Source organism: Tasmannia lanceolata, unplaced genomic scaffold (genome assembly GCF_043159265.1).
Source record: "Tasmannia lanceolata isolate RefF3 unplaced genomic scaffold, GAP_Taslan_0.1 ptg000037l, whole genome shotgun sequence".
Lineage (NCBI taxonomy): Eukaryota > Viridiplantae > Streptophyta > Magnoliopsida > Canellales > Winteraceae > Tasmannia > Tasmannia lanceolata.
The window spans coordinates 51986665-52058753 of record NW_027518714.1 but is presented as its reverse complement, the minus strand read 5'-3'; the positions used below and the strand labels follow the sequence as shown (position 1 = coordinate 52058753).

At 37.6% G+C, this 72089-nt stretch overlaps 4 protein-coding genes, 1 long non-coding RNA gene and 1 pseudogene across 7 annotated transcripts in view; 2 read left to right on the top strand and 4 right to left on the bottom strand.

The window, feature by feature from the left end:
- Positions 1 to 2150, bottom strand: part of LOC143860704 (F-box protein SKIP14-like) — a 6242-nt gene extending 4092 nt beyond the window's left edge. Inside the window, exon 1 of the mRNA XM_077371491.1 lies at positions 181 to 2150. Coding sequence (XP_077227606.1) covers positions 181 to 1353 — 1173 coding nt within the window. The 5' untranslated portion in view covers positions 1354 to 2150. The remainder of the gene's footprint in view (positions 1 to 180) is intronic.
- A 10539-nt stretch (positions 2151 to 12689) lies between these two features.
- LOC143862696 (glucose-6-phosphate 1-dehydrogenase, cytoplasmic isoform-like) lies at positions 12690 to 37905 on the bottom strand. The gene is made up of 16 exons (XM_077373770.1): positions 37719 to 37905; positions 36214 to 36477; positions 30912 to 30997; positions 23059 to 23113; positions 22783 to 22969; positions 21332 to 21489; positions 21182 to 21250; positions 19572 to 19630; positions 19222 to 19258; positions 17860 to 17931; positions 17479 to 17626; positions 17050 to 17145; positions 16141 to 16211; positions 13942 to 14057; positions 13154 to 13199; positions 12690 to 13075 (listed from the first exon to the last, which is right to left on the bottom strand). Exons 2-16 carry the CDS (start codon positions 36400 to 36402, stop codon positions 12908 to 12910), a joined length of 1557 nt encoding a protein of 518 aa, XP_077229885.1. The 5' UTR covers positions 36403 to 36477; positions 37719 to 37905; the 3' UTR covers positions 12690 to 12907.
- Positions 37906 to 47100: 9195 nt separating this feature from the next.
- On the top strand, positions 47101 to 48250 carry LOC143861561 (stachyose synthase pseudogene; annotated as a pseudogene).
- Positions 48251 to 50823: 2573 nt separating this feature from the next.
- Positions 50824 to 57487, bottom strand: LOC143862268 (red chlorophyll catabolite reductase-like). 2 transcript variants are annotated; one of them, XM_077373276.1, is made up of 3 exons: positions 57167 to 57481; positions 55063 to 55747; positions 50824 to 51136 (listed from the first exon to the last, which is right to left on the bottom strand). In XM_077373276.1, the coding sequence occupies exons 1-3, from the start codon at positions 57410 to 57412 to the stop codon at positions 51021 to 51023; spliced, it is 1047 nt and encodes a 348-aa protein (XP_077229391.1). In that variant the 5' UTR covers positions 57413 to 57481; the 3' UTR covers positions 50824 to 51020. The 2 variants fall into 2 exon arrangements, 1 of the variants encoding a protein (XP_077229391.1); XR_013240244.1 differs by lacking the exon at positions 55063 to 55747 and having other exon boundaries at positions 57167 to 57487.
- Positions 57488 to 58804: 1317 nt separating this feature from the next.
- LOC143861846 (protein FAR1-RELATED SEQUENCE 5-like) lies at positions 58805 to 63632 on the top strand. Of its 2 annotated transcripts, XM_077372789.1 has the most exons (4): positions 58805 to 59147; positions 60764 to 63115; positions 63191 to 63260; positions 63362 to 63632. In XM_077372789.1, the coding sequence occupies exons 2-3, from the start codon at positions 61382 to 61384 to the stop codon at positions 63233 to 63235; spliced, it is 1779 nt and encodes a 592-aa protein (XP_077228904.1). In that variant the 5' UTR covers positions 58805 to 59147; positions 60764 to 61381; the 3' UTR covers positions 63236 to 63260; positions 63362 to 63632. The 2 variants fall into 2 exon arrangements, 1 of the variants encoding a protein (XP_077228904.1); XR_013240034.1 differs by lacking the exons at positions 60764 to 63115; positions 63191 to 63260.
- A 7806-nt stretch (positions 63633 to 71438) lies between these two features.
- Positions 71439 to 72089, bottom strand: part of LOC143862707 (uncharacterized) — an 11825-nt gene continuing 11174 nt past the window's right edge. The window contains exons 5-6 of the long non-coding RNA XR_013240439.1: positions 72080 to 72089; positions 71439 to 71699 (exon numbers count right to left, since the gene is read on the bottom strand). The exon at positions 72080 to 72089 is cut by the window's right edge and continues 41 nt beyond it. This is a non-coding gene — a long non-coding RNA (uncharacterized LOC143862707). The remainder of the gene's footprint in view (positions 71700 to 72079) is intronic.

Genomic DNA, 72089 nt, shown 5'->3' with positions numbered 1-72089 from the left:
ATAAACAGAGATAGGGAACAACATAAGACATTATGAATTCAACAACATGACGGGCAGCAGTGATGAATAATAATAATAATAATCTAAAGCAAGAGCAAAAGATAATAGAAGACACTAACAAAAGAAACATACACAAATGATTTGATTCTATGGATAGTATAGAAAGCTTTAGTTACTGACCTTTGTAAGTCTAGGATTGCATTGTAGTACACGCTTCAGACCATCATCAGTGATCCTTGAACAATCCACCAGACTCAAGCACTGCAAATTGCCTTGAGCCCTTCTACTCAGCTGTAAAAGAGCATTGTCTGTAATCCTTTCACTCAATGGCTGATCAATGTGAATATGCCTCCACAGAAGTGCATCAGTTTGAACCGCAGAACGCAGAGATCTGCAAACACTTTCAGCAGAAAGAAGATCCCTAACACCTAAATAACCAAGCGCAAAGATCAAAGCCTCATGTGGAGCTCCTCCATCTCCATCAGAGCAAGTCTCAATGCACTGTCCCATTACTTCACTTTGACAATCAATGACCTGTTCATCCTCCTCACCAAAACTCAAAAACTCCTCTGCATCCCAAATTGAGACAAATTCCCCATCGCAAGATTCATCCCCTAATTCCTTCTCTACCCACCCATCAAACCCGACATATGAATTCAATCTCTCACTCACATCTGAATTATGGGTCTCGGATTCGAGCACCATAGCCCTGTTAAAAAAGAAGTTCCATCCAGTAACTAACTTATAATCCCCCTTCATGTCTTCTTCGAAACCCTCAGAGCCCATCTCGAAATCTTCGAGCCAACCAGCAATCGCAGTAACGGTTGCACCCAAGTCCATGCCAAAAGGATCCGACGGCAGGAGGTCTAGAACATCACTAGCGATCTGTTCGCAAGAATCTATCCTATCCCCTCTATCCCTTCCCAAATCACATGAATCCCCAACTTCCCAATTGCAACAAAAATCCATCCTATCTCCTCTATGCCTTCCCAAATCATATGAATTCCCAACTTCACAATTGAAACAACAATCTATCCTATTGCATCTATCTCTTCCCAAATCATATGAATCCCCAACTTCCCAATTGAAACGACAATCTATCCTATTGCATCTATCCCTTCCCAAATCATATGAATCCCCAACTTCCCAATTGAAACAACAGTCTATCCTATCGCCTCTATCCCTTCCCAAATCATACGAATCCCCAATTTCACAATTGAAAAGGTCGGGCTGACCAAAACCCTCACCTTTCTTCTCCCCAAAATCCTCCATAGAGAACCCAATTGAGGAAACCAAATCGTCCTCTGATCGATACACGGGTAACGCATCACAAGAGGGGAAATTCAAAGTCATTCTCTACGTGAGAACCCAATATATAAAAAAATCGTTTTCCCCAAAAGTTGAGAAAAAAAAAAAAAAAAAAAACCCTACATAGCAGAACAAGAACGCAAAATCCAAAACCAAGAAGATAAAAGAATTAAGAACCGAAACCCTAGATTCCACAAGAAAACCCTCGATTTTCTATGAGCAACAAAAAAAAAGCACAAGAAATTTCACCGAGCTTCTTGTTAAGAACCTGATAATAATCCAAAAGATATTCTATAGAACCAAAAAAGAAACCCTAGAGTTCCTACCCTAACCCTAATTAAGAAAAAGAAACGATTTTAACAAATCAAAAGCAGTATCAAATGAATCAAAAGAAAGAAGAAAACACCTAAATGATTTTTTATTTTTTTTTTGAATGTTTTTGGAACCCTAGAAATCGATTAGGATTGGAAAGGGAATGGGAAATTCGAGAAAACCCTGGACCAGGTAGGAGGTGGAGAAAGAAAGATGTGATTTACTGTGGAGGGGGAATGAGATAATTTAATAGGATTTGATTGTGGGTATGAATCAAACTAATGGATTTTGATTTGGGAAGAAATTTAGAGATGGAGGAGGAAAAAGGAGAGAATTGGATTTGAGAGAAATGGATTTGAGAGAGAAAAACTGAAAAAATGATAAGATTTATAGGGAGATGGGCGGGTAAGAAGGAGACATGACACGTGTCAAGTTGAGGAGGAAAGATGAGATGGAAACTAGTGTTCTTCGTGGAGGGAAGGGAAAAAGATGGCGCCAACTCTAACTCTAACTCTCTCTCTCTCTCTCTCTCTCTCAAACACGCAGGTCAAATTGCTTGGGCACCAAACTAACCTAAATACGCACACGTGCAACGCACCGCACGTGCGTTCTGGTTCGGTCACTTTGGTGTAAGCTTTCGTTAGGGAAGTTATATATTTGACCCCCTTCTCTTCCCAGGGCCAGCCCCCACTATTGTGTCTATGAGACACGGGTGCAACTCGGGTCGGGTTTGGTTGGGTTGAGGCCGACCCGACTCAGGAACCCTATTTTCCAACCCGAACCTGACCTGAGTTTTTAAGCTTAAAAATTTTTTTAATAAAAAAAGTCGGGTTTCACTCGGTTCGGGTTCCCTAAACCCTCCTCAACCCCAACCCGAACTCAACCGGATGGAAAACTCTACCTGACCCAACCTGACTTTTTTTCCAGGTTGAATCAGACCCACTGTTTGGTTGCTGGAATTTTTTGTGGAACAAAAAACTTCCTAGGAGATTGGTGGGGAAAAAAACTCCCTGGAAGTATCCCAGTAAAATAAAAATCCCACGTTTGGTTGACCAGACCATGGTTTTAAATTTCGACCGAAATCCGAAATTTCGAGAAAATGCCTTTTTTATTTTTTTTTAAAAGTGTCACAAAATTTCGGCCGAAATTTCGAACTTGAGTACCAAATTTCGACCGAAATTTCGGTTTTTCGCAAGTCCGAAACCAGTACCTGAATTGAAATTTTAAACTTGGACCAGACTATGGTGAGAATTGTTTGGTTGCTTGAACCGTTGGTAAGAAAAAAATTCTTCTACAAGCTTATTTTTGGTTCTTGGGATTATTTTGGTTCCTGGGAGTATTTTTTTTCCTTCCTGGGGTTTCGTGCGGAGTTGTTTTGGTTCCTGGGATTATTTTGGACCCACCAACCAAATGTGGGTTTCCTGCAGAAATTCCACAAAAGTCCCAAGAATAAAAAAAAATCAGGCAACTAAACAGAGCTAATGAATACCTTTTAGTCTCGGGAAATGATCCTCCCACCCCTCACCCCACACCTGATTCGTTAATTTTAAAGGCAAAGAAAAGCATTAAAGGAGGTGAATTTATCCTCAAGCAGTGAACCGGCGTGGGTGGGCGGTGAATATGTCATAGAGAGAGAAGGGAAGAGAGAGATTTCTGTTATTAATCAACTAGCATTCCTAGGCCCATGCTATGTAAGATGGTGGGCACTGCATCCCGGACCGCATCAAAACATGAGGGGCAAAATGTAGGCCTCAGAGATGGTAGGACCCACGTATCAAAACATGAGAGGAAGTGACCATGATTTGAAATTTCAGTTTTGGCATAAATTTCGGGAGAAAACGGTTTCTACACACTAGTGTAGATAAGTTATCTAAACACTAGCTTAAAATACAGATGGGCCCACATTATTTGGGTGATCTAAAGCATTCATTTGATGGGCCCTCACATAGATAGGGTGCGCCCAAAAAATCAGCTTCATAGGATCATCCTAACCCTTCGAACCGTGGACGCAAAAAATGGACAAATTTGTGAAGGTTTATACACATCCATTTTACCTTCACAAATCCTAGGGTTGGGATGATACTATGGAACTGATTTTTTGTGGACACCATATCTATGTGAGGGCCCTCCATTGTATTTTAAGCTAGTGTGTATTGGTAAAGACGCACGAAATGTCAATTTTTTTAGCAGGAATTTCGGCCGAAATTACGGTAATTTCAGCTAAAATTTGGGAAAGGAATAAAAAAATAATATTTTTTTTTCAAATTTTGCTGAAATTGACGAAATTTTCGAACGGCCGAAATTTGGTACATTTCGCCAATTTCAAATTTCGGTCAGTTTCGGTCTTGACCGAAATTTAAAAACATGTTTAGGACGAAATTTAAAAACATGTTTAGGACTAATCTTTTTACACTAATGGGAGGTGGCCCAAAGAAGAAAAGGGGCTATATATTATTTCCCACACCTGAGATAGTGAGATGTGAAATGGGAGACACCACGCCATAAAAATAATGTTTTAAATGGTGAGCCCTAGTGGAGATTGGGACCCACTTCATCAAAACAAGAGGGGTCAATTATGGTGTAAAATGGCAGGCCCCACCCATGTAAATCGTGGGCCCTACCATATGCATGGTTTTTGTGGAGATAGTGGTCCCCTCCCATACAAACATTAGGTATAAAATGGTGTACCCTACGAGTTGAGTGTCCTAGCCTCGTCGAGACCCATCAATCACAATTAGGCACCCGAAAATGTAAGCCCACCCAATGGAGTAATCATACAAAATTCAAAATTCTTAGAATCTAATCTAATCTAAATACTATATATCTAATCTAATCTAATCTAGTCTAAGTACTATATATAAATGCAAAATGATAGATTAAGTTCTTCCACCCTTTGCCGTTATTTCCGCTTGTGTCCCACTGCCATAATTCCAATTATATCCCACATGTTAGGGCTGCACATGGTTCGGTTCGGTTCGGTTTTGGGGGATTTCTTGAACCGAACCGATGCCATCGGTTTGAAAAATTTCCAAACCGTAACCGAACCGTTTGGGGGTCAAACCGAACCGAACCAAACCGATCTTGACCGGATCGGTTCGGTTCGGTTCACGGTTTATCCGATTTCCTTGAGTTGGATTGTTGCTACTTTTATGCCCTGTTTGGATTACAAGAAAAAACATTTTTGATGAAATTTTACTTCAGTTTTCAGCATGTAATAAGTTATTCTTTTGGTCTTTGGTGTTATATTTCCGCCCATTTATTTACTTGGAACCACCCATTTTGGTCGGTCTCTTCTCTTTCCGGTTAAATACATTAGATTTGGGTGTGCCAAGTAAAGAAAATTGATATATATATATATATATATATATGATTTATAAAAAAAAATTAAAAAATGGCAAAAATACCATCGGTTCATCGGTTCGGTTCGGTTTAAATTTTTCCAAGACCGTGACCGAACCGATCCAAACGGTTTATGGAAAACCGAAACCGTGACCGAACCAATGCCACTAAAAACCGAAAGGCCCGGTTCGGTTCGGTTTATCGGTTTAGGCGGTTAAATGTGCAGCCCTACCACATGTAAGGGCATTTGTGTCATTTGCTGTTATTTCCGCTTGTGTCCCACCTTTTGATCCACATGTTAGCATTACTGTTTTACCATTAACCCCTTTGTTGGTATCTAACATCTGTCTCTATGAGAAATTATTTGAAGGTAAAATCTTAATCTACATACGAAAAGTACCGACACGGGTACCTGTCTATGACAATTACGACAAAAAACTACTAAGAAGAGGTAAAGACATATGACAATGATGAAAGAACTACTTTATATTACTCATGCAGGATACTTGCAAAATATTGATGGATTCCGGGCACCTGAAGAGGAACAACAATTATGAAAACCCCTATCGATTGGAGGGTTAGGATCAACCTGTGGAAATGGTTTTACGGGCACAACCGATTGATGTTGTGTTCCATCACATGGACGGTTTAGATCAACCTATAACCCTCTATAGATCGGAGGGTTCGGATCAACCTATGAAAATTATTTTTGGGGTACAACCTATGTAGGAAGTGGCTCATCCAAAAGAAATTTCTTTTCTTTTTGTCTGGGATTTATACGTCAGCATTACTCTTTTACCATTAACCCCTTTGCTGATATCTAACATCTATCTCTATGAGAAATTATTTCAGGGTCAAATCGTAATCTACATACGAAAAGTACCGACACAGGGTACAGGCCATACTGTACATTTTAATAGAGTGAGGAGTGCGATCATCAAAATACGGTGAGTAGTGCCATTATAAAATATAGTAGGGAGAACATTAGCACTATTTATAATTTCAAACCGTCGTTGTTACTTGGATGTTCCTACACAGGACGGGTTCAACCCGAATTTGGGTTGGGTCGGGTTACGCTTTTTCGCAGATCGGGTTGGGTTGGGTTGGGAAAAATCAACCCCAATTGGAAATCGGGTTGGGTCAGGTTGGGCTGTTGGGCAACCCGACCCGACCCGAAACCCGAATTTGGGTTCCATCTGAAGAAGTTCTGTATATGTGTGTTTTTCTTTTTCAACATTGCAATAGTCTCCACAGTCCACAATGGACGGTTTGGATAATCCTGTGGTGCGGGCCATACCGTACTTGAATAAAGTGAGGAGTGTGATCATCAAAATATAGTAGTGCGGATAATATTTCCCTTTGTTAATTGTTAGTCCCTGTTTGGTTTGGATTTTGAGAACCGATTGTGAGTTAAAAACTGATTATTGGTGACTCACTATTGGTTCTCAAAATCCAAAACAACCTAGCTTGAGTTGAGGTGGTCAACAATTGGTACCATATCAAATCAGGTCAGCCCGACCCAACCCAACCCGAATTGAGTCGGGTTGACACCCAAGTTGCACCCCTAACAATGACAAAAAATCTACTTTTCCTTATTCACTATGTGCGGGTCAAATTACAGAAATGTTGATATTACTAATGCAGGACACCTGTAAAAATATTGACGAATTCTGAGCACCTTAAGAGGAACAACAATCATGGAAACCTCTATAGATTGGAGGGCTAGGATCAGCCTATGGAAATGATTTTATGGCACAACCTATTGATGTTGTGTTCCATCACATGGACGGTTTAGATCAACCTATGATGTGGTATGTACAATTTTAAATGGATAGCACGTGCGATGCACGTGCGGCATTTTTACTAGTAATTAAAAAAGGGAAGTGAAATATTCTTCCGTTCTTTCCCTGGGCTGGCCGCTGGCCCAAGGAAGAAAAACGAGTAAATATATTTACGACCACCCTTTTACACTGCAAGAGGGTGGCCCAAGGAAGAAAACGGAGTAAATATGTCATTTCCCTTAAAATTTTAAAAATCTCAAAATTTTACGCCCCAATTTTAACTTTAAAAAATCCAGAATAATTCAAAATTTCTCATATTTTTTTCACTAAATGTGAATTTTATTAATTAAACTTGAATTTGATGAATTATTGGTTAGTTTCTCATATAATTTGTGAATCTAGCGAGAAATTCACTTTTTTGAATTTTGTCTAGAACCCCTCCCCAAAAATATCCTAAAGGGAAGTGATATATCCGCCCCTTTTGATTGCTTGGGATACCCAGCAGCAGTGTACGTGGCAATCAGCCACATTGAATCCTACTGACGTGAAGTACATTAGCACCTCTGCAGTCATTGATGCACTGCAGCTGGGTGTCCCAAGTAATCAAAAGGGGCGAATATATCACTTCCCTATCCTAAATTTTGCTAACATTTCCATGGCCGATTTATTACCAAATCTTGAACATTTGAACAGCCGATTTATTCCCAAATTTTAACTTTGTAACTATGGTCCCTACACCAAAGCAAAAGCCCATAGGCTCACCTTATTTATTTATAAGTCATATAATATAAAGTCCAATATATTTTCACGGCAAGGCCTACTTCATAGGATAATCCAAACCATTTGGATTGGAGGGTTAGATCATCCTAGGGAAATGATTTAGGGGGCACAATCTAGTTACTTTGTGACCCGGATCATCCTAAGAAGTAGGTTGTACTGTACTTTTTGAAAAATAATGAACATTACGCCTGCATACCTTAAAATATCTTATTTATAAACTGGGATTCGCTAGGGACCATCGCAGAAGGCATTTTGCAGACCGTCTGTTGCATGAGAGAACAGCCACCTCAGAGGATAAGACAAAATTTGTTGAAAAGTGAGCCTATGTGGTTGCTCTCTCATGCAACAACCGGTCCGCGAAATGCCTTCTGCGATGGTCCCTAGCAAATCCCTTATAAACCACACCTCCAAAATATCCAAACTTCCCTTTCCTTACCAGTTAAGCAATCTAGGCTTGGCTTAGGCATGATTTGACTTGCTTAAACATGAAGCATGCTCAAATGAACCAACTCCAAAATATTTGCCATTAGTTAGCTACTTGAAGCAAGGTCAAGTATGTTTGTACCTAAAATATGCTTATTGGCCCCCACTTGCCTCGTGTATGTAATCAGATCTGTTGATCTGAATGGCGTTTTGAACATCTCGATCTAATGATTCTAGGCCCTTGATCCAGTGGCCTAGGGTATTAAAAAGATGAATTTTCTAGTCTTTCTATCATACAACTGAATTGTTCGCAATATGGACTAAGACCTTGTCAGTCGCCTCATCATGTTCTAAAAGATAAATGGTCTCACATAGGACTTAAAATTTGCCCTTTACAATAAAAAAAAACAAGTGTTGCTTTCGTCTAGTCATTCTCATGAGAAATTATGTGGTGCATGGCCATGTATGCACGTGTAGCCCAAAAAATACAGTGAGGCCCACATTGTCTGGCTGATCCAAACCATTCATTTTTGGGGCCCTAGTGTAGATAGGGTGTGCCCAGGAAATCTTCTCCGTAGGATACTTCTAACCCTCCGATTTGTGGAGGTATAAAATGGACGGCACAATATAAAATCCTCCATGGATAGGAGGGTGAAGATCATCCTATGGAGAAGATTTTCCGAGCACGCCCAACAAATGAATGGTTTGGATCACCCAAACAATGTGGACCCCACTGTTTTCTGGGCCGCAAGTGCATGCAGGACCGACCACCATTTAAAATATTCTCTTCTAATATACTAGAAAAAGGTATGAGAGAGAGAGAGAGAGAGAGAGAGAGAGAGAGGAGTAGAGAAGGGTTGTTTTGAGAGTGAGGGAGAAGAGAGGAATGTGAGGTGGGGTTATATCTGAAGGGAGGAAGCTAAGGTGAACTTGTTCTTTGAGCTTGGTTTACCCAACTCGCAAGTCTTTTTCCTTCTCCACGCTACCTAAATAAATCGCATATCATTTCTTTATTCTACTCTTGTTCCGTACCCTAATAGAATATGAACATTTTATTGACGGAATACCAAGATATTTTCCATGCAAATTGCATGTAACGAATATGAGCATAAAAAATCCAACTAGTGAAGAAATCTATATTACTTAAATCATCTGAGACCCACGCCCACACTGAAAGTTCATGTGTATTGTACATTGAAAGTTCATGGGTACTCTATTCTTCGAAAATATTTTGATTCATTGAACTGTGATTCTTATTGAGATCACTGGCAACTTTGGTCGGATCAGTTTGAGCTTTAGATAAAAAATGAATCGGAATCAACACAAATCCGACCCAATTTTTAGGTAAAAGCTCAACCTGAATTCCCAAAAATCAACCTGAGTTGCACCTCTACCAAACCCGATCTAGTGTCAAGAGCGGCTTTAACCATGCCACCTCTCATAATGTTTCCGTCACCATTTTGTTTAAGGGAAATGATATATTCGTCCCTTTTTCTTCACCGGGCCGGGCCACCCCTTGTAGTGTAAAAATATTACTCATAATTAAATAGAGGGGGTGGCATAGGGATGAAAAGGGAGTGAATATATCACTTCCCTTTGTTTAATTATAAAACCAATTGCAGGGGGGTGACCCTAGGAATTAAGGGGTGAATTATAATTTCCAGTGAAAAAAATTAAAATTTTTATGTGGGTCCCTTAGTTTTAGAGATAGAGAAAGGTGGATGTGTTGTCTATGGAATATAAGACTAATAGGTTTCCACACCAAGTAGCTAGAGGACTAAAAGAAAGTTAGTTCTACAACGGCAGTATTCCCTTGCTTTATTATTTTTATTTTGAATTTCTCTCCTTAGCTTTTTTATATGCTTGAACGAAATTGTAGCATGCAATGAGAAAAAGAGTAAAGCTAAGATAGGAGTATCAAAATGAGGAAGAAAGTGTTTTCACTACGCCCTGTCTGGATTGCATGAATTTTCTGGAATGGACCTATCAGATTAAGAACCCTTGTTAATTGTGCTTCAATTGCCCAATCTTTCAACCACTTGGTACATGCTCTTTTGGTGTTCAACTAGAAGTGTAGAATAGTGGACCATACCCTAGGGTTCATGAATATATTCATCCCATTTCCTTCCCCGGTCAGGGCAACCCGCTTAGTGTAAAAGGAGTAGTCATAAATACACTAAATTAGGGTTATTTAAAAGGGCAGCCCCCTCTAGCGTAATACGTTCCTTTCGACGTAAAAATAGACGTAAATTTGTTTTATGTTGTAAAAATGACATAAAACAAATTTATGTCCATTTTTACGTCAAAAGGAACAGAGCCTAAAAGGAGGTGGCCCAAGGAAGAAAAGGGGGGCGAATATATCATTTCCCTTAAATCCAAATAAATATTTATTTTGGTGACATAGATAGAGACCCAAGACAACTCCGTAACGCATTGACATTATGTTTCCGTGACCCCCTCGACAGAATAACATTCATAGCAAAAGTGACGTTCTTGTCTTTACAAACACATGAGGTTATTCTTATAATTTACTCAAGCTAATGGGAACTTAATCCATATTCCAAACCTTTCTTGACATTTTTTTGGCATTTCTCCTACACCCCCAACATAACCCAAGGAAAATCTTAAATCTTCTCATTTTTTAAGAGGGAAAATAGGAGAGTACTGGTGATTAATAAAATTTTGGGGGGTTCTTGTAGATAAGTTTTGATTTAGGAGGTTTCTAGTAGTTTTCTCTTTTTAAGATCCTATCAACGGCTATTAAAAAAAAAAGCTTTTGCATCTCCATTCTTCAACTTATTTTAATGTGTAAAACAAGGTGATTTTTCTGGCTATCAGTCCTTCAACTAGGGAATTCAACGTTAATATGGCCCTTGGAAGATAGGTGGATCTTCGCTTATATATGATACTAGTAAAAAACCCGTAGAAAGAACTGTACGGACCACGTGATAGGTTGATCCAAACCGTCCATGTGAGTTGAATGGGGTCATTTGTTCAAAAGAGTCAAAAAAATGTGACGTGTAATTCTCATGTGATTTTCAAAAAAATCGAAAAAACTCTCTTCTTTTCATCCTAGCTTATTATATTAGATACTAGTAAAATGGCAAACTCTGAGGTTGTGAGAGAGAAAGAGAGGTTATATTTGTTTGAAAGGGCAACTTAGAAAAATAGTTATTAATTGCCCCATAAAAAAGTAGGAGACGGCTTCGCCTTATATATGTAGTAGTTGGGAGCATGGATTTAAATTTCAGTTTCGGTCCCTACCGAAACCGATTTTGTTTTTTTTTTTCCAAATTTTGGTCAATTTCGGTCAAAATGACCAAATTTCGGCTGAAATCCAAACTGGAATCCGAAATTTCAGCCGAAATTTAAAACCGTGGTTGGGAGCGCCTCTCTAAGCTTATTAGTTTATATCTCTGACAAAAAAGATGTGTTTGTACGATGTTTTATTTCCTCTCTAAGCTTAGTTTATATGGGATAATCTTTACGCACTTGTAATCATTTCATTTTAATATAATTTGTATCTTTTTCAAAAAAATAAAAAATAAAAATAAAAATTCTCTTGCCCCACTATCTCCCTGGATCATGAAACTCGAAAACCTAGCCGGAATTGGATATTGACCGGGAACTAATAGACGAGCAGAGATTAGGGATTGGATGTGCTGCCCCTCTACCATGTTCTATACAAATAAATAGAATAACCCATTGACACAGAATGGTAAAGGGGACCCCTCTATGATCATAGATCATAGAGTGATCAATAGAAATATGAAGAAGGGATGGTTTGACCCCTACCAACTTGATCTTGTTGCCCCCCGGCAACAAACATGCATGTGCCCTTCCATAAATTGATAGGTTGATTAGCCTAGCTGAAAAAAAAATGATATTTGACCTGTCATGCAAAGGGAAGCTTACCTACCTGGCCGAGGACAACTGATACTGGATATCAAATCCCGCATCTAAAGAACGCACGAGGAGAGTTCCTTAACCTACTTATGATGGGGAATAGATTGCCCCTTTGATGCATTGCAGACCAACATGGAAGACATGTCACGCCAAGGCGGCTTTGGTGGAGTTCCAAGGTGTGCATTCCCGCCATAATATTGCAACCTGATTCTGAACCTGTTTTTTGGACTTCTAGATTGCAGAATCTCAAAAAGTGGTAAACTAGAAAGTTGTAAGTATTTTTGTGCTGTTTCCAATGAGTATAGGCACTCGAAAATTGGACAAGTGGTTGAAGAGATATGATTGTTTTAGTGGACTGTGTCTGTGGGTTCCCAAACTAGTCAAATTTTGTGAGTTCTAAAGCAATTTATGATATGTAAGTCCCTAAGCTAGCTAGCAGAGGAAGTTGAACAAATTTTTTCTTGTAGTCTTTCATTTAAGGGAATAGAAATCAGAAGGAGATTTTGGATTTTGATTAACTTATGTAATTGATGATATATCAATTGGGTTGAGCATTGCTCTCATTTTCTTATTCTTCTCTCAGTTGTATTCATATATAAATTGGGTTGAGCATTACTCGCATTTTCTTATTCTTCTCTTAGTTGTGTTCTTGTGATCTAATTTCTCTTCTTCTTCCCTCTTAAGCACCCATATTACCCTCGATAGAGCTACCCACAGACCTCTCTGAGACCTCGCCTTCAATTCACATTCCGAGAAAGAGATGCAATAACCTATCCAAAATTGGAGAGAGAGAGAGAGAGAGAGAGAGAGAGAGAGAGAGAGAGAGAGAGAACCATGATGTGATTCAGCACAAGCAGATTCAATTACTTGTTCTGTTATTATTTACACACACCATACATTACAATGAGATTTCATTATTCTATTAAGACAAAACAAGCAAAAATAGGAGAGGTTTGATTATTTTCTATATATTATATTAATCTCTCACAGGTAGACTTTACCACAGCCCACCTTGTAAACAGAAGAAGAAAATACCGAAGAATAGCGATATAAATGAACTATAAGGAAGGTGGTACCCATATATATCCATGTGTTTGCACATAACCAGCTTTGGCGAGCAGCTCATCGGCTTCAACAGGACCCCGACTTCCCGATTTGTAAGGAATTGGCTTCTGTTCCCCATCATCAATTCTATGCAGCAATGGAGTGAAAATTTCCCATGCAGCCTAAGGAACAAAACAATATAATCATTAATCTCAGATCCACCTTAGGCACTGAGTTCAATCTAATTAGAGAATTTATACCTTCAACTCATCCCTGCGAACGAAATGCTGCTGATCTCCTCGTATTCTACAAAAGAAAACCCACAATAGAACTGTTAGCTTGAGCTTGAACTTAAAAAATACATATCCAAGGATTGTGTGCTAGATTGTGTTGATTCATAACAGGGTGTTGTATGGAACCTAGAACTGTATGGGTAGAAAATCGTGGTGCATTGCCCGAATTTTACATGGATTCTTCTGAATGGGTGACACACCCGTGTCGGATTTTAATACTTCAGGATTCTTTGCGACACTTCGAGATCTCTTTTATTTGTTTTATTGAATACTACTGCCACAACTTTACAATTACCACATGTTTTGAGTTTTATCTCATCCTAATGGTAAGTTGTTTTTATAGAAATAAAACATTACAATTACTTATCCGACCAGTTTCAAAATATTGCTTGTTATAACAATAGTATTATGTTAAAAAAAATAAAATTTGACAAATGATTTAAATATTTTAGAGAATCCGCAGCTCTTTTTTAGGTTTGTCGAATCAGACATTCGATACCCATGCAGGATTCTAACAGTCGTACCCATATTGATGCAACATAGCTTGTTAGTGACATAGCTGTTCTTCACGAGTATGGAAACATGAATGATGATGAACAAAGAAAATTTGAGATTTGATTTACTGGAGAATAGTTAAATAGAGGCTTCTACAAAGTTGGGAGCACTTTGTGAAATAAATTAACAATTGCTTGCATGTAAAAATGGCATAAATCACTATAGAATGATCCACAATATAATGGGCAAAAGATACTTACGTGTCAAGAATTAAACGTTCATAAGCCTCAGGAATTTTAACCCCTTGGTAACGTAGCCCATAAGATAAGTCTAGTTCACTTTGTATAGTCGACATGTCCAGTCCAGGCTTCTTGACCTACAGAGAGAGTAAAAATGTTTTAAAATAGACAGAGAGGTCATTGACAAATGTGCTTATTATTGTAAGGATTCCAAAGGTTGGGAACCCTGTGAGGACAAATATGTCAAATTTGTAGTAGATATTACATGAAATTTTTTTAATCATACGAGTTTTTTGCTTCCTTATCCACAGCTTATGCTTTAAGAATACTGAATTCAATATTATTCATAAATGACAATCTACTTTTCTAGTAACTCTACATTGGAATTATTTATTAGCACCAACTTAATGCAAATCTATTTTGGTTTGGAAATAGTGAGAATGCATTTGTAATGATGTCTATGAATAAACTTTAATTCACACGACCAATTGCAGCATGTGCATGTCAAAAAGAATTTGCAACTACTCATTTTAGGGGATAAATTTAACTTCTAAATCACTCTACAAAGCTTTGCATAATTTATTTGTTTGTTTGCTCCCTTCTCAAGATTTGGAGAAACATGATGGCAATTTAGAGGACGATCAGACCAGTTGGAGTACTGTTCGCAACAAATTTCACATGCATGAAAAAGAAAATCATACACATAAAATGCATTGAGATAAAATTTCCCTCTTGTGAGAAGAGGTTTTATTAATTTAAGGATCGTACACTTACGGCTTTATTGGCCGTTAATTACATTTCTTGAAGAAAGAAAATACCTCTGACTATCTTAATAGGTTCCCTATCTAAATACAACTTCTAATTAATTATCCTTCAGAAAGATCTAATTTTTGTTAACAGATCTTTTCAGATGGAATTTCTCTGCACCGGGGACTTTCTTCATCTTCCCTTTGGGGAGCCGTCTTTATCATCCTTCTCCTGGAGGAGAAAGGTCTTCTCGCTTTAGGGAGTCTATTACTGTCCTGAGTGGGGGCCCGCCTAGGTATGGGACTAGGTGGGACCTAGCCTGGTATGGGACAGGTTTAAAGGGCCTTGCCTAATTCGTTCCATCAGCTCTGGAGCTTTTAGTGTATTGGTAAGATACCTAACATTTGGAATCAGAGCAGCCACCACGTCCTGTGTTCGAGTCATGGAAGGGGCGACCTGTGGAAAGGGCTACTTGGAAAAAAAAGGCCAGAGTGAATGCCGTCACAGAGTGGGCCGCCGAGGACGGCGGATGCGGAAGCGTGGTGGAATGTTACGGTCATGAGTGGGGGCCCGCCTAGGTATGGGACTAGGTGGGACCCAGCCTGGTATGGGACAGGTCTAAAGGGCCTTGCCTAACGCCTTCCATCAGCTCTGGAGCTTTTGGCGTATTGGTTCAACCAATTGCTACTTGGAATATCATGGAATGCTTCGAATTCTTTAATATGGTTGTGATCCTTCACTAATTGCTACTTGGAATATCATGGAATGCTTTGAGAATCATGTAGACTAGAAGAGTGATGGAATATGAATGATTAGACAAAATACTATTTTTACTAGATGCGCCTCTTTTTATAGCATGATTTATTTTAGAACAATGTGTTCCATGGAATGCTTTGAGAATCATGTAAACTAGAAGAGTGATGGAATATGAATGATTAGACATAATACTATTTTTTCTAGATGCGCCTCTTTTTATAGAATGATTTGTTTTAGAACAATGCGTTCTAATTTATTATCTTCCAGTTGAATGCGTTGTCATGTACTCTTTCTTTTTTTAAATAGCAGATTTTGGCGACATTGGTTCAGAAAATGATATATCAACTTGGAAAATCAAAGATAACTTTATTATGTAGCTCACATAGTACCACTTTTCCCAATCACTTTTTTTATTGCATAGGGTATCCGGTATCCCCACCCCAATTTTTAGGACAGGACTATTCGCGCGCGCGCGGGTGGGGGAGTTGGGGGGTGGGGGGGGGGGGGGGGGGGTGGGGGAGTTCGTCAATGGGGAGCATACCCAAATTTTTTTGGGGGGGAGAGTTCGTCAATGGGGAGCATACCAAATCTTTAAGCCAACGAGCCACACCCTTACGGGTTTGGCTCACTGTAAAAAAGTATATATAATATCAAACCACAAAGATGGTCCAATGGTAATTCTCATAATGATATATCATGGAAATAAAAAACACATACCGTGAGTTTCATGTACATGGCCTCCAAAGGCTGTAAGCGTATAACAAATTCATTTCTCCCTTGCTTTTTACCTATGCAAAATTAGTAACATTGGGGATGATTAAAACATCAAATCCAAATTGAAGTTGTAAGAATTGCCAAGCACTGAGAGGTAAACCAACAATTATAGAAATAATAATAAAAAATAAAAAAAACTAAAGACCATCCATGGGAAACAATGCTTAGCAAATTCATTGAAAAATAATGAACAACAATGCTGCTTTCACATGATGTCCTAATCATTTCACTCGATAAATGAGATAGATTTGAGTTAATATAATTCTCATTTATTAACACTAAAAGCCCAAGAATACCCAAAGAAAATGCATAGTTACAAACACCCTTTTATGTACTATACTACTACTCTACTAGCATATAAATGTTCAACACAAGCATATGATAACACAAGACCGAATGAGGTGCCTGTTCAACTGAATTTAATGTGATTTCCATTCATAACATTGTTTTGGCTGCTATTCAAATTCATATCCTGCTACTGTTGCTGTGAGACAAGATTGAATCAGGAAAACTTCAATATATATATATATATATATATATATATTTATAGAGAGAGAGAGAGAGAGAGAGAGAGAGAGAGAGAGAACTGTTCCTGCACAAGTGTGCATGTAAGTTACCTGCACATGAGTGCAGAAACAGGGTGGGGGCCCAAATTTTTTGGGGGATCAAAACCATTCATTTGGAAGTCCCTTCCATGGATAGGGTGTGGCCCAAAAATTAGCCCCATTGGATCGTCCTGACCCAATCAAAGGTGGGGCGGGGGGCGGGGGATGGACAGACACTGCAGTCCACACAATTAAATTAAAGTCATTGCAGTCGACTTGGAAAGGTAAAACAATGACCAATACATACATTTGAAGATGTCACCAGGAACATCCTTAAACTGAACACGGATTTCTGCTTTCCTAGAATTTAATGCTTTCCCTGCCTTGAGTATAAAGGGAACACCTGGCAAAAATGAAAACTGAAATCAGTAGAATTAACTGAGAAAAGAATAATGCATACGTGTTCATAAACAGAAAATAATGTGTGGGTCTATATAATACTAACAATACAGAAGTAGCTCCCATCAAGTTCTAAAACTAAAATACAAGGGAGGATGACACAAAATGGTGTATGGGTCTATATAATACTAAAAATACACAATCAGCTCCCATCAAGTTCTAAAACTAAAACACAAGGGAGGATGACCTTGAAAAGTGACCTTGAAATGACTAGTATTGACAATTGAAGCATACACTGAGCCAGCCAAGTTCAGAAGGTCAAAATCTCATGACTGACCTTCCCATCTTTCATTGTGTATTCGGAGAACTACAGTTGCAAATGTCGGTGTATTTGAGTTGTCTGGAACTGTTGGGTCATCTTTGTAGCCCTCATACTGTCCAAGAACAACATCTTCCATTGCTATGGGTAGGACCGATTGAAGAACCTGTTTGCATAATTATTAAGGGTAGATGATAATAGGTCCAGTATTGGTACAAATAAGATATTAAGTGTAAATTACATGGAAGGGTTCGCTCTAAAAGATAGACTGGCCATTAATTACTGGAATAATTGAATTGTTTTAATATTAAGACAATGCAATGGAATATACACTCAAAAGATTACAAAAAGTAAAATAGCTGACAATGACATTTTTCTAGGGCGGGGGATAAAGTTTACCTTCACTTTCTCATCCCGGATGTGCTCAGGTTTAAGAGAGACAGGCTTCTCCATGGCAACCAAACAAAGAACCTACAGTGATACAGAATAAAACTATCAGCTAAGCTTAAACTCTAAACCGGCACCACCACATTCACTCATAATAACAATAGAACTTTCTATATTGCATCAAGCATGGGATTTAATGAGCACATAAAACATATAAAGGATGATTCACTTGATTGTCATTCATTTGAGAGGTTTTGATCTAAGAGTTACTTCTCTCCATCACCTCTCTGAACCCATGTAGCTTGTTCTCTTCAATGATACATGAACACCATATTCCCTAGTGGAAACTTATTCCTTCCTAGTCTTTTCTCAAATTGATGGGGGCTGTTATTTGCATGTGTACTGGTTTTCCCAAACATAATACTTCTACGTGTACCCAGTCGTGACGCCCTCGACAATGTGGCATTGATGTCAGGGGTTCAGATTTCATCTTGATAATAAAAATAATAATAACTTGTGATTTTATATTATTTATCTGTTGAGATTTGTGGTATTTGTTTTAGCAAATGCACATATTACAGAGCTTTTACGCCTAGTCAATTCAAACATATTTTATGTTATAGTGGTATACTACGTAATATGTACATGCATGAATACAAACAACTTTTTTAACGATTGCATGCATACAAAAATAAAATATCTGTATATGTGTGTGCGCTTGTGTGAGTACATCTGCTGTGTTTTTTTTTTTTTTCAAATTCACACTCAAATAAATTTATATTTGTCTATGAATTAACTGCACAAGTGTGTCAGTATCCCACTTTCCCAAAAGGCTATGTCCAGCAAGAACCCATTTCCATTTTTTGGCATTGGATTGATATCTGTCTCCAAGTAAATAACATATATTCCATTCTACTCATTTCAGTGTCATGAATGAGATTGGTCTTCTTTCCTTTTCAAATTCCATTTTCCATTCTTTCCTTTCTAGTTATTGAGAATTCATGCAAATCCAAGCATTACCACTAATGAACAGTCAAGCAGGAGAACCCATGGATCTAGAGGAACAAATTAACTATTTTTCCTAATGATCAAATTACCACTGTTCAATACATTGATGACACCAGTCATCGAGTACTTGATTGACCTAAAATTAGTATACTGAGTACTGCAATCAACAATAATGATTATAATACAAATCAATACATCGATGACACCAATCATCGAGTACTTGATTAACCTAAAAATTAGTATACTGAGTACTGCAATCAACAATAATGATTATAATACAAATGAATATGTTTTATCTGCATGTGAAGATAGTGTTGCTCAACTTGATTGATGTTTCATATATCATTGAATATCATGTTGTCGTACCTGTAACAGATGATTTTGAATGATGTCTCGAATGATGCTGCAAGAAGATCAAATAATCTTTAGTCACTTTATGAGAGAAGCATTAAAGCACATTGATAAAAAACCACAATAAAATTATTTGAAGCGGTTACATTTACATGTAAAAGATATTTCTTAATTCAATGACCGAAAGTGTGTAGAAATCTGTGAGAAAAATGAATCCATCTTGAAGCATACAGTAAATTGAAGGGATGGCAATTTTCTAGATCATACTTATTGCAATAAGGAACCCATTACTTTCTAAAACTTGAATCCTACACCAGATGCGTTTATGCAATATATGCATATATATTAAGCAGAATATGACATACCCATATTCATCAAAATATCCACCCCTTCCTTCGGTACCAAAGTCCTCCCTGAACACAATCTGTAAAAGAGAAGCTAAATCTTGTAATGTTCAATGATTAAACTAAACATGGTTTAGTAGACGGCGGTGTTCAGTCAATAACTCAAGATAATTGATATGTTTCGAGTGCAAATGTATATTTAATCTCTACAAGAACAACAATCACAGGCTAACTTGTCAATTCCATTTTGTTTCAACCAAAACCATTCTTGTCCAAAACCGGAACAAATTGATGGCTTTGTTCATTTCGGCCGGAATTCCAGTTTGTTCCTGCCATTTCGTTCCATTTCATTCCAAAGAAATGCCCCCAAATGGCTACTTTTTGGTTTTTTTTTATCATTTTACCCTTATTTTTACCGTTTTAGAGCTGTTTTAAGGGTATTTTTGTCTTTTTTGCTTCTCCAAACAAAACAAAGCTCTATATAGACCTCACTAAGCTTCCATTTTTTTTTCACTTATTCTACACATGATCTTTCTCAACACTCTCTTATATCTCTACTCTCGTTTTACTTCATATCTTTGAAAGCTTTTGGTGTTTGCTCTCCTTCCAAAGATTGGTTTTCAACATCCAAAGGCTTCTATAATTCTACACCACTTTAAAAAGGGAGGATTGGAAGTGGAGGAACTCTTTCTTCAAAACGGTACACAATATATACACAGTTGAGGAACCTGTATACCTTACAGTAACTTTTACTTGTGTCTTTATTTCTTTATGATTTAATTTCGTTGTATTTCACCCTTTCCTAATTCTATTTGGATTTTAAATTAAATTGAAAATACAATATGATGTAATTTATAACATTCTTAGCACTGTGTATGAATAATTTTTCTTAATTTGATTGATGTATTGTAATAAATTTGATGTTTTAAGGAATAAAATGTGTTTTTTATTTAAATTTGGTCGGTATAATGGTTTTTTCATTTTTCTAACATTTTTCCTTTTTTTGAATTTTTATATTGTTAATATTAATTCTGAAACGGAGCACCGAAATGCTTCATTCCAATGACCAAAGCGAAACGGTGACCGAAACAGAATTGACAACTTAAGTCACAAGTTTTCTTAATGGGATTACCCAAAAGCACACTAGTTTGGAATGGAAAACAAGGGTCAATGACTTTATGCCACACACGAGCAATTGAGAGAATATTGAAAAATAATATATTATGTTCCAACTCAGTCACAAGCTGCACACGAACCTGTATGACCAAGACACTTGATATAGGAATTAAGAATCTGATATTCCTTAATGCCAGACAAATTCTTGAAATAATGTTATAGAGAGAAATGTTTTAAAATAATCTTTACAATCTTAAGGAGAAATATTTGATATGGTAATGTATTATGGATACATAGTTAACTAGATGGACAATGAACTCAACTATCCCTTCAAAGAGAAAGAATAATAAGATAAAAGGAATCAAGATGTAGTAGGCTATGCTCATCCAAGAATGCATGGAAAAGATTTTCATTAACGTCATACAGAAAAAGTTATGCTGACAATATGAGCTACATTAATATTGAACGAATTTACAATATAACCATCGAAAATATTTCTTTGGAAAGAATCTAACCTGTACGTTAGCAATGTTGTCGCGGTTCCAAAGTGGCAAAAAGAAGCGATTTGCAAAACGAAGCACCAACTGCCAATTCGAAAGGGGATAGGAATGAAAGATCAGTATATGGTTGGAAAACAGTGATTAAAGTTCTGCCACGCATATTACCAGGTTCTGGACCAATTCCTTTCCCAAGTAGTGATCAATACGATAAATTTGTGGTTCCTCAAACAGCTCCCCAAGCTGGGTACTCAGTTCTTCTGCAGAACCCAAATCCTTGCCGAAAGGCTTCTCAACAACAATACGAGTCCATCCACCTTGATCAGCTGAAAAAGAAAAAGCAAATAAATACTAACAGACATCTAGAATAGCATTCAATTGTGGGTGAGGGCAGTTTTAGCAATCCCAAGTCGGCATGGCATACAAGGAGAACCATAAAATGCCAGCATGAATGATCAAAACCTATGATTTAGCCGACACTTCGAATTTCATGCTGACACACGTCGAAACGACACATGTGTCCACACATTTCGACACTCCTTTCGACACTTGTAAATGTAATGTAGGTGTGTTGACACATTTCTGTACCGTATCATTCTATTTTATTATTGAATATTGTGTTTACCTCTTTTATCATTAACTCTGCTTATATTATACTCTTCTTTAACTAATATTTGCTGTTATATCCTCTCTTCTAAACCTAAAACCCTAAAAACTCTTATTCTAATATTATATTCACTGTATCCTATTGGTTTTTCTGTGTCCCCGTTTCTGGTTTAGTTGTGACCCGGTTCTAAATTTTGGTGGTTTGCTGTGTACGACACTTTGTGTCCTTGTCGACACGCAACACTCGTGTTCGTGTCCAAAAATCATAGATCACAACTGACCCAAAGAATAAAATCCAAGTAGCTTCAAAATCAGGAGGACGTAGTTAATTGATGTGATCTAGCTCTTATGAGTTTCTATTTTAGGAGTTTCCATTTTAGGATAGTTTCTATTTTGGACAACTTTCCATTTTGGGACCACATTCTATTTTCGGCATAGGAAACATTTCTATTTAGAAAAGAATGTTCCAATTAATAAGAAACCTTCTATTTTAAGGAGATTACCTTCGCAAAAACTTTGTATTTATTGGAAGTAATAACTGTATATCACATATGTGCAACAATGAACTTCTAGACGTTTCATGAATCAAAACTACATATGAATTGAATGCAAAAACTTTGTATTTATTGGAAGCAAATGAACTTCTAGAAGTTTCATGAATCAAAACTACATATGAATTGAATGCAAAAGCTTTGTATTTATAGGAAGCAATAACTGTATATCACTTATGTGCAATAATGAACTTCTAGAAGTTTCATGAATCAAAACTACATATGAATTGAATCCACTTCTAAAAGTTTCATGTATCAAAACTACATATGAATTGAATGGAAGAATTATTCAATGAAATTAAAATTCTAAGGTCATTCTCCAAGCAAATCCCTCATTCATCCATAGGAAGCCGCGAGAAGAAAATAAATTGTCTAATCATTTTTCATAGCAAGAAGGATACAAGCAAGTATACTATTCTGAATTGGGTTGAAGAGTATGAAGGATGTGTAAGGGACACTTACAACGATTCATGCAAAAATGTCTAATCATTTTGCAGACAGGTGGATATACAGATGGGGGCAGGGCAAGATAGAAGAGTCTCCGAGAGGAGCCTTCTAGACTGTTCTTTGATGTCTCATGTTCTGAAATTTCCTTATCCAATAACTGAAAACCCTCCCCATCATCATAAGAGCCACTAACGTATTTGATCTGTCAAGTAAATGTTTGAAGTAATTAGAATTTTTCAAACTAGTATATAATTACAAGGAAAATAACAAAGTGAAAGATGAAACAGTTACCAATTGCAAAAACTTTGAAACATCTTCTGAATCTCCCTTGCCATCGCCAAGATATCTGTACAGATGCACATATGAATTAATTCCCACTAGCATTGCATATTATATAGCTATTACCAGAAAGAAACATTGAAAATAACAGAATATGAAAAATATTTGTCTGAAGTTGTGATGAAAAATAGTAGATTATCTGATGAAGCCTTTGTCCCAAACTAGTTGGGATCGGCTAATGAATCCTTTAGAAAATTTTCATGAAGAAGGTGAAAGGATCTACCCTGCTCAAATTGACTAAGTCTAATCCCAACACTAGTTGGGTTCGTCTACATGGATCATTTTCTTCCATTCTCTCCTATCCAAGGTGATGCAGTGCAAACATGGCAGCCATGTCATGCCTAGGTGGTTTTGGTGGAGTTCCAAGGTGCATTCCTGCAGTAATGTTGCTGGCCCGTTTTTGAACATCTTTTTTCGACCTCTAAATGGCAGAATTATGGAAAGTAGTAAACTAGAAAGTTGTAAGTCTCTTTGAGATCTTTCCAACAAGTATTTGTGCTCGAAAATTGAACAAGAGGGTAGAAAGTTATGGCAGTTTTAGTGGACTGGGTCTGTGGTTTTCCAAAACAGTCAAAGTTAGTGAGTTCCAATGCAATTAATGTTATGTTAGTCCCTAAGCTAACTAGGGGAGGAGCTTGAACGAATTTTCTTTGGTTTTCTTTTATTTAAAGAATTAGAAACCACTTTAGAGGAGATTTTGGATGTTGATTAACTTATGTAATTGATGGAATATCAATTGAGTTGAGCTTTGCTCCCATTTTCTTCTTCTTCTCTAAGTTGTGTTCTTGATTTCTAATTTCTCTTCTTCTTCCCTCTTAAGCACCCGCATTATCTGGTATCAAAGCCAACAATACTCTCTTGGGCTAGCTTCGATTTGATTTTCATGGCGGCACGAAGAGGTAGAGGAAGGCGTGGTAACCAAATGATGGAAGATTTGAGAGATGAAAGAGATGATGAACTTCAAGCTCTTCAAAGACAAGTTGAACAACTTACCATGCGTCTTGAACGCCGAGAGGCTCGTAGTGAGCATGGCGGATCAAGCCGTGGAGGTTCTAGTGATGAATCTGATGTGAATCCCTTCGCCAATACTCGTGACGAGGCTAGGTTGGGAAGGTTCTATCGTGATTTCGACACCGTCACGATTGACTTGCCGGAGTTTCATGGTCGTCTACAACCCGAAGAGTTTCTTGAATGGCTTAGTGCCATTGAGAAGTTCTTTGATTACAAGGAGACACCCGAAAGCCAACGCGTCAAGCTTGTGGCTACAAGGCTTCGTGGCTACGCTTCAATATGGTGGGATAAGGTTCAAGAGATGAGAATCCGCAAAGGAAAGCATAAGATCTCTTCTTGGGAGAAAATGAAGTCAAGGCTTAAGGAGAAATTTCTTCCGTTGGATTTTTCCCAAATTATCTTTTCTCAATTCAACAACCTACGCTAAGAATCCAAGAGTGTGTTGGACTACACCGAAGAATTCTACAAACTCATGGCTCGTAATGATATTTAAGAGGGTGAAGATCAACTTGTGGCAAGGTATGTTGATGGTTTGAAGTTTTCCATTCGTGATGAGGTGGAAATGCACCGATCATTAAGCGTCAATGGTGCTTATCAACTAGCCTTTATCTTGTCTAGGCAAATTTTTTGAAATGATACCTTTGAAGGTGGAGGCTAAACTTTCTCGTCGTGGTGCTAAAAAGTATGTGGATGTTCATAGTCTCTATCTTTCTTCAGAAGGTAAATCTTCACATGGTAGAGGTACAAAGTCAAGGTCCGAATATTTCAACAAAAATTCTACAAAATCAGCCCCTACACATCAAGTTGGAAATTAGCCCAATCGTCCCAATAATTCAAATGCTTGTTTCAAGTGTGGTCAAGTTGGCCATCGTTTCAAAGATTGTCCAAAGAGGCAAGTAGTTGCCTTCGGTGATAAAGAAAATAATGAGGATCTTGTTGATGATTCAAATCAGCCCATATATGATGAGGATCTTATTAACTATTCAAATCAACCCATATATGATGAGGAAGATGGCATACAAAATGAAGAAATCGAATCCGAAGAAGGAGAAAGTTTGGTGATCCAAAGAGCACTTGCTACACCAAAGGTTGAATCCGATGATGATTGGCTTCGTTCCGATATTTTTCAAGACTCGATGCGAATCTCATGACAAGGTTTGCTCCATTGTGATCGATGGTGGGAGTTGTGAGAACATCGTATCTCATGAAATGGTGAACAAGCACAAGCTCAAAACCGAACAACATCCAAAGCCGTATCGGATTGCATGGTTCAAGAAAGGGTATGAGAGTAACTTTTTTCTTTCAAAAAACGAATTTGATCAAGAGACCAATGATAATGGTAAATTCGATGCTCTACTTGTTGTTGAAACTAACGAGGAGTACGAGGAACTTCAATGGCAATTCAATGAATTCGATGCTCTACTTGCATATTAGGTGAACCGATGGATATTGAAGTGATGGGTGAATGAAAAAATATTACATCAATTTTTTCATCCAATTACATCGATCCATTTTTATTCGATCCTACATTGAAGCTCACAATTGATATTTATATATTCAAACATGTTCAAAATCTAGACAAATTATCACTTCCTCATGGAGATTATGAAGCGGAGTTTGATCTTGAGAAGTTTCAATTGATGATCATTCTTCGATACTTCAAGGTTCGAGGGCGAGTTTTCTTGAACCAAGGAAGTTTAGCAAATTTCAAGATCGTGTGGATGCCCCTTTTCAAGTGCTTAAGAAAATTGGGGATAATGCATTCAAGGTTGAGCTCCCTCCAAATATCAATACTCACCAACTTCAATGTTAAAGACTTGACAACTTATCATGGAGAGCTTGATGAGAACTCGTGGGTGAGTTCTTTCTCACCCGGAGATAATGATGCAGTGCCAACATGGCAGCCATGTCATGCCTAGGTGGTTTTGGTAGAGTTCCAAGGTGCATTCCTGCAGTAATGTTGCTGGCCCGTTTTTTAACATCTTTTTTGGACCTTTAAATGGCAGAATTATGGAAAGTAGTAAACTAGAAAGTTGTAGGTCTCTTTGAGATCTTTCCAACAAGTATTTGTGCTCGAAAATTGGACAAGAGGGTAGAAAGTTATGGCAGTTTTAGTGGACTGTGTCTGTGGGTTCCCAAAACAGTCAAAGTTAGTGAGTTCCAATGCAATTAATGTTATGTTAGTCCCTAAGCTAATTAGAGGAGGTGCTTGAACGAATTTTCTTTGGTTTTCTTTTATTTAAAGAATTAGAAACCATCTTTAGAGGAGATTTTGGATGTTGATTAACTTATGTAATTGATGGAATATCAATTGGGTTGAGCTTTGCTCCCATTTTCTTCTTCTTCTCTAAGTTGTGTTCTTGATTTCTAATTTCTCTTATTCTCTCTTAAGCACCCGCATTATCAGGTCATGTTTTCTGTTATGTTCCTAGCCCTCAAGTCTTTCCTCACTGTTTCTACCCAAGTTGTTTTCGGTCTGCCCCTACCACTTTTACTCCATCAACTTGACACGAGTCACTTCTTCTCACTGGAGCATCCAAAGGCCTATGTTGGATATGCCTAAACCATCTTAAGCGGTGCTCTCTCATCTTCTCCTCAATCAGTGCCACCCCCACCTTTTTGCGGATGTCTTCATTTTTAATTCGATCTAACCTTGTGTGGCCGCATATCCATCTACGCATTCGCATCTCTGCTACACTCATCTTATGCACATGCTGCTTCTTGGTGGCCCAACATTCTGAGCAGTACAACATCGTTGGCCTCACAGCTATCTTATAAAATTTTCCCTTCAACTTGGTAGGTATTTTACGGTCGCACAGAACTCCTGAAGCATGCTTCCACTTCAACCAACCTGCTCTTATTATGTGGTTAACATCTTCTTCCATCTCTCCTTCCTTATGTAGGATTGAGCAAAGATAGCGAAAGATATCCCTCTTAGGTACCTTGTGTCTTCATATTTACTACATTGTCGCCCCGCCACCTTACATTACTAAAGTTGCACTCCATATACTCTGTCTTAGTTCTGCTCAATCTAAAACCTTTGGATTCCAAAGTAGGTCTCCATAACTCTAACTTAGCATTAGCTCCTGCTTTGGTTTCGTCAATTAGTACTATGTCATCTGCAAATAACATACACCACGACACCTCGTCCTGGATACCCTCCGTAAGTTCATCCATAACCAGAGTAAAAAGATAAGGGCTTAGAGCTGATCCTTGGTGCAGTCCTATTGTAATTGGAAGCTTACTAGATGTGCCATCCGTAGTTCTGACACTAGTTACTGCTCCATCATACATATCCTTAATCATATCAAAATATTTAGTAGGCACTTTTTTCCTTTCAATGACCCACCACATAACACTCCTGGAAACCCTATCATATGCTTTCTTCAAATCAATGAAAACCATATGAAGGTTCTTTTATTTTCTCTAAATCTCTGCATTAACTGCCTAATCAAGAAAATAGCTTCCATAGTCGATCGTCCGGGCATGAAGCCAAACTGATTCTCTGACACCTTAGTCCCTTTTCTTAGTCTATGCTCAATTACCCTCTCCCAAAGCTTCATGGTGTGACTCATTAGCTTAATTCCCCGATAATTGGTGCAAGTCTGAATATCTCCTTTATTCTTATAAATAGGTACTAATGTACTCTTCCTCCACTCATCAGGCATCTTCTTAGTCTTCAAAATATTGTTAAATAATCTAGTTAACCAAAGCAAACCCACATCACCCAAGCATCTCCAAGTCTCAATAGGAATACCGTCAGGCCCCATAAACTTACCTAATTTCATCTTTTCCATAGCTACTCTTACCTCTAATTTCATCAGATAATCAGATAGATTATCTGATGAAATAACAAATAAAAAAATCCATCTTATTACATTGTTAAAACACAATCAAACATCTCGGTCTGATGGAAAACCAGGTGTGCCAAAAAATCTCAATGTATCTGGAAACCAAAGAGGACTTTTAATACATGTTTAACCCCTTTTAAAGTTGTTTTTAGTGGATGAGAAATGAACTTATACAAAGATTACGAAAACCTATCAATGAGATATGAAAAGTTATATTTAGGTCCTCCGACTACCAACAATATCAATGACAGACATAATGATAAAGCTAGCCTTCTACTTATAGGGAAAAAATTATAAAAACTGGCCTTATACAAAATAAACTGATAAGGTGAGTTTTCTTATCAAATTTAAGGAATAAAGAAGCCTGAATTTCCATTGCATCATCCTCTCATCTCTGACATATAGAGCCCTCGTGTTCCTAGGGCTACGCTTCCTAGGTGAGAATTCCCAACATTTCATAAGCAATGAAAATGTTTCATTATTCCTGCTGTTCTCTTATTGAATATGTTAATAATTGCCCTATTCATGCTAAAAAAATTTCTTCCACTTCCCATCTCCTTATAGCTTTCTACCCTTACTGTTTAACTTTCCCTACAGTCTATGATTTTGCGATCTCTATATGCTATTTCAATTGGAAAGAATTTTCTGACTAGGATAGTAGCCCCTAGCAAAATAGCAAGTCTGTTTCTTACCACAATATGCAGTGAATGTGATGCAGCCAACAATCACGAGATAAGCTCCAGATAATAGTCCAAGAAAGAAGAATATAACTGACATGTTCATTCAGCATTATACAAGCAGACAGAAACTAAAAAAGAGAATCTAGAAATTCTTATTCAAATTACTGCTGAAATCCATCTCTTACATGCCATATATACATAACTTTCTAAACCGTAATAGAGTCAAACTTTAACTCATATTCAAAGAAAATTTCAAAGCCTAATCGGACCAAAAGACTGCTGAAATCAAATCAGGGTATGGAGTCTATCATGTATGGACTTTTCTTTTCACCACAGTCCAAACGAAATCCGGCACCCTTGGTGGAGCCTGAGACAACCAAATTTCATGTCAACCCATGGAGGTGGTAGAAGGGGAAATCAACAAATAGGAGAATAGGGATTCAACCAAAAAATACCCAACCGAAAAATACATTTGGGGCGAAGATTCCAAATTCTTCTATCGATCTCTTGAAAAGGAATATATACCTTCCCACGAATCCCAAGCAACAAGACTAAGTTATTAATTTCACATAAAGGTGTGAGTATGCTTGCCAATGAATATGAACAAGCAAAACCAAAAGGACTAATGATGGAAACATTTTGGATTTGGAGGGAAATTTCGGTGGAAATAAAAAAAAAGAAGTTCAAGAAAACATATGGAAATATGTGCAATGATGTGCATTTAAGATGAAACCTCACGAAGTGCTAGATTAAGCACAAATGCAAACTCAAAAGCCATCATATAAGCAAAAAAAAACCCATGTATAATGGTTTAACAAAGAGGGCGAGCCTCTCTACAAAGCAGGGGTAAGGCTACGTACATCTAGCCCTCCCCAGACCCTGCAATGGCGGGAACCTCGTGCATTGGGCCACCCTTTTTTAATGGTTTAACAGCACTGAACACATGCAGACATGCCCGACAGTAATTCATATAAGTATTTATACACAATACATACACCACATTTCACATTAAATTTATATAATATAATTATATAAAGCATACTAGTATAGTATTGTATACCACTAATACACTGACAGTTTTTTTGGTATGCACTTCAGTTTTGGTATGTGTTTCGATGTGGATAGAAACAGAAATATTTCGATCATTTTGTGTCAGTTTCTGTGAAAATATAAAACCATGTTCTTAAGTGGGATGCCCATCACAAACGAAGACCAATGGACCAACAATTGATCCCTATGTAAGGATATTAGTACCCATTGACATCTAGAAGAAAGATAATGTCTTTTGCCCATATTATGTAAGCACCAAAATAACCCTAACCCAAGATGCAAACCTTGGTTTTGAGAAGAGACTCAAAAACTGCACAAAAGAAACTAAATTGGGTTCCCATAAACAATCCAATAATGACAGCCAACAGGCCCACCACCTAGGACTAACAAGCATGGCCGAGGGAGGAGACTACTGCTCACAGTATCTAGACCCTCTGGTGGAAAGTTTAAATGGTTCTCATCAACAATTCAATAATGAAAGCCACCGGGCCCACCACCTAGGACTAACAAGCATAGCCGAGGGAGGAGAGTGCCGCTCAGAGTATCTGGACCCTCCAATAAAAAGATTAGACAGTCGGGATCTCACTCTCGACCTCCACTCTCGACCCCAATTTCTCCACAGCAGAGTAGCAGAATTGGAAATGGAGAATGCAAGATTGTTGTCTCAAATAATGGATTGCCAATTTAATAAGATAGAAAATAATGTAATTCAAAAACATAGAAAGACAGTCACCACGTAACACCGGATGCTTATTTGGACATGAAGTTCTTGGGGAGGCTTGGCAAAGTTACCTTAATGGGATTAATATCCCTTGGGAGTAACAAACTTTCCCTAGAGATGCTCACGCACATTGAAATGCTCAACAAGAAGATTACAAACACAAGCAAAATAGTTGGTAGCTTAGACACAAATGACACAACACCAAGTAGAAATTAATAGTTTCCCAACTTAATAATACTCAATTTTCCATAGTAACTACAAACAGTGCACATCATTGGATTCTCATAGACCAAAGCTTAGACCTGCATTTTAACTCTCATAACAAAAAAGATTTGCCTAATAAAGATATCAACATAGTTTAGGATAGTGTAGCTAAAATAACTTTGCATCTGAAATAGGAAACAATGTACGCATATCTTGATTGTTAACAGGAAATGTTGAAAATTTTAAGAAAAGCCTTTCAAGATGAACAAGCTAATAATGAAATCTTACCCTCGTATCCGATCTCTTAAACCATCATCTGATATCTTTGTTCGTGCATATCCAAATATGTAAACTTCACGTGGTTGCAGGAATCCCTATGTACACCTCAACCATAATTAGTATGAGTGGTTACTATCCCAAATATTAAAAGCCATGGTAACATAAAAAAGACTCATGATTCCAGGACAAAGGCATTCCAGAGCAATAGAATTGTCTACAAGTTCCAAATTTGTGTCTTAATTTCACACTATGAATAAGCGAAATCAATAACAAAAAAAACATCTTTAGAGTTTACCAAAGTAACCAAAACACAATTTCAAAATTGAGATTGTAAATAAAATTCATGGACTAAAAAGTAGGCTTTTTATATATGACTTATCAGGAGGAACATCGAGGTTTTGGGAAGCAATGAAATAGTAAATGTTCTTTAATTGAATAATAGACCCCTACGGAGTGATTATTCACTTCTATGTTGGCTATGTCAACCAAAGACATCTGAACCATAGGCATCCATAAAATAGGTAAATCACACACCTAAATTCACATGCAACCAATATTGCATCAGTATGGATACCAGTGTCGAAATTCAAAACGAGTATCGCTTGTCAGATTCGGTTTACGTCAACAAGAAAGATTCGTGAATTCACCAAACCATTTTAATTATTTTACATGACTATATGGTTATAATAATAATATATTGAAAATTTTATTAGATTAAGTAAAAACAAGCAGTAATTGTAAAGTTGCGGTAGTAATGTTCAGAAAAAATACATAAAATGGATCTAGAAGTGTTGGAACCCTAAACCCGGTACTTCGCCCATTCAGAAGAATCCATGTAACATGGGATACAACACATTAAGTTTAAAAATCTCCATCGCACATAATGTGCATAGAGATCCCATTTTTCTTTTAGTAGCTTGTAGATGTTCTTGCCTTGAATCATGCACAAACTGACACACTTGATTCACTGCATAAGTAATATCGAGTAAAAGTCAAGCACTGAAGTTCATCAACTACACTCATGCAATCTGGGGATCCACCATTTTTCTCCATCTTGTCTGCTAGGCTTCTTATTATAAACTGCAAGTATTGTAATTGGATTGCCATTAGACATATAAAACCGCCTAAGATCCACAGTATATTTTTCAGTCTCAAATTCATCCTTTTCTTTTTTCTTTCCAATTTAATTCCAAGAAAGTAGTGAAGATCCGTAGAATTTTTTGTTGTTGTCACACATTCATCACTTGATTCAATCATAAGTAGTGCCAATTTGTGTAAAATTCTAGTATTGAAGTTCACCAACCATACTTCTGTACATCTGGGGATCTATCATCTTTTCACAATCTTGTCACATAGTTTTCTTCATAGTAACTAGGCTGGGAAAAGAATTCGGGAAATGAAACGAGAAACGGAAATGGGAAACGCATGAAAAAAAAAAATAAGGGAAACACGAAACGAGAAAACAATAGAAAATCATAGAAAAACACACATGAAACACAAGAAAAACACGAAATATGTGGTTTTGTAGATTTAAATTTTGTTAATTTCAAATTTCTATTTGAATTTTTCTTATTTTTATTTTTATTACAATATACGTTATTTTTTTCTTTTTTAATGTCTATTCAACAAATTTTGACATGTTTTTTTCAAAATGATTTTCGTAAGTTCCACACATGTTCCCTACATGTTTCACATGCATTTTCTACGAGTGTTGCATACGTTTATCATGCGTTTCACACATGATTTACATAAGTTATTGATATATTTCCCATGCGTTTCGGAAACATTTGTCCAATTTTTTTTATCATGTTTTGGAAACGTTTCCGAAACGCGGGAAACAAGTTTCCCACCCGTGAGAAATGCGTTTTAGGGGAAACAGGTTTCCCACCCGCCCAAGGAGTTTCCGGCAACTATGGTTTTCTTATTATAAAGAGCTGGAATTGCAATTGGAAATGAAACTTCCTAAGAAGATCCATACAGTATTTTTGTCTCATATCCATCCCTTTGTTCTTTCCATATCAACACCAAGAAAGTAGTGCAGTTCTCCAAAATCTTTCGTGACAAATTTTCTTTTAGGTCACTATCAATTGCTGGAATATCATCTCCAGTAACAACAATGTCATCAATTTAAATGAAAACAAGAATTGTAACTGACATAGTGTGTCTATAAAACAGTGGTGTCACATACACTTCTCCTATATCCTTAAATCTAAACAAAAACTTACTTTTTAGCTTATCAATTTCTGGATTATCATCTCCAGTAACAATGATGTCATCGATTTAAACAAAATCGAGAATTGTAACTGACCTAGTATGTCTATATGTCTATAAAACTGAGAAGTCTCGTATACTTCACCTGTATCCTCTAATCTAAAGAGCTTGATTCTGCCTTTCAATTCAAGACGAGATTTTCCATTCTGCATAAGAGGTACATCTCAATCTTCAAAACCCTCAATCACCTGTTATTTCATTACTTTCAGTCAATGTAATTACTCCCCTATCAATTGTTTTGTTTTGCAATTTTCTTCATTTCTGCTGACATATTTGTTGTGATCTTGATCCTGAGTAGGTTTAATCAACTATGAACATTCGATATATTCATTGTCTGAAATATCCGGTCTTATTTTCATGACATTCTAGCACATAAGACTGGAAATTTCTGGTCAGTATATACTTGGCCAAGTAATTCGTGGGGTTTGTGTATTGTGATTTCACAAAAGGATGGCCACATAATGATGTAAGTTACATTAATTACAAACCATAAGCTAAGAAACGCACCATAACACTCATGTATGCACCAAACTGAAACAGTGAGACTTATCTATTATTTACAACGTACCATGCCATTTGAACTTAAGAATGTGTATCAGTATGTTAAGAATGTGTATCAGTATGTGTGTAGTTTTCTTGCTTATTAGCCCTTAATTTAGATACTTAGTTCTAAGTTGTCACATCCTATAAAGTTCACAATTTACTTAATACACTACAGTGAGACCCAATGACGATTTAAGTAGTCACTCTAGAATATGATCACAACTCATATCAAATAAATGTGGAGCTCGAAGGATAATAAGAGAATCTAAAGTTACATAAGTGATAATAGTTAAAGAACACTGTTACAAGATACAAAATGTCAAAACACAATCATTATAACACAAAAACTTGGGGTCATACTATTCAAGTGTCAAAACCTAAAAATAGGCATTGTGCTCTTAATTCTATTTTCAATGTTTACTTCTGTTCTCTGCCTATTAAAGTTTTTCCCGCCCGGGTATCACAACCTGGGCCTTTTCTACAAGAAATGATAATAAATAAATAAGTAAAGCACGCTATATCATTCTATACGTATCAACATCAAGATATACTAGTTTTTAAGTTTGCAATGCAGTATTCAAGACCAAACTTCAAGAACTTGGGTCCTACAAAATGATGTGTTTGGCAACAATGTGAGCCATGTAATCATATTTTGGCTGAAAGGAATAAATAAGTAAATAGATAGACATAATGTATCACTTGTGTATCAGAATTGATTATTTCAATCACTATTAGAACTTGTTATACAATACATGAGACCAAGCTTCTAAGACTTGGGTGCGACAAAATGTTGTGTACATGAAAAATTCTGATCATGGAATCAAACTTTCGTCAAAATATTTTTCCAGACAATACATATCACTATAGGACATAATCAATACACAAGTCATATAATAAATCACACATTTTTGGGATAAAATTTAGGACTACATAATGGAGTTACAAAATAAAATAAAAAAATAAGAAAAGATATAAAATGTCTAAGAAAAAAAAAGGAAAGATAAATTAGTAATTTTTTAGTGTTTATTAGATTGTTGTTTCATCTTATACTAGTAGTAACCAAGGTTTTAAATTTCGGTACCGGTTTCGGGCCCTCAAAAAACTGAAATTTCGACCGAAATTCTGAAATTTCGGTCGAAATCACTTACTAGACCCGAAAAATGGTATTAATTTTCGCCCAAAAATTCGGTAATTTCGGTCGAAACTTCTTACTCGAATTTAAAAGGTTTGAAATTAAATAAATTAGTTTTAATGCGAAATTTCATGAATTTCGGTCCGAAATTTCAGTAAAATATTAAATTAATAATAAAAAATAGTTTTTTAACTTAAATTTCGGTAAAAATGAAATTTCGACCGAAATAAACTACTGTTTCGGAAAACCCCAATTTCGGTGTCGGTCTCCACCGAAAACCGAAATTTCGGATTTCGGTCGAAATTTAAAACCATGGTAGTAACCAGGGTTTATTATTGTTTCAGTGGTTTATAAGTTGCAACTTTGTCAGTTTCACTGTCACTGCAAGTTGTTAGTCAGTTCAACTATTATGTGTGGCCCGCATATCTCTTGCACTAAGCTGTAGGCAAAAACACAGAAGACATACAGAAGTCTTTTAATAATTGAATTGATTGACAATTTAGCAATAACACGCACTTAAACTTGACAAACTTGCATGTTGTAACCTATAAATCACGAGAGCAACAATAAACCATTATTGATACTAGTATATAGCAAGTCAATGAACTAGTAGCCATTAAAACAATAAAAAAACATGTTAAACAAAGTTTTCTTTCCAATTTTTTTCACAAATTTAACATTTCAGTTTTCATTTATTTCATTTTTTTTTTGCTGACAAGAAAACTTTCAGCTCTGTGAAAAAACCCAAAAGTTATGACCAAAACCAATATGCATCCTTGTCTGAGTCATCTACCAAACTGGTATTTTAAAGCTTGATTCATCTGCAATCAGCGAAGGTTAAAAGTATGCTAGTTTCTACCAAATATTAAATTTGAATGTGGCTAACATTACCTAAGTACCCTAGGTGTCAACATTCAACTAAACCAGCTGTTCTTTGAAAGATCAGAAGACCACATTCGTTTTTTTTTTTTTTTGAATGACCACGTTCTTTTAAGTATCTAAAGATGCTGATACTAGGAATTTCTACCAATAGTTATGAATTAAATACATTGTTCCAGTTAGAGAGAAACAACTTCAATCACTTATTTGATTTATTTAAATCCATGACCACATATTTTTAGATAAACCTGCAATTGCAATGATTTGTATCTCTCTAGAAAGCCTACAGATAATCGTATTCAAGTTGCATTCATCCAAGCAAATGCAACTTAGAAATTGGTTGGTCATTAGAAAGTCCACACAGTGGTTCTCAAATTCAGAAAGGCAAAATGAAATTTCAAAGGATGACCCAAGTCATTATTAAGGACTGAACAATGATAATCAAAATTATATTCATCAAAATCACAGCTTATGCATCCAATAAACCTGTCGGAAAAGATGGAAAAGTGCTGGAAATGTCTTTTTCTTGGCAAGGTCTCCTGAAGCACCAAGCACCACAATGGATAGGCATCCAGTCTCCACTACACTCTGGGAATCTTTGCCCTCTGAGAAGGACTCACTCCTCCAACTACTGTTCTCTGAGGGTGACTCGTTGGTTGACGCTGAAGAGGACATTCTCACTACCCTGGCAAGTTGGTTAGGCAGTGCTATCTTGCACGTAGGTGGAAACAGCAATTATATATGTGTGACCTGTATAAATCAAGTAGTAAGAAGAGCATCAGCTTCATGCAAACTATATTACTGTTTTGACTAATTACTACAAGCAGTTGCAGATCAAATATCATGATCTTCAAGCACTTCAATGATAAAATTTCACTTTGATCTCTTTACTCCTCTAATCTATTGAATTAAAAACAGTACGCAGAACCTAATTTTAGCCATTCCATAGAACCATTCTCATAAAAAAAACATCCGATTTGCATCCACAAAGAAAAAAGAGATCTATAACATGAAAGTATTGCCTTTTTTGCTTTCTTTACTCTAATTTACTGAATTCCAAAACAGTACACAGAACCTAATTTTAGTCATTCCGTAGAACCATTCTCATAAAAATCATCCAATTTGTATCCACAAAGAAAAAAGAGATCTATAACATGATAGTATTGCCTTTTCTGCTTTCTTTACTCCTCTAATTTATTGAATTCAAAACAGTACACAGAATCTAATTTTCGCCATTCCATAGAACAATTCTCATAAAAAAATCATACTCTACTTGTATCCACAAAGAAAAAAGAGATCTATAACATGAAAGTATTGCCTTTTTTTGCTTTCTTTACTCCTCTAATCTACTGAATTCCAAAACAGTACACAGAACCTAAATTTCGCCATTCCATAGAACAATTCTCATAAAAAAATCATCCTATTTGTATCCACAAAGAAAAAAAAGATCTATAACATTAAGTATTGCCTTTTTTTTGCTTTCTTTACTCCTCTAATTTACTGAATTCCAAAACAGTACACAGTAACACAGAGCCTAATTTTAGCCATTCCATAGAACAATTCTCATAAAAAATCATCCAATTTGACTCCAAAAATACAAGATAGACCTACAACATGAAAGCGATCGGCACGCCAATGAAAAACAGAGTAACTCCAAGATCCAATTGAAAGCACACACAACAGAAGATAATAGCAAAAATAATCAAATAATCATGAAGCATAAACAAGAAAATGAGGTAGATCACGATGTGAATTCTTCTAATTATGAAGATATAACACTCACAATTTAGCATGAAGAAAGCTCTAACAAAACTGAATTTTCATCATTAATTCAAAATCAAAAACATTATACGCCAAAAACAATCAACAACTAAATTTGAACGAGAATTAGAAATCTGAAAAGAACAAAAATTCAAATCGATCGATCGCCTAATCAGTAATTGAAGAACAAAGACCAGATCTTTTCTCTTTCTTTTTTTTCTTCTTCTTACCTTTGCTTTGTTAGAGATCAGATGTTTGAATGAAAGTGAGAAAGCAAAAGAGGGGATTGCTAGGGTTTTAATTGACTCTTGTCACCTACTCTTAATTTTTCTGTCTTCCTCTTCTTCTTACAATAGCCGCCGAGATCGACTCACATTAAGCCGACGTTTATTCATTTACTATTCTAACCGACACCGTGTGCGTATATTCGCACCTACTGTAGGATGATTCGCACCACTTATAAAGTGATTTGACGTGTCAAAAAGCGTTAAAAGTCTGACACAATTCATCAGTGGTGTGAATCATCCTACAGTGGGTGCGAATTTATTATTATCTCTCTTGTACATACTACAGATCCTCCAAGTCTTTCGCGGACAATTATTTTTCTTTCAGCTTTGCTTTGTCAGCGTATGCGAACACGTGGTCTCGCATTTTTAAATTACTACGAAGTGGGCCCCCACAGGAAGATCACGTGAGATTTTTATTCGTTTCTCAATCACTAGACGCATATGTAGTTCTGGAAGAGTTTATGGTGGTACACTAATTCATATGGTTCCTCACCTGTGGTTTAATTGTAGCCGTTCATCTCCAGATGGCCTACCAATCTTGACCGTTTCTTTTTTTAATAATCAGACTTGACCGTTTCTAACTTAAAAGGTTTAGGTATCATTCTTGTAAGAGCAATGATAGAATGAAGGGTGCCCTCGGAAAAATCAGCTTCAAGGGCACCCTATTGGTTAATTTCTGCAAAGTGTGGCATCGGAAATAGTGGATGGTGCCAAAAAAGTGGAAACCGTGTTGACTTTGCAGAAATCAACTAACAAGGGTGCCCTTGAAGCTGATTTTTGCAAGGGCGACCTTCAATCTATCATTCCTCTTATCCATAATGGGACTAGTAAACATTGTCACATGTGGGTGTTTTGATCGTATCCATTCATTTTTTGTGCCACCTACGGCTGATCCTGTGATCATGATGGAAGAGAGTGCTAAAAAGAAAGTCACTTTTATGCTCATTCCTAGAAGACACCTATTGGGTCCTGTTGGGGTTCCACGCAAAAGCAAATAGTCCCACATCGGATAAGTGAAGTGGATGGGGATGTGTTATAAGGGAAAGGACACCCTCTCTCTAATGGCTAGCTTTTAGGGGTGAGTTCTACACGATTAGATTCACTATATGTGGTATCAAAGCTGGGGCATGGTAACTCTTTGGAAGATCTCAGTAACCCTGGTGTGCTTCGGAGAAGATCCGGTAGTAGGCTGAGATTGTCCAAGTTGCTTCCGCGTGAAGGGGCCAAGGCAGAGATTGTTGGGGTTCCACGCAAGAGCAAATAGTCCCACATCAAATACGTCAACAGTTCGGATCTCCCAGTCATGCTCCCTATGCCCCTTATAGGACACAAAAGTTGCCTTTTTACCACATAGTACCCGATCCGATTCGAATGGGAAAACACTTCAAAATGGATTTCGTCACTAAAATAAAGGCGAAAGTGGAATTGACCAGCTATTTGGTCACTTCCACATTGACTTTTCCATTCTCACTTCCTTGTCTTTTGTGCGGGGTTCGTAGTGTGACGATGTATTTGGATACTTAAAACCATGGTTTTAAATTTTGATCGAATTTTTGGATTTCGTTCAACACAGAAACCGAAATCACCAATACCCGAAATGGCACTAGATTTCGGCCGAAATTTTGGGAAATTCAACAAAAAATTCCCAATTTTTTAACTATGTAACTTTTATCTCCAAAATTTCAGCAAAAATTTCGGAAATTTCCTCCCAAATGAGGTATCAAATACAATTCTATTTTTTAATGGTGTACCACATTTCGGACCAAATTTCGGCGAGCGCCGAAACGCATTCCAGAACCGAAATTTAAAACCATGATGTCCACGGGTAAAATTGGCATAGGATAGGAAAAGAAGGTAATCTTTCAAATCTCTAGACACCCCCAATTTTGATAAGGTCACTCAGACCAGATCCATTTTTTCCTTGCAAAATCCACCCTCAGGTTACTTACATAGTGAAATATTTGCTTACCTAGTTTTCCGTACTAATTAAATTCATATCACTTTCTTGGTACATATTTTATGTACTAAAGACAGAGTTTCTCGCGTGCCATCAATTTATAAATGGGAGTTGGTGGTATTTGCCAACCACTTAGTTACAACATTATCTGAATGATTAAATTTTTTGAAAAAAAAAATGCCAAAACTTTTATATCCTTTTTTTTTTTAAATAAATGCTATAATGAAGAGCAACCTTTCAAAAACCAGCCGCAAGGGCGCCTCCATTGGATCATTTTAACATTTTTCAATGCCATTATAAACGCATACTGGTGATTTAGATCCAATAGAGGTGTCCTTGCTGCTGGTTTTTGCAAGGGAGCCCTTCAATTTAGCACACCCCATAAAAATCTAGAATTTTTTGAACCAAATGACAAAATTTCTAATCAAACCTTAATTGTTAGAATTAAACATGAATTTGACTAATAATTGGTTAATTTCTGGTACTTTATTTGTATGTCTTGTGAAAATTTTGAAGTTAGTAGAAAAGGTATTTAGTGAAATCTGAACTCACTTCATAAGCTAGCAAATACAAGATGCACTTGACCAACTTCCCTTGCATTTGGCATGTCTTATTTAGAAAAATAACTTACATAGTTACATGTTAATATAAAACTAGTAGGACCTTGTAATGCATGGATTGGTTAGAACTTAGATAGATAAAATAGTCGAAAAAAATATTGAAAGACAAATAAAATCAAGAGCAACTTGTTATATCCACCTCTTCCAAAAAGCCTAGATTAACCATACCGATCGATTTACCCAAATTCCCATACACAGTTTATTTTTTTCACAAGTATGCTAAACTGAAGGGCGGGCCCATTGGGTATCTCACCAAAGTCCATTTATAATGGCAGGAAAAAATATGAAATTAAAGAAATAATAAATGCACTATAGTAAGATGGTCTAATAGGGCGTCCTTTGTAGCTTGTTTTTTCAAGGGCGCACTTAAGTTTAGCATCTTTTTTTTTATATTAATATCTAAAGCCCCATATAGCTTATTTTTTCCGGTCAAAAGCTTATCTCTAGCACTTTCTCTTGGTAAAGCCTCTCTCTCTCTCTCTCTCTCTCTCACACACACACACACACACACGCTTCATGCTTTTGCCCCTACCTCTTTTTACTCTATCAACTTGGCACGAGTCACTTCTTCTCACTGGAGCATCCAAAGGCCTATATTGGATTTGCCCAAATCATCCTAAGTGGTGCTCTTCATCTTCTCCTTAATTGGTGCCACCCCCACCTTTTAACAAATGTCTTCATTTTTAATTCGATCTAACCTTGTGTGGCCACACATCTATCTAAGCATTCGCATCTCTGCTGCAATCATCTTATGCACATGCTGCTTCTTGGTGGCCCAACATTTTGAGCCGTACAGCATGGCTGGCCTCACAGCTGTCTTACAAAACTTTCTCTTCAACTTAGTAGGTATTTTACAATCGCACAGAACTCATGAAGCATGCTTCCACTTCAACCAACCTGCTCTTATTCTATGGTTAACATCCTCTTCAATCTCTCCTTCCTTATGTAGGATTGAGCCAAGATAGCAAAAGATATCCCTTTTAGGTACAACCTGTCCAGTCCTATTTACTACATTCTTGCTCCGCCCCCTTACATTACTAAAGTTGCACTCCATATACTCTATCTTAGTCCTGCTCAATCTAAACTTATGGATTCCAAAGTAGTTCTTCTTAACTCTAAATTAGCATTAACTCCTACTTTGATTTTTTCAATTAATACTATATCATCTACAAATAACATACACTACGACACCTAGTCTTGGATACCCTCCGTAACTTTATTCATAACTAGAGTAAAAAGATAAGGACTTAGTGCTGATCCTTGGTGCAGTCCTATTGTAATTGGAAACTCACTAAATGTGTCATCCGTAGTTCTGACACTAGTTGTTGCTCCATCATACATATCCTTAATCATATCAACATATTTAGTAGGCTTTTTTCCCTTTTAAGGACCCACCACATAACACTCATGGGAACCCTATCATATCCTTTCTCCAAATCAATGAAAACTATATGAAAGTTGAAATCCCAAAGGGCAACACACAAGAGGGGGTGAATTGGGTGTTTAAAAATTTTTCTACTTACAAAGCTAGGGCTTATGAAATTAACCTAGTTAGTTCCAACCTTTGTTCAAGATTATATTCAAATAGAAAATAAAAAGAGATTACCAATCACACCACAAGAGAGAGGAGAGGAAGCAAGAAGACTACACGGCGATTTTATAGTGGTTTGGTCACAACTTGACCTACTCCACTACCCAAGTACTTGGTCTTTCTTTGGGATTTTCTCCACTACGGTGAGACTCCTCAATGCCGCCTCACAAAGCATTTACAAACGATCACCTCCTCCACAAGGGAACACAACCTTATTTACAATCCGCCTCCGAGGACGTTCTTCTTCGTTGCACCACCGCCTTGAAGAAAGAAATTCCTCTTTGCAACCCCAAATACAATAAAGAAAAGAAAATAGGGAATGAAAAGTTCTCAAGCCTCTTTAAGGCATATACAACTCTCAAGCTCACAATATTCTCCCAATGATTGAAACTAAATGCTTGGGAAGATTCTCTTGGCAAGAAATTAATGCAAGTTTAAATGCACAAGAGGTTTGAATAAGGATCCTTTTGATTTCAAAGATTGAAGCTCTAGGGTTTGAAAGATAAATGCTCAAAAGGTGTAAAATGAAGTCTTTGATGGTGTTTAAATAACCCTAGTTCATTTGGGACCCTTCAAGGGCAAAACCGTAATAAAACTGGGTAGATGCACCTACCCACTGCAGGCTCCAACGGCTCTCTAGCCGAACCGGCGCGGTCGACCGGGGCATCCGTGGTCGCAACTGAGGGCAATCTGTTTGAACAATTTTGGCTCGAAAAATAAGGTGCGGTCGACCGGCTCATCGCGGTCACCCGTTAAGGGCAATCTGTTTGAAAAAAATTTATTTTGCCTTTGAAACATTCCGCGATTGACCGGGGGGGTTGCGGTCGTCCTCCGAGACCAACCTGGATGTGTTCTGGATTTCCAGAAAACCGATCCGAGGTCGATCGGATTTGCCCGGTCGACCGGCCCGTTAAAATTAGAGATGCCATGGATTTTCAGGTACCATCTCGCGGTCGCCCGGCATAGCCCAGTCGACCGGCCCTGCTTTAAAAAACTGTTTTAAAATATTTTGTGCAGGGGACTTTGGGCCTTGGTCTTTGGGCTTTAAACATGTGTTTTCAAATACATTAATGCACTTAGAAACCATGACAGTTGAGATCAAACAAGAAATCCACAAAACCATGGCAGTTAAGATCAAACAAGAAATCCACAACAAAATATAAAAAAGAGGGAAAGAGGAGAAAAGGAGGAGGAATACCTAGAGAAGACGAGTGCTAGCAGTGGAGACGAATGGAGAAATCCAAGCCCAGCTGCTGTAGTTGCAGACGAGAGGGAGAAGACGAGGGGAGAAACGAGTTAGGGCTCCGTTTCTACTTCTTTGTTTTTTTGCTTTTTCACAAAAAACCTCGCGTGATCCCTTGGAAGATAACTCGTTTCCGATACTTTGGCTCGGATTTTGGAAGGCGGAAATGACGAGGCCACGACGGATTTTAGGGATTCCACGTCACAAGGCCCATTTCCATGCGCTTTCTTTATGCGGGCAACAAAACAACCATTTTGCGCGTCTCTACAGAAAATGGGCACTTTTTCCTTTCCGTTTCCGTTTCAACGGTGCAACCGAACAGAGCCTTAGGCTTTGTTTCTTTCGACATAAAATGGGCGTAAAACAGACTTTATGCCCACTTTTACATTTCAAAATGGCTCATTTGTCTTACACTTTAGAAAAAAGATGAGATTCTCTCAAAACCTTTAGTCATAGAGGATTCATGGTCTTTCTTTTCTGTTAATTTGTTATCAAGAAGGAAAAATGCTATAGCTATTAACTAAAAAGCTTTGATATCTTCTCTTCTGCAGTTCTACGATCACTTCTTCGATTGGGGGCTTAAGGATCAGATCAGTATGTTAGTTTCAATCAGATCCAGAAATGGCATTCGACCAAATAGCTCATTGCGCATCATAGCCTCCGATCCTGACCTCTATTTGGCTGCGATCGATGAGAAAATCATTGCCAAGATCGGGCCAAGGCATTCTGTTAGCAACCTTGTTCCCTCCAACTTCCACATCGCTACGTCTGGGAACCATTACTGTGTTTGGGAGAAAACTCAGTGATTCCTAGAACCTCTCTCTACTTACTATCAATTGGTTTAAGCCATCTTCATATTCAGTTGTGTGATTTTAAGCATGCCTTGGTCATGTAACGCGTTTTCTTGGTTTTGCTATGCCCACTCTCTTCAATGGCCATATATAATATTCCTTATTTATTCATCTTCCAACTATGAAATATCTGATGGTCATTTCATTGAATTATAATTGCAAAGAAGGCCAAGTTCAGTCCTTGGATCCTATGATGGGAAGTGATCAAGAAACTCCCCTGAGAATTAACCTTCTTGATGTTCTTGAACAGAGATGGGGTTTTTTTTTGTTTTTTGAATGGTAACAGAGATAGGTTAATACCCTGAATTTGGCCTCAATCCTAGCCATGAGATGCTCACTCTATATTAAGGAATGAAGAAACTGGATTCCATCTTTTCTACTCCTACCCATGTTATTTTTTCAAAGATAACAGAGCATCGCAGATCCGAATGCTTTACCTGTTGGTTGGATTTGCAAGTAGAAAACCTGGAACCAAGGACACTTTGTAAGTTTTCGAGAGGAAGGGGCTTAATCCCAAAATAGGCTTTTGTCTAGATAGACTCCAAAATTGGGTAGGAGTAGAAAAGATGGAATTCAGTTTCTTTATTACTTTTAAAGAATGAGTATCTTGGGGCCAGCTTGGAATTCTTTGATTTGAGCCTGAGATCTGTAAGGGAATGATTGAGAAGAGCTCCCCAATAAATGAAGCCCCTAATGGGGATGAAACTGCTCCAAACGAACTCATGCCACCAAAGTTTAGATGCTTGGAACCTCATTAAGTTATAAGTTTGCTGAACAAATAAGGTATCTCCTTGAGCATTAGACCAAACAAGGAGATCAAAGCAGAGAATTTCAAGGTGGAGGCGTTCGAGTGCAAGCTCTAGAAGACTGACCAACCCAGTTCTATAACCATTACTGATTAACCAATGAGCAATCTCAAAGACATGATCTAAAAGATACGATCATACATATATCACCAATTTTTTTATCCTTGATGCAGGGGAGGATCTTTCCATATCGACTAATTATGAAAATATTTTTTCTCTAATGAGTTGAGCTGCAAGGGAATTAGAGTTCATTGCTCTCTATTCTAGCTTCATGAATCCCGCTAACATCAGAAATCATAAGAATTCACAAACCCCCAAAGGTCATTGGGTCTTGCACCACTTGCTAAGCCAAAGAGATTTAAGGCCTTTTTTGCAAGGCCATAAGAAACAGCGAGTTTAAAACTTTTGCCCACATGGCCTGCTTAGGTCTTAAATCCCAGATCTTTATTATTAGCATACATTAATGTCGTCAATCAATGTCAAATTCCTTTACACCTATTCTATTCGATGAAGTTATAATGAAGAGTAGCACGGGTAGAGGAAGCTCTGACACCAAATAATGTAGGGAAGTCATGCGAAGCAGAAGCTTTGATACCAAATAACACAGAGTAATGATGCGAAGCATAAGTTTAAAGGTGTTAATAGAGAGAAAGGAAAGGAAGAGGGTAGTTAGAATGGTTGAAAGGTGATGGAGGTGCATGTCGCACGATCACAAAGATCAACGGTTACATCCCTATTTTCCACTATCTGTCCCAGCGTTAAAAGGGCTATGAAAAGGGCACAATTTTTATCAATCTTATGATGGAGGGTAAGGTGGTTGAACTAGGAAAGGATTTGATTGAATTAATGAGGAATTAGTGAAGGTAGAAGAGGTTTCTTGGGGTGGTTAAGGAATATGGAGGTTCTTGGTTTGTTGAGGTGGTTAAAGGTTTTGGAGTAGTTAAAGATTGGTTTAATATGAAGATGAAAGTCCCCTACATTTAGGGGAAAAGGTGAAGCTTGCGGGTTTGGGTTAAAACAAGAAATTCTCAGGGTCTAGTGTCCGAAAATTAAAAGATACAGGGAAGTTTCTGCTGTAAACTCTCAGGAAATTCACAACCTCTATAGCTCTAGGTTTGCTGAAGTCCAGGGATAAATTAAGTAGCAAATTCACAAATATTCACTCCTTAATCCCAGATCTTGCTGAAACTTTTGTGAAGCTGGGAATTCTTAGATTTCAAACAGCCAAGAACACTAGGGAAATACAAGAGCCTTTGTAGCAAAATTCTGTTATCATTGTCTTTGGATTCAGTACTCTTTAATAATCAGCAGGCTCATAACTGGATTTAATTCTCAGACCAGTCTTCAAGAATTGCAGGAATTTTGGTCTTTCAGAGGGCCATAAAACTTCAATTGAACTAGTTTTTAAAGCTGAATCCCGTCCACATTAACATAGGGAACCTAAGCAACAAACAAAATCTAAGAGAAATTCATAAAATCCTCAGATTTGGAATTCAATTTCCTCTTAAGCACAATCCCTTCAATCGAAGTTAAGATCTCTGAGGATTCGACCAAATAACATTTCCACTGGATTACTTAGAGATATTTATAGATTTATGAGTAGGATGTTTCAAATGAGGAGTAGGTTTACTTTAGGCTGGAGGTTGAGATGGTCGACCAAGATGGGTATGGTAGCAGGTTCACAATTCTTAACTCTGCTGTCATGTGTTTGAGACCTTCAATCTCATTCAAACAAGGAATAGGCTTACTTTAGGCTGGAGTTGTTTGGGAATTTTATCCTAATTGTCAATTTTTCTGGACGAAAAGTTTTTGTTCTTTGTGAGAAGAATTCTTATGTTACATCTGAAAAGGATCACTTGTGTTGCACTTATATTGTGGTAAAATTTGCATTGTAGTGCATGCTTCAGTTAATGTTTCAATTCCTCTCTGCAACCTCAGATTTGGAAGTGATTGTTAAACCATAAGTTTGTGAACAGTTATGTCGAAAAATCTTCTGTTTTGAATTAAATGGTGGCTACTTCTATAGCTTGTAGTATTGGATTTTGAATTTCATTTCAAGTATCTTTGCAATCTCATATCCATTTTCCACTTAGTTCTAGGGAGCAACAAAAGTTTCTGAGTTTTGGAATTGAATTTGGGACTCTAATGTTATCATCTCTCTGTAATTCCTCTGTTTCCTCTGTCCAAGGCACCTCCAAATTCGGTGTTGAATTTGGCTTTTGATACTGTCCAAGCTGAAAATATGAATAGTAAAAATATGAATAGTTTTTTTGAATTATCAGGTGGGAAATTTAGTGTAAATGGAATTGTATTGCTCTCTGAAGTTCCTGACAATGTTTCCTTTAGTAGCTTTTCTTCTCTGTCAAAGTTCTGACGCACCAGTTCCCCACTTTCAGACAGTTAACTCTAGATCACACTAGGGTGTGTTCCTCGGATTCAATCAGGAGGAGCCATCTGATAGGTTGATGAACTCCTTGGGTAAGTTTAGCAGTAGAAACTTTGTGAGTGTCATCGGATTTAAGACAGGTGGTCTACAATGTGCGTAGGGAATTGCCAGTCAGATTTGCAAATGGAGACACAATGGGTGCTTCTAGATGTCCTCTAATTAAGGTCATCTGTTCTGATCCTTCCCTTAATTGAAGGGAAGTTCAGGTCTTCCCTTCTTCTAGGTACTGATGGGCATGTCATGCTATGTGCTGAAAGTGTCTAGTGTTAAGTAAGAGACATCTTTCAATGAAATTGATTAAGTTCACATAGGTGACAATCCTTACAACTCAATGAAGGAAAGCTTATAGTGCTGTTAGGGTCCCTCTCAAGACATTTATGCTATTAGAAGAGAATTCAGCCCCTTCTCTGATAGACAAGCTTGGTTGGTGCATATGGAGTATCAGTCTAGATAGTGAGAGTCCATTTGAAGATACGAAGAACTTTGTCTTGGGAGGAACACTGATGACTTCTAGGTTTTATAGGTTTGAGGAATGTGAGAAGTTCAGGAGGTACAAAGGGGGAACTATGTTGGGTCCCTAGGCCCGATCATTTGATCCCAAGAGACTGAAGATACTAATCTCCAAAGCCACTGAGCTTGAGCAAGCTGAGAAGGATTGCGACAAGGCAATACAAGATGGGGTCACTATGGCTTGGATGATATCTAAGTGTGGCATGCTTTATGTAGTGCTTGGGGTGGTGTTAGGCCAGGTACTGCCCATCTCAATTCAAAGGTAATCCCAATCACCATCTCTCCTAGTCTTGATGGCACAATGAATGATCTTGCTGTTGTGAAGATTGTTGAAGGTGGCATTGGTCTAGTTCATCCTGACCAAGACACTGATATCTGTGACTCGATGCATTCTTATCTTTCAAAATTGGAAAGTACAGGAGTGCTTCTTATCTTTCAAAATTGGATCTAGTGTCATGGCCAAAGTGCTTCTTGATGTAATCAGTTTCGAGACTCAGAAATAAATTATAGGGCACTACAGGGTTTGATTGACCTTCTACTAGAATGTGATAAGAAAACAGATCAGGGAGTTTATTCGTTGTTGTGACACATGCCAACAACATAAGACCGAGAATGTGTTCCAAGGAGGACTGTTACAACCATTGCCAATTCCCACGCAGGTTTGGGCGGGTATATCTGTGGACTTTATTGACAGATATCCATGGGAAGGTCAACAATTTAGGTTGTGGTCGACCAATTCTCTGAATATGCTCATTTCATTCTCATTTTACACCCTTATACAACTTACATTATGTCGCAATCCATTGTGTCTGATCGTGATCCAACGTTCACAAGTGCCTTTTGGAATGAGATATTTCGGTTGGTTGAAAGGGACTGATTTCAACTTCAATTCTCCACACCATCTGCAAACCGTTGGTCAAACGGAGGTAGTAAATCAATGGTCGAAATGTATTTACGGTGTTTCACCAGTTCCTGTCCTAAGGAATGAGTGAAATGGGTCCATGTGCTGATCCACTCTTCTACCAAGAAGTCCCAAGTCAGAATCACGTATAGGAGATACCCACAGACATTGTTATCATACATTTCTGGCATGACACAAAGTTGAGAATGCTCACAAAGAACTCTAGAAAAGGACCAAATACTAAAAGAACTTCGTAGAACATGATTATGAGGAGGATGCCTAAGTTAAGAAAGAAAAGAAAGAAGAACTAGAGCTATTTGAACAACATGACCAACTTTGGCATGTACTGTCTTACCAATTACTGGATAAGGAGTCAAAGAAACTACTGCTACTAGAACAACAATAAACATAATTTTGTTTCAATTCAATGCATCTAGGTAAGAACTAAGAACAAGGGGAATAATATCACTCTTTTGTGAAAGTGCCCCACCCACAGTTTGACCAATAAAATCTCCTTTCTCGATTCTGATCTCAGCCCCAAACATCGTACCGATCATTTAGCAGCCTCCAAACAGCCTATCCGTTGCATTTTGATTCAGAGCCTCATCAGATCTATTTTTCTACATGCCCTAACTCTCATAAAGACTTATAGGCGATCATCTATCGCCTTCCGGAAGAATGCCAAACTGTCACCATGTTTTTATGGGCCTTTCCAAGTTTTACAATGTACTGGGGCTGTAGCATATAAGTTTATTTACCACTTGGTGTCGTCATCCATCCAGTTTTTCATCTGTCTTACATTAAGGAGCAACTCGGTACGAAGGATCAAGTTCAAGCATCTCTTCCGGTTTTGCACGATGAGTGTGATCATTCCGCAAGAGTTTCTCGATCAGCGAACAAGAAAGCATAAACAAGAGGTGTCGATCCATTGGCAAGGACTCTCTCCTGCTGATGCCACATTGGAAAATATCGAAGAAATGCGGCTACGTTCGACAGATTTGGCCCTTGAGGGCAAGGGCAAACTTTAGATGGGTGGACTTGTTACAGGCACAGGTTATCCTCTTAGATATCCACATGTGCATATCTTAATAAGGCTATGACTTACCCAAGTTATTAGTTGGAGTAATTCTAGGGATTTTATGTGGGTGGATTAGTAGCCAGGTTACTAGTTGGAATGATTTTAGAGATTACTTGGTTATTTTATTGGAGTAGTTTTGAACAATTAGTGTAGGGGCAGAAGCCAGGTGTGTCGTAATAATGAGACGTGGGGAAGCTGTTCCAAAAGATTTTCAAAGGGGGAAAAAAGCTGTACCAAAGAAACAAACGAAGTACAAACAATTGATGATTCTTGAGATGATAAAATTGGGTTAATTTGGTAACAACTCCAGGGTCAGAGATAAGTCTGAATTAGCTCTGGACTAACCCGAAAATGTGCCTCACATACACCCTGGCTACCAATTCAATAGGTATGCATCTATCAATCTTGGATGGCTGTGATACTCTCTGTGAGTTGAAAAGAAAATTCTGTGAAAAGGGATTCCCAACTGCTTGTATTAGGCTGCCATGGGTTGAGTTCAGAGGACAGGTTTTCCCACTAAATTGAATTTAGGGCTTAGGTAACTCTCGGTCAAGGAGCTTGATTACCCAAACACCCACTATTTCAAGACCCTTTGACTATACTGAAATTGTTTTGCCAATTTAAGGTTCTGGAGTGGCTCTCCTAGTTGAAAGAGAGGACTTGTGTGGGATGGGAATATGGTCGTTCTCAGGCCTGAATAGAGTGTGGGCTGAAAAGAGCATTTAAACGAACACTTTGTCTTCAATAGATGAACCACAAAACAAGCGAGGGGAGAGGATGACCGGCCTCTTATGGGAATGATGTTCGGTTATTTGCAATGGTGGGGATACCTTCCTTTGAATCTCTTTGGGTTCAACCCAAGATCAAAACAATTGCAATGAAATTCGTTGGTGCCAGATTAATTGGAATTCCGCTCTCAGATATAATAGCACTATTTAAATCTGGGTCTATGCAATTCGCATTATCTTGAGGATTAATGTGGAGAGGCAGTGAAGGACCTACCACAGACTAGGCTCCATTATACTCAATGAAAATGAATTGAACGAAAAGGCACTGCATCAATCTATGTAATTCCCTACATATCAATTTTATACATTAAGAAATTGCATAAATTCCACAAGGATAAAGAAAAATACTCACTGATCACAAGAACAGATGTAAGAACATATGTAGGAGATTAGTCAAAAAGCTACCACTCTAGCCTGCAATGACAAGTCACATGCCAAATCGGAACTAGGGTCTTTATATTGCTCTCTTGCCTTGTTTTTGAAGCCGCTCGGAGCGCCGGACTCTCTTCGGTCGGTCCATTTGACGCTGGTGTTCTTCTGCAATTCCATCGTCAGTAGCACCGGGTGTCACTACATCAAAAATGGATATAGTGAGTTATCATAAGTCTTTTAAGTGTAGCTTGACTTCTGTTTTTTTTTTTTACCTGGAATTTTGCACTGAGGTCCCGGGACGGACCCGATAATTTTATTAGAAAAATCCAAAGAACAAGGCCCATACATGCTTACAAAACAATGAGGACATGTACGTCTAAAGCTTACTCAAAAGCAAGAAACGAGATCAACCCTTAAGATGGAGACTAGGGATCCCCACGGTATCGCATCTCATTGCTCCTTTTGCCTCTTTAGGGAGATCACTCCAAAAGAAGAAATGCTGATTGGTCTGACTTTGGCATGCTTCATTGGCCAAAGCATCTACAACTTGATTGCCCTTTCGATATTCATGAGAAATAGTGGGGGTAAGCTCTTGCATAAGGGAGGAAATACATGTCTACTAGCACTTTGCTATCAAATTCAATCTTAAGTTGTTTTATATCCAGAGACTTAGCAAGTCTTAATCCTTCTAGAAGGGCCAGTGGCGGAGCCAGGGGGCAATTGTAACACCCCCCCCGGCGGGGATTTTTGCCGAATTTTTTTTCTTTGATATTTTTTCCTAAAAGTTTGCCCCTCTTTAATTTCAAAATCCCGTCTTTGAAGTGCTATCCATTCGAGTTTATTGCTAACCACAATTGTTTCCAAAATCGCTACTTTTAAGGCATTTTTAAAGCATTTAAGTTCTTCTTTAGTGCATCCCTTATAACAACTTTCGCCTCTATTTTCAAATGCCTATTTTTAAGGCATGTTTACGACATTCTCTCTAACCAGGCTTTTTTTCCCATTCGCTAGGTTCACATGTTTGATTGGGAGGCATTTAACTGCCTATTTTTGAGGCATTTATATTGTTTTTTGCTGCCACATAGATTAAGATGATACAAAAAGTACAGTGGGCACGCTTCATAGGATGATCCAAACGGACTAAACCGTTCATTTGTCAGGCCACAACATAAATAGGTTTTCCCCGTAAAGAATCTCCATAGGATACCCTAACCCTCCCATTTGTAGAGGGACTGCCCATTATGGAAAACTTTATAAATTGGAGAGTTAGGATATGGGGTACACCCTATTTACTTTGTGGCCTAACTCAACAAAAAAAGCGGTTTGAATCATCTTATGAAGTGCGCCTGACCGTACTTCTTGAAAAATACTGGACTTCAACCCCACGGCCCACACAACACATAAAGTCTCCCCTTTCCTATTCATGAATCCTATTTCTATGTTCCAATTTTCTTTTTCTTTTTTAAAATGTCATAACTAAAAACTCAAAGTAATTATTACAATACCAAGCTAAACAAAAGAAAATTAGAGTGTTTTCATTACTAAATGGGGTGGTCAAATAAATATGAATGGTATTTTTTCAAAATAAAAATAAAAAACAATTTGAATTGAAATTTATGTCAATTTTTTATCTTTTTTTATAATAATGTATTAATCATCATATAACCATCATTCTCTGCCCACCCTAGAGCAAATTCCTAGCTCCGCCCCTGAGAAGGGCCCTGCCTTCTGCTTGCATATTGGATCCTTCACCATAAATGTGAGAATGCCATACACATCTTTGCTTTATCACTTCTAATAATGCCCCCTCCGCCCGACTTTTCTAGATTACCTTTAGATGCTCCATCAACATTTAGCTTGAACCTTCCTATTTATGGCCTCCTCCACTGAATAAGACTAATTTTATTGCCTTTGTGATATTGGGGAGTAATATCCAACCATCTTAGAACTTCACATTCAAAACTGTTATTGGGATGTAATGTAAATTTCTTACATATGCTGTGATCCATTCTTTGACTTTCCAAATAATGTAATTAGCACTCTTGGCTTTCCCTTCCCATCTCCTTACTCACCTTTCTTTCCGTAGCTCCCACATGATGAACATGGGAATGCTTCTCACAATGACTCCCATGTTCTTGTATCTTTTTTTTCTTTGCCATGCGAAACCATATCATGGCTCTATGAAGTGCTGTATAGCAAATATCACAATCGATCTGAAATATTACCGCAAAAGCCTTCCATACTTCAATTGCCATGTCACCGCATACAAACAAGTGATTTGTGTCTTCTTCTTTGGGTGCTTGCAACAATTACACATAGATGCGAAAGGGATATGAGCACTTTTTACTCTGGCATCTACACTTATTGCTTCCTTGAATGTCTTCCAGATATGAACACTAATTTTGGGAGGGATTTCATCCCATATATAAGTCGCCCATTCGATAGTTGAACTTGACTCACGCACAACTTTCCATGCCGTCTTAGGCTGAAATTTTTCACATTTGGATGGGCTCCATACCAACATATCTTTGCTACCATTTAAAGGAATATGAGTGCTGAGAATATGTGTGCATACCTGGGGAGGAAGGAGGTTCCTCACTTGGCTCAAATTCCAGTTTTTTTATTATTATCAAGAAGTTCCAAAAACCTTGGTATTAATATTGATCCCTATTCTGTTGTCTATATATTCAATGAGGGGCTGATGTCCTATCCATTAATTAGCCCAAAAAAGAATTTGTCCATGCCCTACAAGCCATCTACTACTTTCTAGCCATTTTCCTTTGATTCCTAGTATGTCTCTCCATTGCCTAGATGTTGTCTTTCTAATAGGCACAACATTTAGATGACTATCTTTGGTGTAGATAGAGTTCATGAATTTGCTACAAAGGGTAGTGTTCTCATGGAGCTTATGAAATGATTTTAGCTTGTAAGCAATACAATAATCATACAACGATTTTGTTCCTAGGCCTCCTTCCTTCTTAGGTTTGCATATGTCACTCCAAGATACCCAATGATGCTTTCTTCCAAATTCTGAATGACCCCACCAAAAATTGGCCATGATACTATTTATTCTTTTGATGACTGTTTTAGGTGGGCTTAATGCTGCCAAAATGTACAAGGGCACACTAGACAGAACATGGTTGATAAGAATGAGCTTTCCTCCATTGGATAGAAGTTTGGCGTTCCATCCCTCCACTTTTTTCTGAACTTTTCCTATCAACTTATCAAAGTATTCTATCTTCATTCTTCCCTTGAAAATGGGAGCTCCAAGATAATAGATGGGACCGTCCTTATGGGAAAAACCTGTGGCATTGGCAATAATCCTTTGTCTAGATATAGATGCCTTATGAGTGTAGCTTGACTTTAGGAAGTAGTTATGTTGAGATTTTAAAGCCCGTATAGTGAGTTATCAGAAGTCTTTGAGTGTTGCTTGACTTTAGGAAGTTCATTATGTTGAGATTTTAAAGCCTTTATAGGTGGGATCACTATGTATTTTGAGTAATGTGTGAATTAATGAATGAAAAGTCTTTGTCGGTAATTTTCCCGCAAAGCAAACCTGTTCATAGCTTTCTCTGTTATTTCAATCTTTCTATCTTCAATCTCTCTACATCCTACCCCATTAGCCTTTTACATCATTCAACAAAGCCCTACGGCCCTACGGGATTAGAAGGGAAAGCATCAGGGTAAAAGAACCCGAGCTGCTCAAGAGTTACATAACATAATGTGAGTATGCCTCATTTTGCCGCATCAACAGGTTACCCTAAGCTCATAAATTTTCTTTATTTGCAGAAATTAAAGTACCCTAATGGTGAAGGATAATCAAAAACAATTTATAGGCTGCCACATTCTTCTAGAGTTTGATCTATATCTATACTCGATAATGAGATGCATTGTAGTACATGATTCTATAGTTGGCTCTCCAAAGATGATTCTAACAATCGCAACTAAAAACGGATAATTCTGCATTGAACAGCCACAAATATTGACAATTGTCCATGGGAGATCCAGTGTCGCAAACCCAGTCAGTTATAATGGAAGTAAAAAAAGAACAATAGATATTATTATGTAGAACTCAGTACATTTAGCAAACTAACATTATTAGAGTTATTTCTTCTCCTACTTACCGCCTTTCCTGAAGACTTTGAGTAGAGCATCCGTAACCCGTCTTGCAATTTCAGGGCTGAATAATAACGGCAAGTTGTCAGCAATGTCCATAAACACCGGGTACCTCTTCAGAAAATTATCTCTCCTAACCAAAATCTCCCTCTCAATCTCTCCAATTTCTCTTCTCCCAACACAATTCTCCAACCAAATCCTCAGCACATCCTTCACAACAACCCCAACATGGTCACTCAACATCTCTTTCATGTCTCCATTGCAGTCTATGCGCACTAAAATGGCAGTGGGAGACATATGGCTTCGGTTATAAAGAGATGCAGAGAGGAAAGGTTGGCTTTCGGGGAGCTTCTCTAACTTCTGCGTTTGTTTTTCAAGCAGGGTGTCTTCGTAGAAGATCTGGAGGTATTCTGGATGAAGAACAAGGTCTTTCCGTGGGATCAAATCCATGATGAGAATGAGAGAATTGGGATGGTATTGGATGAATTCCACGATGAGGTGTGGGGCGTCGGTTGTGGGTTTCAGGATCGCGAACAGGGTGGTCATGTCGAGATAAACAGATTCAGATGGGAGAGAAACAGAATCAGATGGGAACTCAGACTCAAATGGGGACTCGCAATCGGAAAAGAAGTTGAGAAAAGCAGACTCAGATGGGAACTCACAATGTGTCCAATATCCCACCATGAAATCGATATCTAATAAATTAGATAAGAGACAAAATCAGAAAACTTGAACTGAATGGAAATCGATTTGTTAAAAATCAGATAGAGGAGCAGAATAAAAAAAACTTGAATTAGAATTTTTATTTGATTAGAGAGAGATTGCCAAATGGATTTGCGAGTGCCCAATCTCATGGACAAGATTAAAGATATGTGTTTGTATGGTGTTTTTTCATTTTTTCTCATTCCTTGAATCACGAACTATAGAGGAACAGAAAGAAAGAAAAAAAATTGAATTATGTTTTTTATTTGATTTGACAGAGATTGCCATACATTGGGCGGGAGTCTCGTGCATTGGACCACCCTTTTTGTTTAGACAGAGAATGCCAAAGGGCTTTGCGACGGCCCATGGAGACTAGCCAATCTCATGGACAAGATTAATGATATGGTGTTTTTTTTTTTTCTCATTCCTTGAATCGCCAACAATTTGGCGCATCATCTTGCCAAATCAGCAGCGTCTAACAACTGACTTTACTTGGGGCAATCTTTACTGCCCCAAGTGCACTTGTAATCCATTTTTTGATGAAATTGGTATCTTCATTAAAAAAATTGATTACGCAAACGGGATTTGCTAACTCGTTATTAGGGTCTGTATTGTTACACAATTTCTGGGGTTTACTAGGTGTTTTGACTGGTTTTGGGGTGTCGCATCATCTACGAGTTGTGTTTGGTGGCATGTTTAAATTTAAACTACCTGGAGACTATTTGTTTTGTCTCCCCTTTGTCTCCTTGTCTACCCATGCAAGTGGTTTTTTGCTAGTAGAGTCTTGGGATTTTGCACCTCTCTCCTCTCCCTATGTTGGTAATGACACTTCTACTCCCCCTTATTTTGGCAATGACACCTCCACACTAGGAAACTACTTCAATTGAACACCAAACGCTACTTGTCACTACTCTACGAGGAGACTACTTCATTACTTGCTATACATGTTGACTAATTCAGTTCTAATTCACCAGTACTCTACGAGGTAACTACATGCAACCACTCTCAAAACTCATGTAAAAGTATGAAAACATATGTAAAATGATTGTAAAATCAGAGAACTTGAAGTGGGTTTTTCTTCTGATGGAAACCACTCTGTATAAACTCAGAATCTCAGATAAGAGGGGAAAAAAAACTTGAATTGGGTTTTTGTTTTGAAGGTGGATAGAATATAAATAGAAAAGCAAAATCAGAAAACTTGAACATGTTGAAAATCAGTGTAAACAATCAGATAGAGGAACAGAAAAAAAAAAACTTGAATTGGGGTTCTGATTTGCTTACCCAGAGAAACAAATTAGAAAACTCGTACTGGATTGATTTTTCTTCCAATGGAAAAAAAAAATCAGATAAGAGGAACAAAAATAAAAAATATTGAATTGGGTTTTTTTATGGGCGATGGAATATAAATACCGTGGAGTCCTTTTGGCCGAGTCTGATGTCGAGGGCGCTTGTTGAGTCATTCTCGAAATAGGCGAGACCGGGGGGAATGGAAGAAGGGAGGAGTTGTGGGCCGAGATGGGTATCAATTGAGGCTAAGATATCGAGCATTAGATTGCGGTGAGAGGTGGAGACATGGGGGAATTCAATGAGTTTTGAACTCCATTTTTGGAGATTAGAGGAGGAGGTCAAGCAAGAGTTACAGCTCGTAAGACTCATCTTGTTTTGGAAGGAAGGCAAATTGGGAGGTTGGGGAATGTGGCAGAGAATTTGTAATAGTATTAATTAGTGTTAATAATCAGAGAATTTCTAGCAAAACGGGAACCATAACACAAAAAGAGACAGAGAGAGGAAGCACCAAATGTTGGGCAAAATTTTGGCTCTAATGAAATGACCAAAACACCACCTTAGTTCGTGGGTAAATTTTCAAAACAAACCTAACAAACTCTGGTGCCCCGATGTACCAAACGCACTCGGATATGCGTGTATTTTGATGCCCGGCCACCGAACTAGGATTCATGATTATTGGTCATCGATCTTCTTCCATGCTAGCTTCTTTGTCTAGTAAGTCCTCTTGCCGAGAACTCCTCGGATTGGGTCGGGTTTCTCAACATGAAACCTGACCTAACCCCAGATCCATGATTTCTAAACCCGACCCATGTTATTTTCAGATCCGGTGATACCCAACCCAAGTTGCAACCCTAGCGGTTAGCTATTACTTTGATAATTGACCCCTGACTTAAGGGGTTTTTGGTCATTTCAAAAGAACCCAAATTTTGACCAAACTTATTTGGTGCTCCCTCCCTTTCTCTCTTTATGCACGTGTAGCTAGGGCTGCAACTAGAGCCGGGTTTTACCCGACCCTCATCGACCCGACCCGAAAATAGCCTGGGTTGGGTTCAGGTTTCATGGGTTTCAGGTCGAGCCGGGTTGAGCATTCAAAAGCCCGCATGAATCTCGGGTCGAGCCGGGTTTGAAGGGGCCCGACCCGACCCGAGTTACATAAGTTATAGTATGTACATTTTTTTTCTATTGTTAGTTAAAAGTTAAAAGTGAAAACCCACGCACCCACTGTTATTGTGTGTGAGTGTAATTTATGCTTCTATGAGTTGAGTTGATTCAAGTGTTTGATTCAACATTGATTGTAATTACAACATTGTTTGATTACAGCATTGTTTGATTCAAGTGTAATGTGAGTGTAATTACATCATTGTTTGATTCAAGTGTAATGTGAGTGTAATTTCTGCTTCTATGAGTTGAGTTGCCTTGCCAAACAAGAATTTTCCGTAAAAAATTGCGTCAACGTGAAAAAACCCGAACCGACCCGACCCGACCTGAGATTTATCATGGGTAGGGCCGGGTTTGGGAATCGTGGGTTTTCCGAAAAAAAACCCGACCCGACCCGACCCGAGATATTTCTCGGGTAGGGTTGGGTTCTCCAAAACCCGACCCGAGTTGCAGCCCTACGTGAAGCCAAATAAGAACACTTCATTTTTATTGTTAGATATTAAACAATAATCCAACACCACAACTTTTATTTCCTTTTCTACACATTATATTATCTTGCTCTCAAACTAACATAAATATCTTCTTGTCGTCGCTCATTCAGTCTCTGAACTATGTAGAGATGGTCTCCCTCATCCACCACCCCCCTCATTTGCCTTTCCCAACCCCTCCATCTCCTCCCAGGACAAGATCGAGGCTTAGAACCTCCATCTCTTGCTCTATGACTTCATCATCTAATCCCCTCAAATGGAGATCAAAACTCCTTGAATTCCCACATCTCTCCACCTCACACCGCAATCTAATGCTCGATCTTTTCTCCTCAATTGATACCCATCTTGGCTCACAACTCCTCCCTTCTTCTATTGCCCCCAACGTTGCCTACTTCGAGAACGAGACAAGAACTTCCCTAGGCTCCCTTGACATCAGACTAGGCCAAGACGAATCCACGGTATTTATATTCTATCCACCATCCAAACAAAAATCAAATTCAAATTTTTTTTTTTTAAATTTTCTGTTCTCTTATCTGATTTTTTACTTTTTAAAATTCAGTTCAAGTAAGTTTTTATTGAGACCTGGACAGAACTCGCCAGTAAAACTACCCATTAAGGGGACGCTACCCAAGTCCTTCTAAGCACTTCTACATCTTTTCATTTTTCTGATTTCAGATTTACTTTGCTTTTTTGGACTCTGTTTGGATGCAGATGGTTACCATGTAGACTGGTAGTATAACTGTATAAGTAGTCACTCGGGAGGAGACAAACTTTTGTAATGTTTGATCTACCAAGGGTTTACTTGGTAAAATAGTGATAAGTAGTGTTTGGTTGCCAATCTCGTTAGTAGTGGGAAGGGATGACATTACCAATAGAGAAAACGGTTCCTACACATGTGTGTAGAGAACTTCTCTAAACATTAGAAACCTCGTCGGCACCTTATAACTTCAGCCGTTAGATCGAATTGATCTACACCATACCGGCTTTCATCGTTTTGGGTTTGAAAATTTGGGCACGAAATGAAACGAAGCCCAAAACTGAAAACAGAGCTTCTCTCGCTGGTTTTTTCTTCTCGCTGGAGTAAAACTCCAAACGAAATCGAAGTTTCGGGTTACATCTTCCACGGTAAGGGTTTCTCCACCTCTTTCTCTTTTTTTTTTCTTTTTGTTGTACTTTGAAGCTTCGATTTTGGGGAAACCCTGGTTTCAAACCCTTTGAAACCCATGTGTAGGAACCGTTTTCAGTTTTGGGTTTGAAACCTGGTTTTGAAAATTTTTGATGGAACAAAAAGAATAAAAATTGAACAGGTTTTGAAACCTGGTTTGAAATGGTTTGAAACCCATGTGTAGGAACCGTTTCAAAACCTGGTTTCAAACCGTTTCAAAAGATCATCATAACCTTTTGGGACACATCCGATTGAAGAGGAAGCTTAAAAAAAGGAGTGGCATTATCAAAATACGGGATTACAGCTATCATCTACGCCATGTTTGGCAACCATGAAAGATTCCCCCCAACACCCCACGCCCCCGCCCTCGCCCCTAAAGTAATATTCCATGGAAAAAAATCCGGTTTCCAAACATGCCATTTGTGAAAAAAAAAAAACATGCCAATTTCAGTCTTGACATTTTCAAAGTCTAAACAATATTACTGTGTTTGCAGCTCACATTTTAATGTTTATAAGTATTACCATCATCTATTTTACATGGAAAAAGAAAAGAATATGATCACCCACCATCGAGTTCCAGGAGACATCAAGGTAACAGCCCCCAATATGGGTGCATTTAGTTTCTGTAAAAGCTATTAATAGCACATAGAGATAGACAAAAGTTCCCCTAAGAAAATAATAGAAGAGAAATCCAATGTCAAGATAAACCTCAAGCATGATAGATTTAAATTTGAGTGGTGTAAACATGCCAACCTCCTATTGAGTTTCACAGTTGAACTTGTTAATGAGGAACCTGATTTCTGAGTCAAATCCATTTAAATTTAGTGTTTTGTTTTGTTTTTTTGTGTTTTGTTAACAAACTAAAGCCCTTTATTCTGTGTTTTGGTTTTGTTTTTTCCTGTGTAATAGGAAATGGATCCGTTGGAGCTCTCTATTGTAGAGGTTGATGAAAATAGATTAATTATGGTTGGTGATACATTGTCGCAAGCTGATAGGTTATGTGTTGATGAGGGAAATAGATTAGAGATGGGTGATGAAGAGGACCTTGCGGTTCCTCTAGATTGGGTTGATAATGACGAGGCCGGTACTGGTACCTCAGAAACACCTAATAATGAAGATGCGAGGAGTGTTTTAGCTAGCAAACTTTTTGAAGGCCAGCTTTTTGATAATTGTGAAGATGCCTATGCATTCTATAACTCATATGCGTTGACTATAGGTTTTGGAATTCGAAAAGGCAGGACTAATAGGTCGATAAAAACAGGTGAACCTATAAGGAAGAGTTATGTATGTGATAAAGAGGGATCTAGAAATCCTAATGATAAGAGACAGATTGGGAAGGATGTCAAGCGGCGTCGTGAAACAAGAGAGGGTTGTGAGGCAAAGATGGAGATCAATTTGACAAAAGAGAAGAAGTGAGAAGTTAGAATTTTTGTGGAGGAACATTGCCATGATCTTACATCTCCATTGAAGACATGGTTGCACCATTCACATAATACATTACATAAGAAAGCCTTATGTAAGAACTTGATGGATAAAATGCACAGTGATGGGTTTGGTCCTACTGGCATTGCAAGGGCAATTAACGCTTCAAACGATGGTTCATCTAGTGCTCTCACACCAGATCAGGTGTCGTCTCATTTGAGAGCACAGAGGGCTAACAACATGGGACGAGAAGCTGCCGCAGTAGCTAATCAATTCCAACAGAAACGAGCGGAAGATCCGAATTTTGAGTTTGCCATGAAGATAGATGTTGATGGAAACCTGAGATCGATGTTTTGGGCGGATTCGAGAGCCAGAGAGGCATACCTAACCTTTAGCGACGTAATTGTTTTTGACGTCACTTATAAGACGAATAGGTATAGGATGCCGTTTGCACCATTTACCGGCGTAAACCACCACAGACAGTCTACACTTTTTGGTTGTGCCCTCCTAGCAGATGAGACGGAGGAGACATTCACTTGGTTGTTTCGACAGTGGTTAAAATGCATGTTTGACAAAGCTCCAGGGTGTATAATAATTGATATGGATGGGGCGATGAGAAACGCGATTAGGCGTGTTTTTTCAAATACACGTCATCGCTTTTGCTCTTGGCACATTAGTAGGCATCTAGTTGAGCATGTTCCAGACATGCGAGATGCAACTACTCAGTTTTATAAGGAATACAACCATTGGTTTTATAGGAAACATAAAGCCGACAGTGAGAAGGAATGGGGAGCTTTGGTGGAGAAATATACTTTACATGAAAGACATTGGTTATGTAAGATGTGGGATTTACGAATGCACTGGGCTCCTGCTTATTTTAGAGACACATTCACAGTTGGAATGACTTCAAGTGCACGAAGCGAAAGCATTAATGCTTTCTTCGATGGATTTGTTAACCAAAGCACCACTTTAGAAGAATTTGTGGTACAATATGAAAAGGCACTTGTGGATCGGCGAAAAAAGGAAGCTGAAGAGGATTGGATGACTAAATCATCACATGCAGTATTGAAGACAAAGAGCACATTGGAAGCAAATGCTGCAAAGTGTTATACTAGAAATTTTTTTGACTTGTTCCAACTTCAATTTCTAGCGAGTATTGATTGTTGGGAGGAGAAGGAGAGTGAGAATGGGAACGTCACTGAATACAAGGTAAGAATGCGTAATGAGGAGGAGTGGAAGAGTTACAAGGTTATATATGATGTATCAGAAAGTGTTAATGCTACATGTGAGTGTGCGATGTTTGAGACCGCAGGGATTCTATGCAGACACATACTTCGCATAATGGATATGAAGCGTTTAGGTTCTATTCCCGAGCGATATCTCTTAAATAGGTGGACAATTGGGGCGAGATATCAAGTGAATAGTTTGGCATCTACAAGCATAGGAGATAGTGACGAAGTAACTTCATTTGAGAGATGGTGCATTACAACAAGGGTTCATAAAGTACTAGATGAACACCCGAGAAAGAAGAGTATTTTGAAGAAGATGGAAGAAGACTTAAATGTGTGGGTGGCGGAATGCGAACAAGCAAAGAAAGACAAGGAGATTGTCTTGGAAAGTAGTGGCAGTCAGGTACAATCCAACTATCCTCTCGAAACCCCCGAGATACGTATTCGCGACCCTCAAGTTGTGAGAACCAAGGGTCGGCCAAAAAATGCTACAAGGTTTAAATCTCCAGTGGAGGCCTCTCAATCTCAACCCAAGCAGCAAAGGACGTGCAAAAAATGTGGAGAAAAAGGCCATTATGCGTCCACGTGCAAAAACATACCCGAGGAAGAGGTATGTTTTTAAATCTCAATGTGTTTGTAATAATTTTTTCCAAATTGGAAGGTTTATAATATGTTTCTCATATAGATGACAACAACGAAGGTTATAGAGAAAGAGGTTAGAGTTGGCTAGGAGGACCACCGTTGGAGTGCACTAGGTAAGTGTTTACAATCAAATCTACTTCTAATAGATTTATTGAAACAATCATAATAAATTTTTGTGTACCACTGATGAATTTTAATCATGCATTTGATGCAGGTCAGTAGAAGAGGTCGGAAATTGGTCACCGAAGCTTTGGTGCAAATGATTTTTTTTGTTCACCTGCTATTTGGAAGTTACTTCGTCAAGTGCGATGTTAATCCATACAACTAGTGTTTGGAACTTACAATTGGGAAGTTATTCCATACAACTGTTCAACTACAGTGGTTTTTTTTTTTAATTCTGCATGCAATTGTACCCAATTTTTAGGATTTTCAATGTAAACATTTGGTGAATGTAAACAGTGTGGTGGTTTGGGCCATTTCATGGAGGATTTCCCTATTTTGTGTCAAGATTCCAAAAGAACATGTGAAAATCTTGCAGAGTTTGAAAGAATTTTCCCAAAAATTGAATCATCTGTTGTAAATCAACACTAGGCCATTTCTTAGATTGTTGGAACGAATTTCTGCATGTTTGGTTCAATTACATTTGACAACCAGTGTATTTACAGCTCACAAACAATGGTTTATTTACTATCTCTGTTGCCAAAACGTAAGTGACACTTGCTCTGTTAGTGAAACCTCCACTCATGCATGGAAATATCTGAAGAGTAAGGTGTTTTCTTGGAATATTATTGTCCACATCACTTCTGTTTGGAAATCATCTCTATAGAAGAAAGGAAACACGTGTCCTAATTTGTGCACTTGCAGCTGCTTGTGGATTTGTCTTACCTATTTGCAAGCCAGACCATTTCACTATTGAAATGTTGTTGAAGTCTTAGAAGTGCTGGGTAAATGTTGCAAAAGGAGCTGAATGATCTAATACATGATATGTAGACTTAAAGTGGCTGGCACTATTCATGTTGTTCTCAGCAGAATTTATATCTGTTGGAATTCTCGAGCTTTGCTCATATAGATCTGGAACAGTGTCATATTCTAAGAAAATGCTCAAGTATTGGTCAAAAATTTCCAACTGGTTTGAAGTACCTATCACATTCAAACATTCACCATTCATATATGAAAAAGGTCACTTGAAGTACATCACCCATTCAACATTACATCACAATACCTTCAACACTAAAGAACCCCAAAACTCCAAGTACCTATCTGTAGACACCCCAGATCGGGGTCCACACCATCACATTAACTACATGTTCCATCAACTCCTTCATTTCATGTAACTCAATCTCCCATCCTTCCATATGGTTGTTGGATTCCCTACGACCCCAACTTTCATAGGCGTCTACGACTTCGTCTACCCAGTGGAAAAATTTGCAGTTCCACTTCGTACCATCCTGTGTGTTTTAGGAAAGTTAGAAACTTAAAATATACTACAAACCTAATCAAACATAATCAATCTAAACTTACATTGAATGCACACGAGTAGAAAACCCGGCCTCGGTTATCTTTCCTATCAGTCTCAGCAATCTTCAAAGTTGCTTTAAACCCACACTCACATTTTATGGGGGGTATTCTGAACCCACGGAACCTCCCATTATTGTTGCTCGATGAAGACATGACTTTGTTTTTTGTCTCTGCAAATCAAAGTTAAGAATCAAAGTTATAAATTATTTCAATGAGATAGCCAATAAGAAAAAATGGTATTCTCTGTAAGAAAATAAAAGATATCTACTTAGCAAAAATGAAACCAAGTTTAGGTGCAAAAATCCAGTTTTTAGCCTCTTCAATCCAGATTTTTAGAGTACAAAATCCAGTTTAGGTGAAAAATATAAACCCCAAAATAGCTTTTGCAGCCACAAATAGCTAAAACCTGGATTGAAGATGCTAAAACCTGGAAAACTCAACCACACAAATTTACAAGTAGATGAAACCATGAAACCATGACAGACTTTTTCTATTCCTCACAAATTTTTTTGTTAGGCATTTTTTAAAGTAGATGAAGCCATGACAGTTTTTTTTTCATCTCACACAATCTACACACAGGTGGTTTTTTGCAAATGGAAACCATGATTTTCTTCTTTTTTTTAATGATAAATTAGTTTCTCAAGTGGAGAGAAAGGGTTAAGGCATGAAGTAAGAAGAAAACAAAACACCAATAACCTAAAACCATAAAAACCCAAACGTAATTTCCAAACTCCAACAGAGAAGATAGAAAATGAGGAGAGGTATTTCAGACTGGAGAAGAGAGAAAAGGGGGATGTATATTGCAAAAGAAAAAGCCTAACCCTTTTTAATGGAGTTTTTGTTTCCTTGTTTTTCAAAGCTAACAAACCCTAACCCTTTTTAAATGTTATAAAAACCAATTTTTATGTGTATAAAAATGGTTTTTATGTGTATAAAAACCAGATTTTAGGTCTTACAAAACCAGGTTTTGAAACCCAGGAAGATGAATAATCGATCTAACGGCTGTATAAAAATTGAACAGGTTTTGAAACGGTTTGAAACCAGGTTTTGAAACGGTTCCTACACATGGGTTTCAAACCGTTTCAAACCAGGTTTCAAAACCTGTTCAATTTTTATTCTTTTTGTTCCATCAAAAATTTTAAAAACCAGGTTTCAAACCCAAAACTGAAAACAGAGCTTCTCTCAAAACTCAAAAACGGTTCCTACACATGGGTTTCAAAGGGTTTGAAACCAGGTTTTCCCCAAAATCGAAGCTTCAAAGTACAACAAAAAGAAAAAGAGAGAGAAAGAGGTGGAGAAACCCTTACCGTGGAAGATGTAACCCGAAACTTCGATTTCGTTTGGAGTTTTACTCCAGCGAGAAGAAAAAACCAGCGAGAGAAGCTCTGTTCTGAAACCAGCGAGAGAAGCTCTGTTTTCAGTTTTGGGCTTCGTTTCATTTCGTGCCCAAATTTTCAAACTGAAAACGATGAAAGCTGGTATGGTGTAGATCAATTCGATCTAACGACTGAAGTTATAAGGTGTTGACGAGGTTTCTAATGTTTAGAGAAATTCTCTACACACGTGTAGGAACCGTTTTCTCTTACCAATAAATATATATATATATATATATATATATACATATGAGAAAACGGTTCCTACACATATGTGTAGATAAGTTATCTACACACTAGCTTAAAATACAGTGGGGGCCACATTATTTGGGTGATCCAAACCATCCATTTTTAAGGCCCTCACATAGATAGGGTGTCCACAAAAAATCAGATCCATAGGATCATCTTAACAATTCGAACTGTGGAGGCAAAAAATGGACTAATTTGTGAAGGTTTAAAGATATCCATTTTACCTCCACAAATCGTAGGGTTGGGATGATCCTATGGATCTGATTTTTTGTAGACACACTATCTATGTGAGGGTCTTTAAAATGGATGGCTTGGATCACCCAAACAATGTGGGCCCCCACTGTATTTTAAGCTAGTGTGTAGAGAACTCTCTACACATATGTGTAGGAACCGTTTTCTCTCTCTCTCTCTCTCTCTCTCTCTCTCTATATATATATATATATATATATATATATATATATATATATATATATTTTTTTTTATTTTTTTTTGTTTTGTGTCGTATTTTGTGAGAATTTAGAACTGTGATTTAGATGGCTCTTCCATTCTCAATCCAATGGGGATGTGGGGAGTAATAATGATCATGCAAGTATAGTTAGGTTTGCTTTTGCCGAGGCGGAGGTGCTTGCTCTTCTTTAAGGGTCAAGATCGGTCATTTCTTTGGGTAGTAATCATTGGCAAGGACATTGTCCGTATTGTTTGTGTATGATGATCCTTGCAAAATGTATTCTCTTAGGCTTTCCACATTGATGAGCACATTTATGTGTGAATTGTAGGTAGGAAAAGATTATCTTTTTACTTTTAGAGCAGTGCTATTTGATGTGTTTTCTTTGTTTTTGATGTTTCAGGGATATTTTGAATTTTTCAAGGAAACTGGAGCTAAAGCAATGAAATTCCAAGGAAATAGCATCAATGGCCAAGATCATCGCTTTTGGGAAATTATAACCCACTAAATGAAGAGCTACAATCAGCCCATGGAGGGAAGTATTTGGGAACAATTCACAATATCTTGCACCCCAATAAAGGGAGTCAAGCCTATCAAATGTACGATCAAGATCATTCAATGCAAAAGATAATTTGGATCAACATAGTGATGCACTGGCTGAACAAATGAATGGTTAAGATTATTCTATGAAGAGGGTTTGAGGTGCCACCTACTTACTTTGTTGAGCCCACCAAATAGACAGTTGGGTCCATCCTATGGGAAATAATGGAGAGGGCCCAACCAATTTACATTGTGGCCGGTTCAAATGGACAGTTAGGTTCATCCCATAGAAATGATTTTTGGGCGCACCACACTGTGTAAGCACAAGTGGGATTGTCTATCCCCATATATGTAGACCCACCTCATAGATGGTTCGGATTATCTCTACAGATCATTTAGGATATGACCCTCCTACATTGTGGTTTGATAAATGAACTGTCAAGATCAACTTTGGGGATGAATTTGGAATAGCCCACACAATGGACAGCTTGGATTACGCATAGAGGATTTACATCGAGGCCTAATCAAGTGAACGGTTTAGATCTATCATGGTGCGGTCTAGATCATTCTAATTTTGGGTGCAAACAAAGTACACCATGGCCCATTTAAGTGGACGGTTTAGATCAACTTGTGGGAGTGGAAAAAGAGGCACGGCCATTTAAGTGGACGGTTTGTACCCCATAAAATGAATGGTTTGGATTATCCCATGTTGTCCACTTCTCACTCTCTTTCTTATTTTAAAGTGGGCCCAGATAAGTGCATTACATCTGTTTGGAGTAGAATTTTCATCCAACATATGAGTGGGTCTCACCCATATATGGCCACCCATTTTGGCGTGAATTACATGAGTAAAAAATTATTTTTAGATCTGTTGGTTTCTTTCTTTGCATGGATTGGATGATGAATTAGAAAGTTAACATGTATGTGCATGCATGGTAAGCAAGAAAGAGAATGGTATATTAAATGGACAGTGACAGCAAGGATTTTTTTTAATAGAATTTTAACGTAAATGGCATCTTGCCATTCTACCATACATGCTCATTCACGTCGAGCAAAGCATGCCTATGTCGGTTTGCAAGTTTTGAGGCAATATATAAGTGGGTCCCACGTTTCCAAAACAAAGAACAGCAGCCCTATCACGTTTTTGTTAGAAAATAGCATTTTATAATTGTTATTCCATATATAAATGGGACCCACTTGCTAACTTGGCTTGCTCCCACATTTTGGGTTTGTAGAAAGAATAGTAGGTTTATAAATTGCAATTATTTATCATAGAAAGTGGGTCACATTTGCTATTTTATTACTCTCATAACTTTTGGTAATATATTAATATATTTCTTTTGTCTAGTAGAAAAATTCCATCCACTCTCCCACGTTGAAAATTCAAAAGGAAGAGATAACTTACCAAAAAAGAGTGCTAAGTTGCTGAAATTTCAAAGAAAAGAAGACAAAGTTGGTGCAATTACCAACAAATACTGCAATTTCAAAAACTTCCAACTACAGGTGGTGATTTTCCAAAAATGAAAGACACTTGCCAAGTTTGTGAACTTCTTTGGGGGTTGAAATTAGAAGGGGAAGAAAGCTACATATTGAAAAAAAGAAGACATTCTCTCATATTCTCTTTCTCTCTACCACTCTCAAGCTCTCTCTTGTTCTCTCTTGCTTCCTTTCAAAGTTCTTTTTCTTTTCAACTCTCAATCCAAGGCATCATCATCCACCATTCAAACTCAAGGTGACATTAAAGCTTGAAGGAGGAAGATTCAACCAAAGATTGGAGGAGAAAAAGATTAAGTTCTTTTTATTTTTGTTATTTATTTTCAAGTTCAAATTGATGTATTTTTGTTTCAATTCAAATTAGTGGAGTAATTTGCTTTTGTTTCATTTCCTTTCAAGTTCTATATGGCAATTCTTCTCCCATTTATCTCTTTATTTTTGTTTTTCTTCACTTCTTCATGAATAACTAAATCCTAATTACTTAGGGTTTAGTTGAAGCCATGGGGAAGGAGAAATATTTATAATTAAAATCAATCTACTCAATTGAAAAATTGTGTAGGATTATGTGTTTGAAAAATTCCAATCATTCATGCCATTGGCTTTCCCCTTTCATATGAATGATTGTTGATTAACAAATATAAAGTTCTAAATAATTAATGTAAATTGGAGAGTTGATTTGATTAATTACTTAAAAGGAATGACATCCCTTTGATCTTATTCCTTATTGACTAGTTAATCGAATTTTCAACCCAATTTAAGAGTTGTTTTAATTAATCAATCTAATCAAAACTCATGGTGGATTCTAACCCTAAGTAATCTTTTATATTGAATTAAGGTTTTTACACTATTCCAAATTACTTTTGCAATTTTTCAATTAACTTAGACCCTTAGAATTTTGGCTTTCTAATTAAATTAGAGAAGTAGTTAAAAGAGAGCATTAGAAGTTTGGTATACTTTGCCTAAATTAGGATTTTAAATCAAAAAGATCTTAGTTGAATTTGATTCTTAGATTGAATATAATATATGCTTATATATAGTGTTGGCTCCGAAGTCAAGTCCACAAAAATCCTGAGATTTTGCCAGGCAACATTATATCATAGCTAGTATTCTAATCGGTACAAGAATAGGATTCACAAAGAAGATTTCTCTTCCCTGAGTTCGACCCGTGACTACATGGGATCCGTGTACTTGCGGTTATTTAATATTACAATCACACATGTCAAACATCTTTTCTGTCCAATTTTCTGATCGAAACAAAGACATCACTTTTTCCCACCAAATAACTTTTGGGGTGGACTCCTTTCCATTCTATCACAACAACATGTGAGAAATACAAGAAATGGTGTCTGCCTCATTTGTAGCTGCTGTCTTTAGAACCCATAAAAGAGGCTAGCCTTCCACTTACAAATGGTTCCAAAAGAGTTCCCCTTCATCCATTCGACCCAAATCATCAATGTGTTGAATACAATTTATGTTAGGCTTCCATCTACCAATTTCTCCATTTACCCCCACTATATTCAAAAGCTTTTCAACTTTTACAGAGGGCATCTCTTCTATTTCTAAAAAGTTCTTTATAGACCAAACAATGAAATAATACAAACTTTTGATTCACTCTGCAACACAAATGATATATTTTAAACATCTTATTATTTCATCGTCCTGCAAAAACCATAATGTTGCTACTAAACATATCAATGCTGATCTTTGACCGGGAATGACCAGCTAGTCCACCCGATCATCATCAAACAAACCAAACTCCAATTGATTATGCGAAGATCAGTTGATGGAAAAGTAATCGGCTTTCTGTTCCAAATAATACTTATTTGGTAATGGAAAGGTCTTTGATAAAGATGATCAATTGCAAAGACATTGTCCAGGAATGTAGTTGAACAAAAAGCATGGGCTTTAGGAGGCCTTAGAATAGCCAGTGTGATGTCAGCTATGTTTTTCCGGATCAAAGTTGTAAGACCGCATTCTGTAAGATCATAAAATTCCTATGTATGTGTCTATCTTTTAAGCTGTATCACATGTTTGCGGCAAGTAGGTATCTAGGCGAGATGCTTATCTATGCCTTGAATGTGGCAGTTTTCTCTTATTTTTCTATCTCCATGTAGTGTTCTACTTCAAGTGAATGTGTCTGCAAACAACGAGGTTTACGTGAATCCAATCACTACACACACGTATATTAAAAAAAATCACTACACACATGTAGTGGCTGCTTAGTGGTTGATGTGTTCCCTTAAGGGACCTTTTCAAAATGCACATGAAACATCTGAATGTAAGAATATGTCTCTGTCTATAATTCGCTATTTCATTTATCCAAGCCAAAATCCAAAGAAGTTAAAGAGACTGTCTAATGAAAGATTTTGTGAGCAAATTGAATCTAGAGCACACAAATGATTAGGGAATTCATTCGTCCAGGACAACAAGGATTTGAAAGATTACTAAAAATTGGAATAAATCAAAGTTGGCATTTCTCCGTTCAACTGGTAATGGGTCAGTCTGGGAATGCAGCCCCAAAATTCCATTTGGCTAAGGAATGTAAGATCAAAGCGAGATGTAAGGGCTGAAATTTTCTAGGAACATGTGTCCGTACTCCATATATTCACAAAATCATCTATGTTTGGTCAAGATTATTAAAGCATGGGCAATGACAATCAGAAAATTTTTATTTTGAAGCTTCGATTTAATTTAAATTTTTTGCAGTATGTGTTAGGAACACACGTACGTACACACACAACACAACAACAAAGAACGTTCGTTTAAGCATCCACTTGCTTCAACTCAATTATCAACTCCACACAACTAAGAGCCATTTAGGTTCATGCATAAGACACGGTATCCACTTGCCTCAACTCAGTTATGTCAGTCTGTCCCTTTGTAACATTTCCAGTTTGGCGTAGCAACTCAATGAATGTATTAAACGCATCCATCTGCAACACAAAATTATCAGATAATGAACCACATGAGAAGCAAAATAATTACGAGAGCATACATAAGAACAAGGTTTAATATTTCAGTTTCAGTTTCGGTTTCGGCTATAAGCAAAAATTTCGACCGAAATACCGAAATTCAATAAAATAATTCATTATTGCGCCGAAATTTCCAAAATTTCTATAATTTTGGACAAAATTTTGGATTTTGGCCGAAATTTCAGATTTTGGTAGTTTCGGTGTCGGTCCCAACCGAAATTCGAAATTTCGGTCTACTTCGGCCGAAATTTAAAACCATGCATAAGAATACCTTTTCATTTTCTATCAGATAATCAACCACATGAGAAGCATAATAATTACAAGAGCATACATGAGAATACCTTGACATTT

Excerpts from the sequence above, each read along its gene's own strand:
- LOC143862696 (XM_077373770.1), bottom strand. The coding sequence starts at position 36,402 with ATGTCCTCTTCAGCGTCAACCAACGAGTCACCCTCAGAGAACAGTAGT. Across the intron at positions 17,627-17,859 it reads TCCGGGATGAGAAAGTGAAG|GTTCTTCAATCGGTCCTACC; the intron begins GTAAACTTTATC and ends TTATGCAAACAG. Across the intron at positions 13,200-13,941 it reads GAACGTTTAATTCTTGACAC|AATACGAGGAGATCAGCAGC; the intron begins GTAAGTATCTTT and ends TTTCTTTTGTAG.
- LOC143861846 (XM_077372789.1), top strand. The coding sequence starts at position 61,382 with ATGGATAAAATGCACAGTGATGGGTTTGGTCCTACTGGCATTGCAAGG. Across the intron at positions 63,116-63,190 it reads AAAACATACCCGAGGAAGAG|ATGACAACAACGAAGGTTAT; the intron begins GTATGTTTTTAA and ends TTTCTCATATAG.
- LOC143862268 (XM_077373276.1), bottom strand. The coding sequence starts at position 57,412 with ATGAGTCTTACGAGCTGTAACTCTTGCTTGACCTCCTCCTCTAATCTC. Across the intron at positions 55,748-57,166 it reads TCGGCCAAAAGGACTCCACG|ATCGATTTCATGGTGGGATA; the intron begins GTATTTATATTC and ends AATTTATTAGAT. Across the intron at positions 51,137-55,062 it reads CAAAGTCTTCAGGAAAGGCG|TGACACCCGGTGCTACTGAC; the intron begins GTAAGTAGGAGA and ends TTTTTGATGTAG.